General features: G+C 33.2%; 6 protein-coding genes across 7 annotated transcripts; 2 read left to right on the forward strand and 4 right to left on the reverse strand.

Moving 5' to 3' along the window:
• Window positions 1-12484: 12484 nt before the first annotated feature.
• On the forward strand, window positions 12485-13669 carry LOC116145257 (zinc finger protein 1). The gene has a single exon (XM_031430697.1). The coding sequence runs from the start codon at window positions 12681-12683 to the stop codon at window positions 13512-13514; it is 834 nt and encodes a 277-aa protein (XP_031286557.1). The 5' UTR covers window positions 12485-12680; the 3' UTR covers window positions 13515-13669.
• A 2614-nt stretch (window positions 13670-16283) lies between these two features.
• Window positions 16284-21502, reverse strand: LOC116145275 (uncharacterized protein At2g39795, mitochondrial-like). Its single transcript, XM_031430715.1, has 3 exons — window positions 21216-21502; window positions 17191-17513; window positions 16284-16799 (listed from the first exon to the last, which is right to left on the reverse strand). The coding sequence occupies exons 1-3, from the start codon at window positions 21444-21446 to the stop codon at window positions 16637-16639; spliced, it is 717 nt and encodes a 238-aa protein (XP_031286575.1). The 5' UTR covers window positions 21447-21502; the 3' UTR covers window positions 16284-16636.
• A 905-nt stretch (window positions 21503-22407) lies between these two features.
• LOC116145279 (histone-lysine N-methyltransferase, H3 lysine-79 specific) lies at window positions 22408-24760 on the reverse strand. The gene is made up of 4 exons (XM_031430718.1): window positions 24508-24760; window positions 23415-23464; window positions 23265-23317; window positions 22408-23135 (listed from the first exon to the last, which is right to left on the reverse strand). The coding sequence occupies exons 1-4, from the start codon at window positions 24723-24725 to the stop codon at window positions 22686-22688; spliced, it is 771 nt and encodes a 256-aa protein (XP_031286578.1). The 5' UTR covers window positions 24726-24760; the 3' UTR covers window positions 22408-22685.
• Window positions 24761-29997: 5237 nt separating this feature from the next.
• Window positions 29998-31819, forward strand: LOC116145261 (deSI-like protein At4g17486). The gene is made up of 3 exons (XM_031430699.1): window positions 29998-30448; window positions 30814-31101; window positions 31352-31819. Exons 1-3 carry the CDS (start codon window positions 30316-30318, stop codon window positions 31591-31593), a joined length of 663 nt encoding a protein of 220 aa, XP_031286559.1. The 5' UTR covers window positions 29998-30315; the 3' UTR covers window positions 31594-31819.
• Window positions 31820-34560: 2741 nt separating this feature from the next.
• On the reverse strand, window positions 34561-41628 carry LOC116145265 (DCN1-like protein 4). 2 transcript variants are annotated; one of them, XM_031430704.1, is made up of 11 exons: window positions 41469-41628; window positions 41309-41378; window positions 40021-40105; window positions 38116-38190; window positions 37990-38026; window positions 36775-36858; window positions 36585-36645; window positions 36379-36485; window positions 35933-35998; window positions 34991-35142; window positions 34561-34873 (listed from the first exon to the last, which is right to left on the reverse strand). In XM_031430704.1, exons 2-10 carry the CDS (start codon window positions 41376-41378, stop codon window positions 35047-35049), a joined length of 681 nt encoding a protein of 226 aa, XP_031286564.1. In that variant the 5' UTR covers window positions 41469-41628; the 3' UTR covers window positions 34561-34873; window positions 34991-35046. The 2 variants fall into 2 exon arrangements, with proteins under 2 accessions (XP_031286564.1, XP_031286565.1); XM_031430705.1 differs by having other exon boundaries at window positions 34987-35142.
• A 4344-nt stretch (window positions 41629-45972) lies between these two features.
• On the reverse strand, window positions 45973-54203 carry LOC116145225 (nuclear pore complex protein NUP96). The gene is made up of 6 exons (XM_031430654.1): window positions 54001-54203; window positions 50752-53348; window positions 50367-50490; window positions 48237-48385; window positions 47510-47607; window positions 45973-46389 (listed from the first exon to the last, which is right to left on the reverse strand). Exons 1-6 carry the CDS (start codon window positions 54029-54031, stop codon window positions 46194-46196), a joined length of 3195 nt encoding a protein of 1064 aa, XP_031286514.1. The 5' UTR covers window positions 54032-54203; the 3' UTR covers window positions 45973-46193.
• Between the last annotated feature and the right edge of the window lie 17886 nt (window positions 54204-72089).

Here is a 72089-nt window from a genome sequence, read left to right on the forward strand (position 1 = left end):
CAGTGTAGAAGATGCAAAGAGATTGAAGGACGAAGAATGTGGGGGGTCCTCTTCAACTGAAAGGCTCCCAAGTAATGTCTCATCAGATTGAATCGGGGGCAATGCTCTTGAATAATTTTGTAATGTTGTAAAAAAAGTGAGCAGTCATAGCCATGATCAAAAGTTTATTGTTTCTTCGTCATAGTGATATGTCTACCCCAGCCCATTTTTGATGATAATGTTTTGGTTTTGGACTCTTTTTGGTAAGTGGTTTTGGGACTCTCTTGTACAAAGGTGTGGAGGACTTTCATATTCATTTGTCATTCATGCCACTTTCTCCTCGTTTTAACTGGGTTATCTTAAAACTCATATATATTCTTACTTATAATTAATGTTATTCCATTTTTATTAAGTGATAAAATGATGAAAGTTGTTATCTATTCTTGAAATTTTTTTACGGGAGAATTTTATAGACTACTTTAAAGTTTAAACTTGAATGCAACTTTTGTACTATTTATTTATACTCTCAAATTTTGAATTTTTTTTTTTTTAATTTTATGATGGGGTGTTTGGATCAGCTTATATGTACTTCAACTAATCTCTCGAGACCCTGGAACTATCGGTCGAGTAAGAGCTCTAGTGGTTACCTTCATTAGTAATCGAGGAGAGACTTAAACTTAAAACCACTTAAATAATACATCCAAGAGTCCTTATCGAACCATTCAGTCATTGGTATTTTTTGAAAACTATTTTAGTGATACCCATTTGCACTAACTCTATTAGATTGTCATTAGTTTACATACCTCGTTACCCTTCTTGCTAAATGGTTATGAAATATTCATGTCTATCCTAGTTCAAGTCTCACATATATTTTTTTTTTTAAATCTTCAAACACTTTCTTTAAAGACTAAAGCTGCCATTTTACCCCTTTAACNAGGGATACCCATTTGCACTAACTCTATTAGATTGTCATTAGTTTACATACCTCGTTACCCTTCTTGCTAAATGGTTATGAAATATTCATTCTTCTTGTCTATCCTAGTTCAAGTCTCACATATATATTTTTTTTAAATCTTCAAACACTTTCTTTAAAGACTAAAGCTGCCATTTTACCCCTTTAACACTAACGAATAAAAAAAAATAAAAAAATTAGCTGCGTTTGTTTGTCTATTCTCAAAATACTCTATTCCTATTCTTAAAAAAATTCGTGTTTGTTTCCCTCTTCTCAAAATTATATTCTATAATATTCACCTATTTAAACCTTTTGTTAATTTAACTAAACACCTCCAACAAAAAAGTTTTATAAATTGACAAAAACGCTTTCACCCACCCACATTTGTCAGATTCCGGCAACCACCATCGGAAGGTGACTGGAATCTGGCGTAATGGTGCACTACCAGTTAGATTTGGCTGATAATACACCGATCTGGCCTTTTTCGGTCAGAACCACGGCCACATCAAGCTGTCAATGACCGCTAATATGGTCGTCAATGGCTAGATCCGTGGTGGATTTGGCCGAAAAGGGTCGTAGGGGCACACGATCAACTAGATTTGGTCGGTCGTGCGCAATGAAACAAGATTCTGGCCAGATTCTGACGGTGGTGGTCAGAATCTAGCAACTATGGGAGAGTGAGAATGTTTTTGTTAATTTATAAACTTTTTCATTATTTGGGGTGTTTAGCTAAATTAACAAACCTGAGGGTTTATTTTGTTAATTTTTACCTCGTAATAGTAACCCAACTCAACTTAACAATAATATTTCAAAAATACTAATCTAAATAATAAAACAAATAATTTTCCTATGATGTTCTCCCAATTTTAATTTGTGATGGATATACAACAATAAAAGTTACTTTACATTATATTGATGAATTTAATGGCTAAAATCTCCTTCAATATTTGAAGATGTGACATCATTTCCATATAACTATGATTACCCAGAGGAAATTAAAACCTAAATTTCTCCAATATAATTTGTTTTGATGATGTACAATCTTCCAGCATGCAGCTAATTAAATTTGCTGGGCCAAAGAAATTTGCTACCAATATGATGGCTCTTGGGCACAAATTAAAGAAGGGTTATGTCAAATCTTACATATATCAGTAATCAATTATATATCCTTTGAACTTTTATATGTGAGATAGTGATGGCAAAGTCAGTGACTTGCTCATCAAACTACTTCATGTATATATATATATATATAATAATAGAGATAGAAAGAGAGAGACAGAGAGATCTAAGAAAGAGATTTTGGGTCCAATTTGATTAGACAAAGCAAGCTGAAGAGCCAACAAAGGAAGAATCATACTGGCTTTTCCTCAGCAATAGACAAAACAGGTAATTTCAAAAGCATGCACTCAATATCATAACCAATAATGTTAAATATGACTTTGTTCAGCAGTAGTTTCATTAATTTGTGAGAAGAAATTTTATGCTGATAATAATTCATAAAAAGTTTTCAAAGCTTAAAGGACAGCACTATGGAGGCATTTAAGCCCTCTCTACATCAACTTCTTCCATGTACTTGTCGGCCACTTTGTCGCCTTCAGCCTCTTTGCCTCTCCCAAACGACAATCCCCTTCTCCTATTAACATCACTTGTGTGTAGCTTTGTTTTCGTTTAGATAATATATTCGTCCGAATAAAGCAAAACTGATATATATCACGTCATTTATATATTTTTTTGGTTTATTTCTTAGTACATAAAACGAATATGTATATATACGATAAGATTTTAATATCAGTTTCGTCTAAGACTTTCTCTCGTGTGGTAATGGAACCCACGTAGGAAACATGAGCATTTTGTGGGGAGAGGAAGATAATAGTTGATTAGATTTCATTTTATTTTCTTCCAAAAGGAAGTGGATATATGTAAGATTTAAGAACAGTAGAGATCACAATGGAGGAACAGTTTGTTTGTGGGCTTAAAATTGGACAATAATTTAGTGAGGTTGGCACTTTGTTCGGTTGAAGAGAGAGAAGTTAAAAGAGAATACCATATCTCCTTACTTCAACAGTTTGTTTCCCTGTTATTACACTATCCTATTCTTATTTTTTCCAAAATACACATTTGTTTTCTTATTCTTAAAATCCTATTTTATTTTATTATTTTTAAACCCCTTAGGTTTGTTAATTTAAGTAAACACTCAAAAAAAAGTTTAGAAATTGACAAAAATACCCCCACCCACCTACATTTGTCAGATTCCGACCATTACCGTCGACAGGTAGTCAGAATTTGGTATAATGGATGGATATGGCCAGTAGTGCACCGATTTAGCCTTTTCAGGCTAGATCCATCGTGAATCTAGCTGAAAAATGTCAGATCTTTGACCGTAGCTAATCGTCAATGATGGCCAAGATATGGTCGTCGTTGATGACCAAATACGGCCAGATCTGGCTATCAACGGCCAGAAAAGGTCATATCAATGCACGACTGGTCAAATTCAGTCGGTCATGTGCCAATACGACGACTCCGCCACCCTCTGGTAGTAGTGGCTGGCTGTAGATATTTAATGGTAGGTTGAGAGGGGGTTGTTAATTTTTAATGTTTTATTATAAGGGTATTTAGTAAATTAACAAATCTAGAGAGATATTTTTGTTAATTTTTAAATCTTACCTCGTAATGGCTACCAAACTCTTTCTTTCTCAAAAATACTATAAATCATATCCAAAATTATAAAACAAACTCAACAGTACACTTAAGTCTTATACAAAAAGAAAGTGGATTCATGTTCATGCTTCTTTCTTTTCATGATTTCTCCACTTATATGAGATCCACAATATATTTTGAAGTCTCTGCATTCTAGTCTGATGTGCTTCAACTTTGTCTTCTTTTTCCCCTTCTTTCATCTATATTATCATTTGGGTCTAGGAATTTAGGTGGAGACTTTATTGACACGACTTCTTTTTGCTCTAATACATAGCAATTACAATTAAAATGAGATTGGACAACTAAGATTTCGCAACAGCGTTAACCTACTAGTGTTTAGAGTAAATGACTTTTTCCTACCCAAGGTTTGCCTAAATCACCTTTTCTACCCAAGACATTTTAAAATACGACTTTCTCACCCAAAGTTTATATTCCTTAATACTCAAAGCTGATTCTCTCTATCACCATGATTTAAACCTTTAGTTCTATCTTTACAAAACCTCTCTTACTCTGGCACCTGATTTCTCTCTGATTGGCAATCACCATAAAAATAGGGTTTCTTGTTCTTAGCTGATTTCTAATTGATTTCGAAGGCGAATATTCAATCGATCATCACCATTCGATCTACCAGCCTCTACTCCACAAAACCCTCTTACTCTAGCGCTTGGTAACTTGCCTAACATCGGTTAAGAAAATGAAATATATTTTGGGTAATAACGGAATATAAATTTTGGGTAGGAAAGTGGTACTTTGAAACTTTTTGGATGGGAAAATTTCATTAAGACAAACTATGGGTGGGAAAACGTCGTTTACTCTAGTTTTTATATGAAACATCTTACTCCTAATCAAATTTATAATGTTAGTTATAATAAAAGGGATCTTCCCATACAATGACAAAATTGAAGATAGACCGTTATTTATTATATATAGTGGTTTTAAAATAAAATAAATAAGTGAACATTAAAGATCATCGATGTGTGTCTAAACCAATGATTCAAAACAAAAATAAAGAATAGAAATAAAAAAATACCGCTTTCAATTTTTTCAACAATGAATCTAATTGAGACTCCAAAATGGATTCAAAAAGAGACAAACAACAAAAATAGATTGGAAACAGGACAAACAACAAAAGGGTTGAGCTTAATTTGATGGCCGGTGGTGTTTTGCATTCTGCTAGATTTAAGTGGATGAAACTGAAAATAATTTGATGATGTTGAGATGGATGAAAGCAACATCTCAAGAATATATATTCTAAGTTTTAAAATCATCCACACGAGTAAAACGTCCCTCATCTTTATCCAAATGCCCATACGAAACCAAACAATAATATTTATACTAAACAGTAATTTTATAAGACTTTTTTTACTTGGATTTGATTCATCAATCATCTTCACTGTGTATATATTCTTTAGTGGAGACACTGACACACACGTTCATAATAATTTATGTCTGCTCCTCCTTCCCACAGCCTCTATTATTCTTCTGGTTTCTGTTACTGTTGGAGCCATCTTTATTGTAAGCAATAATCTAGTTTCATGTGATGTGTTATGTTTATAATGCTCAACCCCACCACCAATCCATTAATATTTCATCTCTTATTATTCTCTCTTATCTATATATTGAAAACCTCGGACATCATAAAGTGTTGAGCTGCACGCTTGCCTCTATAAATGTCATCAAAATATGAAACTCTTTATCTATCAAATCTATTATTAATGTCTCACTCAATTAAACACACTAATTCTTTAATCAATTAACTCTTGATTTGAAGAATTAATTATGAGGTTTCGACTTCTATTATGTTCCTACCGACATAATTACTATAAAACCAAGAAAATCATAATATGGGAATCTTGAAATAATTTATCTCTATCATAGACATGCTTGTATTTAAAGGATATCCTGATCATTAATTAATTAATAATCGATTAAAATATGCATGTTGTAATTATAAAGAAAATATATTTTTCCAATATTTATCATATTAAAATTTCAGTTCATTATATCCAAAGATCTCTTAATTTGGTGATAATTAATAGACTAAAAACCCTTTTTAGGTTTTTGAAAATCACAATGTAATGTTAACCACTACAGGGTAGTCTGATGATAAAAAAGTAAAGGAGGATCTAACATAGTCTCCCAAGCTCGAGTCTCTTTGATAATAAAAGAGCAAGAGGAATATCTAACATGGTCTCCCGAGTTTGAGTCTCCATGACCCCTAATAAGGATATCCATTGAAGCTCTTATCCGATTGAGTCTCCACAACCCCTAGTAGGGTAGATACTGGAGTTCTAACTCGGCCAGTAGTTTTAGGGTCCTGAGAGATTAGTTGAAGTGCGTACAAGCTGACCCGAACACCCCTAGTCATAAAAATAAAAAATAAAATAAAAAATCACAATGCAGGTAGAGTTAATTTACAAAGAGAATATTTTATATATAATTAATAAAATCAAATAAGCTAAATTTGATAATACGGCAAGACATACCCCAGCAATAATTAAATCTATTTATAATCCTTAGAATCTGATATTTTGTTCTGTTAAAAGATTTGTTTTTGCCTTGATATTCATCTTAAACGTACGTGAAATAGTACTAGTTTTGTTTTGTTGTTTTATTCAATCTCTTTTGAAAAACAAGTGTGCTCAACACTAAAAAAATGATTCGTCATTAAGATAACTTCAATTAATTAAGTAATTAATCACTCAACAAATAAATTCAAATGTCATTAACTTGGAAACAAATAAAATATTGTATTAAAATAGTTTTAAATGAAATCTTACGTCTACTACAGTGAATTTCAATATCATACATCTCATGCAACAATTAAATTAATTAGCATGTCAATATTATGTAGGGTGATCCATTTGTACGGAAATATATAAAATATTTATCAAAGAATATTATAAAAATTCGAAACTTGTATTTAAATAATTAAAATGAAAAAAATGAGCAAATCAAGAAATTGACTTATAGATTTTGTTATCAGTTGCGTATAATACAAAAATTATATACCTATAAAAAAACAATAAATTATCAGAAAAAAAACATTATAATCTTCTTCATCTTTCTCATTATCATATAAATTTATCATTTTCTTTATGTTTTTCACTATTATATATATACATACTTAGAAAGGGATTAAAGTTCTTTTATATATAATTATATTTGTCATGGTGTCCGGCCTTTGAAATTAATTTTTTCTATTAATCTTCTTAATTTTTTCAATAATTTGTAACAGTTAATTACTCCTAAATCTTTGCCGACACGTTGTGCTTGTCCTTTTCTTTTCTAATCAAAACAGGAAAATAGAATAGAAAGCCAAAGAGATGGAGAAATAATGAAATAATAAAGATGGTTCTCACTTATCCATCAACTGTCAATGAAATATTATTTTCTCCAGAAAAATGTTAAAGATAAAAAATGGGCAACAATCCTATTCAAACTATCATTTCTCCTAGGATTAGGCATGATTAATTGTCGACTTTAGAGTCTTAACTGATTCTTATAGCCTTACAAAGATGCGATTAATTTTCATTGGCCTTATGTTTCTTTCTTTCTTTCTCTGTGGAACCTTACCTAACATTTCACTGATAAATTATTCAACCATATGTCACCTAAATCAACTATTTTTCTTTTTATGTTTTTACTGTTTCCCTAGACACAATTCTTGGTGGGGGGCATGTTTTGGGAATCAGAAATGATCGACATTTGTCAATATATAATACATCTCACAGGAGATGTCGTTAAATTAATAAAACTCTATCTTTTTTAAAAGGACCAGGAGTGTCCGGCCAGTTTAAGTGCACATCAACTAATCTTTTGAGATTTTGAAACTATTGGTCGAATAAAAGTTCTAGTGACTGTCCCTATTAGTAACCAATGAACGATTTGAACTCAACACCTCTTAAATAATACACTCAAAAATATTTATTGAACCACTTAATCACCCAAAGGTAGTTAATAAAACTCTATTACACATAAAAATTCATTTAAAAAGAAGAAAAAATTTCTTATACAACGATCTTCAATAATTTTAATTTGAAAATGTGAGGTTTTATTTGAAAGACAAGTTTTGCCATAAAATGAGGTGACTTAACCTAATTGTTCTTAATGAAAAACTTCTAACTCTAACACAATTTATTAAGTCTAGTATAGTCTATCTTCTATATATTATAAATATATCTTTTGTTGTTTTATTACGGATACAGTTTGTAAGACATTAGATTTTATAACTAAAATTATCCTTTAAATAAAACCTTAACATTTTGAGAAATTAAAATTATGGAGTTGATTAATAATTGTTATTTAGGAAAGAGCCATACCTTGTGAAAAATTTGGTCATGTCCTGTTATGAAAGTGAAAAATGACCAATAACTTGCTATTGAGTTACGCATAAAGGGCTTAATTAAAATTGAAGACAGATGAATATATAAACAATCAAGTAATCAATTAAGTGAAGTGTGATTCAAAGAATTTTGTGAAGTTTATAGCTTATAGAATTAGTAAATCAAAATTTTCTCAAAGGTTATGATGTCAAAATCAACCAACTCTAACTCTTTATTCTTATTATATTAATAAAAAAAGCTTAGCGTTTCATGGACGACTATCCCAAAAGTGGCGAAATTTTGAGGTTCAACATCAGAAATTTAATGAAGGTTTGGTGTTAGGCAAAATAAAAGATGCTTAATATTGACATTGGGAACTCTTGCCAACTTCCTTAAGCAATAAGTTCTTTTAGTAGTTACAAGTACACCTTCTGTTAGATAATTCTAATTATTTCAGAATATTAATGGTGTTAGGCAAAATAAACTATTCATCTTAGTAATTATCATTTATATTTTGCATTGATAATTAGGTAATATTATTAAGAGTAAACGACTTTTTCCCACCCAAGTTTTGCCTTAATGACACTTTTTCACCCAAAAAGTTTCAAAATACTACTTTTCCACTCAAAGTTAATATTCTGTTACTATCCAAACACAACTCCGGCGGCAAAAATTATCTCCATCACCATCATTTGAACATCTAGCCTCCTCTATACAAAATCCATCTCACTTCAACACCTGATTTCTCATCGATTGTCGGTCACCCCAAAGCTAGGGTTTCATGTTCTTAGCTGATTCCCGAAGGCAAATATTCAACAATCACCATCATTCGATCCATTGGCCTCCACTATACAAAACCCGTCTTACCTTGGCTCCTGGTAATTAGTCAAATGCCGACTGAGAAAGTGAAATGTGTTTTGAATATTAACAGAATATAAACTTTGGGTGGAAAAATGTCATTAAGGCAAACCTTAGGTGGGAAAAAGTCGTTTACTCATATTATTAAATAAGTGGATTCATGAACTGCTACCAAGTAACTAACAAAGCATTACATATGAACAGTATTTCTGATTGAGATTGTATAGATTATGCCAGTGATTAAGTGTGTGTACATATATATATATTTGCTGATGCAAGACATTCAAATAATTAACCCCACTACTAAATAATCTCAGCCTTTGATGGTCCTTCAATCTTTACATTATTTCTTCATTGTTTCTCCAATATCCATCATTGTCCATGTTCTTAGATGATTGAGCATAATTTCTGGATATCTACAACTGTACAAACATCATAACCAAAATTTATATCCCTCTCTACTTCACCAAGGCTTATTTCTCCGTCATCACCGGGATATAATGTCTTAAACTAAATCTCTAATATTATTTATAGAAGTCCAAATGTTTTTGTAGTTCAAGGGATTTGACTCAACATATCAATGTTCCGGTTTACACTTCATTCCAAATTCTTTGTAGACAGTATTAAACATATATATATATATATATATATATATCTTAGAATCTCTCTATAGTCATAACGTTAGGATCAACTAAATTTATTACTATAAGGAGATTATAACTTAATAGATATGTAGTTACAAGAATTATTATTTTGATTTCTTATTTTATAATTCATGTTTTAGTAGTATTAGAATTTCAATTTATTGTTTTAGTAGCATTAGGATAGTAACGAAAATGGATATCNATATATCTTTTGTTGTTTTATTACGGATACAGTTTGTAAGACATTAGATTTTATAACTAAAATTATCCTTTAAATAAAACCTTAACATTTTGAGAAATTAAAATTATGGAGTTGATTAATAATTGTTATTTAGGAAAGAGCCATACCTTGTGAAAAATTTGGTCATGTCCTGTTATGAAAGTGAAAAATGACCAATAACTTGCAATTGAGTTACGCATAAAGGGCTTAATTAAAATTGAAGACAGATGAATATATAAACAATCAAGTAATCAATTAAGTGAAGTGTGATTCAAAGAATTTTGTGCAGTTTATAGCTTATAGAATTAGTAAATCGAAATTTTCTCAAAGGTTATGATGTCAAAATCAACCAACTCTTAACTCTTTATTCTTATTATATTAATAAAAAAAGCTTAGCGTTTCATGGACGACTATCCCAAAAGTGGCGAAATTTTCAGGATCAACATCAGAAATTTAATGAAGGTTTGGTGTTAGGCAAAATAAAAGATGCTTAATATTGACATTGGGAACTCTTGCCAACTTCCTTAAGCAATAACTTCTTTTAGTAGTTACAAGTACACCTTCTGTTAGATAATTCTAATTATTTCAGAAAATTAATGGTGTTAGGCAAAATAAACTTTTCATCTTACTAATTATCATTTATATTTTGCATTGATAATTAGGTAATATTATTAAGAGTAATCGATTTTTTCCCACCCAAGTTTTGCCTTAATGGCACTTTTCCACCCAAAAAGTTTCAAAATACTACTTTTCCACCAAAAGTTAATATTATGTTACTATCCAAACGGAACTCCGACGGCAAAAATTATCTCCATCACCACTATTTGAACATCTAGTCTTCTCTCTACAAAACTCATATCACTCCAACACTTGATTTATCATCAATTGTCGGTCATCCCAAAACTAGAGTTTTATGTTTTTAGCTGATTCCCGGAGGCAAATATTCAGCAATCACCACCATTCAATCCATCGGCCTCCACTATACAAAACTCTTCTTACCTTGGCTCCTGGTAACTCGTCAAATACCGACTGAGAAAGTGAAGTATGTTTTGAATATCAACAGAATATAATCTTTAGATGGAAAAATGTCATTAAGGCAAACCTTGGGTGGGAAAAAGTCGTTTACTCATATTATTAAGTGGATTCATGAACTGCTACCAAGTAACTAACTAAGCATTACATATGAACAGTATTTCTGATTGAGATGTGTATAGATTATGCCAGTGATTGAGTGTATATTTATATATTTGCTGATGCAAGACATTCAAATAATTGACCCCACTACTAAATAATCTCAACCTTTGATGGTCCTTCAATCTTTACATTATTTCTTCATTGTTTCTCCAATATCCATCATTGTCCATGTTCTTAGATGATTGAGCATAATTTCTGGATATCTACAACTGTACAAACATCATAACCAAAATTTATATCCCTCTCTACTTCACCAAAGCTTATTTCTCCGTCATCACCGGGATATAATGTCTTAAACTAAATCTCTAATATTATTTATAGAAGTCCAAATGTTTTTGTAGTTCAAGGGATTTGACTCAACATATCAATGTTCCGGTTTACACTTCATTCCAAATTCTTTGTAGACAGTATTAAACATATATATATATATATATATATCTTAGAATCTCTCTATAGTCATAACGTTAGGATCAACTAAATTTATTACTATAAGGAGATTATAACTTAATAGATATGTAGTTACAAGAATTATTATTTTGATTTCTTATTTTATAATTCATGTTTTAGTAGTATTAGAATTTCAATTTATTGTTTTAGTAGCATTAGGATAGTAACGAAAATGGATATCAAAGAGTCATTGCAAAATTGAGTGATTAGATTCGACAACTTCACTATAATCAAATAGATATTAATGTCTTCATCAATCATCCAAATGAGCAATAAGTCGTGTATACTTTAACTGAAGAAGAATTCGTTACTGGAATTAAACAAGAGGAGTAAAGAGGTAATCTTGAAGATGATATATGGAAATACCAAAAGTTTCGTGCTAAGAAGCTCTAAATATACTTGAGAAACTAGAAATATTTTGGCTTTAACACCCGCAAGATAAAAGATGTGGTAACAACTCTAAAGCATAAATCATTGTCTCAAACAACTTTAGATAAATATTTTATTTCATCTTAAACCTTTGATGTAACATAACATATATTTTTTACAATATATATATAATTATTATTATGTAGAAACAAGTTCTTTAAAACATGATCTAAAAAAATTATAACTTATTACAATGTGAAATTTATTCTTATTTATAATTAATTTAAGTTGAGACCACAATTTTTTATGATTACATAAAGGTTATTTCTATATAGAATATCACTATATAAAAGTTATACTGTATATGTAAATTGCTGCGGATAGGGTATTTCCTGTGAAGATTCCGCAAATCCTCCGTGTGAGTTTAGGACTTTCATAAACCACACTTTTTCTCGGACAGGTCTATTCTAAAGTCTAAACCAACGAATAATTTTTGGACACACAAAAGCATATCATATTTTGTTACAGGTAGATTTAAATATTAATATAATTAAAGTGTAACTCGATCGATCGATCAATCAAGAACAAGTAAATATAAAGAGACAAGAGTAGGAAGACAAAAGAAAATTGAAAAAACTTTGAATGGGGCATATGCAAGAAAAAGAGGTACATATTGTTCCCTCATAAGTTTCAATCAAATTATTTCTTTTATATTTATTTAAAACTCAGTAATTGGATCGTAACAAAGTGCATGGTACATGATTTTTATTGTATATAAATGGAATCGTATTAATTTCTGGGAATAGAAACATTTTGTTCAGTAAGTCTTGCTATATAAAGACCTAGTAACTGTAACACAGTAGTATATAATTCCATATAATGAGCACATGGCATTTATTACCATATCAATGACATTTCACCTCTCTTTCTATTAAACTCTCACACTCAATCCCACCAAAAGGAGAAGTTTTTCTCATTCCATTTCCACAATCTTCATGGAGCCTCCAAAATTAGACCCCTCTTTCTCTCAATCTTCTTCCCCCATCATCTCAGAAAATATTAATAATCCTAAGCAATTACCAGAAAATCATCAAGAAGATCATATTTTGTTGGATCTGAGTCTCGCAAACAAGGATTCCGATGAAGGGTCGAATCCGGAACTTAACCTCATCGATTGTTTCAAGACAAATACTACTAATTCATCATCTCAAGATTCATTAGACGAGAATACTACTACAACTACAACTCCTCAAGGTAATAACAATGAAACCGAGCCTCGAGTTTTTTCATGCAACTATTGTCAAAGGAAATTCTATAGCTCACAGGCGCTCGGGGGTCACCAGAATGCCCACAAACGAGAGCGAACACTTGCGAAAAGAGGCCAAAGATCGATCAACAGTTCAGCATCTTTCTCTTTTGCTCACTCTAATTCTCAACAGAACAGATATCCTAGTATGGCGTCTCTTCCTTTGCATGGTTCATTCAACCGATCACTTGGAATTCAGGTTCATTCAATGATTCACAAGCCCTCTTTTGTGTCTTCTCCGATCGCTTCTTCGAATGTTTATGGTCAAAATAGGTGGTCAAGACAAGCGGCGATTGAGCAGCAACCGGCAATTGGGAGGCTGAATTCGCCAGAGAATAATTTCCAAGTGGGATTATCAAACTCTGCATCATCTTCTAGTAATGGAGCTGCAAGATTTGAAAGTGTTAGAAAATTTTCTGCAGTAAATGAAGGAAATATTGGAGGATTTTGGTGGGATTTTGTTAGCCCTTTTAAGACAAAACAAGATGAATTGCAAAAGCTGGACTTGTCCCTCAAGCTCTAAAGATTTTTTTTTTTTTTTCATTATTGCTTTTGTTATTTTCTTTATTTTTCAGTGTAGATGGATTTTTTTTTTTTTTTTTTCTGTGGGTTTTTTAGTTGAGCCTATTGTAAATGCTTTTTGGCAATAGAAGATTAATTTTGAGAGAGTTTTTGTTAATGGAAATAATAATAATATTCTTAAGTTGGAAGTTAATGAAATGGCTTAAATTCTGTGTAAGTTTGGTGTTAAAAGTTTGAAGTTTAATAAACTTTGACTAATTTCTGCATATTCTTAGGCCAAAAGTTACTGTTATAGCAGTAAAAGATGCCTCCCTTTCCTCATTTTGTTGGCAATTTCCCATTACTTTTTCAGGCTTTTCAAGATTGGTTTCACACTTCAAAACAATAAAATAAAGTTAGGCAAATTTGCATATCTTCAGTTGATCATAGTCATCACCATAATATAGTTCAAATTTCAAAACACAAGTAAGAAAAATGGGATGGACCCAAAATTTATTAAGGAAAGAGATGGTGATGAATTGAAATAGTTTGATGATTTTAATTGAATTAATGGTTAATTTGCATGTCTAATGGTTCAGAGATGGTCCAGTCCACAGGTAGAAATTTGACTGTTTGTGGTTGTCAATACATGGTTTTATCATTATGTACTTGAACATTACAAGGTCCACATACTGTTTACAAATTTAGATGGTTGTGATTGTCCCTATGACAACATCTTTGACCCACCTGCAGTTGAATAAATTGACCATCTCTATTAAATTTGAGGGCTTTTTTTTTTCTTTTTTTAAATAAGTGATAATATATGATTGAACAACAAAATTCTTTACTAGGTTTCTAAAACTACAGTAAATATTCATTAATTCATAATAGTATAAGTTCTAATTAAACTCATAAATCTTTGATGGGGGATATCTTTTTTAGTCTCAAATAAAATAATTAATAAAATGGGATTAAAAGAGGACAAAAGAGAATTATAAAGGATAGAAGGTGGTGGGGACATGAAAGAAAGAGGTAGGTGTGGCTTAGTGATGTTAAAGTTAAATTTAAAAAAAAGAAAAAAAAAAAAAAAAGTGTTTTTGCTATGCTATCAGCATCATTATATTTTTAGTGATATAATAATAAGGGTAAATCTTGATTTATCACCTAAGAGATCCCCTTGATTGGGTCCAAATCAACCTGATGTAATACAAAATCACATTATATTAATCATAATACAAACTTGATTTTCCTAGAATCAAGATGTTAAAAGTAACAGAAATCTTGCAATTATGACACTTAATTATCATTCAAATCTCACATTTACATTACACATGAGAATTGAGATAGAGATGTGATGGTGGTGGGGGGCATGAGTGGGGGCACAAATGTTGAATTTAGAAGAACCAACTCATCTGGGCTTCTGCCATTTGTCAAAATTCAGTTGGCTTGTCAATTTTCTTAGTGTTGGACTGGCTTTATCCTTGAAGAATTAATGGGATTTCAAAATATGGAAAACCTTTTATTTTGCCTCTGGGTTAAGAAACACTTGAAAAGCAACAGTTAGAAAGCGATACATGAGAAATGTGGAGCTATCATTTTGCTGAGATTAGGTGAAAATTTTAAGCCCCAAGAGGCTCTCTTTCAAGATCTTATCATAATTAAACAAGGGTTTGCTTGTCGTCTTTTAAATCTTGGTATTGTTTACTGAAAGTTTAATGCTTCAAAGGAGATGGAGATCTATCCAAATCCATTTTCAATCTATCACTTACTCATTCCAATACACATCTCATTACGTATACAACTACATCTCCACCTTTCAATATCAAATTATCTTTTTTATGTATATTTAGCCCATTATTGTAGCAAATCAGTAGAAACCCTTCTGCATAAAAACATATTTAAATAAATTGAAATTATGTCTTAATCAAACGTTAAATAGGCCGATAAGACTTTTCAATTGCACTAATCTTACAAAAAATCCTAAGAGATTAGCCTAACGATCAAGAATATTTGCTCATCTTCTAACATCGTGACTTATCTAGTCCTTTAAACTTGTTAAATTTTCAATGGACCTCGATGATTAGTTGAAGTGCACACAAACTGACATAAATACCTTAAAAAATAAAAAATAAAAAAAAACTTACAAGATATTTTGTTAATAAAATATGATGTTGGATACTTCCAAACGTTGATTTAAATAATGGGTTTGAGAAGGGCAGGTGTCTCATCAGTGTTGTTCAAGGGCTAGTTTCACAAAAGCAAGACCAATCATACCCTTGCATTTACCCCTTTAAGGTTTGGGTCTACTATTGCCCAGACCTAATTATAGGATAGACCCCTGATTCCAATATATATTAACCGAGAAAATGATGAAACAAATAATACACATAAGAGCACCATAGATAATTCACATATTTCTCCGAAAAAAAAAAAAAGATTTCAGAGTTATGATTATAATGATAAAACAGATAATTCACTCAGTACACGTAAAGACAAAATGGATAATACCCTCATCTCTGTGTTAAAAAGAAGTTGTTTCAGAGTCAAGATTCATTAGTTTAACTTAGTTTAACAGATATAAGGCCAACATCTTGACACTAGTAAGTGGACCAACAGCTATAGGTGGTTTAAGCCTCTCTCCTCGTACTTCCATACAATATACAATAACCTTTCAGTATTGGCCATTGGGTTTGCTTTTACAGAAATAAAGTAAATAAATAAAGCATAAGAAAAAAGGTCAGAGCAGCATAATATAATCATGTAAGTTATCTAATTGAAAAGAAAAATAAAATAAAAAAAGAACAAGAAAAGTAAAATTGAAGTCAATCACTGTAGAAGTGTAGAAAACATACTGTTGTGTAAGATTTGGAAGTGCTTTTAACATCAGCACAAGTATTCATTCTTAAATGGATCACCTATTCTTACAAATTTCAACATGATAATGATATGTTAACTAATAAATTCTGAAGCCTTCCCTACAAGCTCACGGGGAGACAAGCCAGACCAATTATATTCATTCATTAACTTACTTGTTCTCCCAAAACAAGCGACCAAATTTGCATAAAATATCAGTCACAGTTCACTTACAAGGCAGAATTTCTATAATACCACCAAAAATATCAGCCAGAACATTGCAGAAAATCTCTACTGCTTCTCAATGTATGATTTTACAGTTTGCATCCATCTAATGACCTCAATTCTATCCTTATTCCTCATGTATTCATGCAAGAAAACAGCTAGTTGTTCATTTATACCTCTTTCCTCCAAGAACTCATAAAGTGAGTCTTGCAGCTCATCGTCCAATGCCCTGTTAACACCAAAACAGAAACCAACCAGCATTGCTTCAAAAATCTACATATAAGATGCAGTAACATAACCCAAATTTTATAAGTTTGAAAAACAGAGAAAAAGAACAAAAAAAGTATGATGAGGAATTTGGAATTCTCATTGTATTGTTTATGTTTCCTTTTATCCATGGTTAGGCAAAAGAGATAGTTAGCACAGGTGATGAGCAATATTGTTTTGCTTTCAAATAATGAGCAATCCGAAATGACAGAAGTAGTTCTAATTGATTTACTCAGGTGTATTACTCAGTCAATCAGTTCCCCAAAACTCAAAAGTTTTACATCCTTTTTCTCCCTCTAATGTCTTGGTAGCCAAAAAGTAAGTGCAAAGAAAATAAATATAGATTATCATACTTGAATTCAGGACCAACATAAGGCTGAGCAGACATCTTGTTATTCTCTCGAACGAAAAGCTGGTTAATGTCTATGGTATCTGGCCAAGCAGAGCATGTGATCTCCAACACCTCACCATCACCCTTGGAGATATTGACAATCAAGGTAATGTGAAGCTTAACATCTTCACCTGCCGCAACACCACCTTTTGAAACAGGAATGGATCCATCAAACATGGTGGCCTCAACTTTAATATCTTCGTTCTCCCCAAATTTTCTGTTCAATCTGATCCACCGCTCTCCCGATCGCTCATCGACTGTGAATGAATTAAATTTGGCAATAGGCTGAAATTTAAATCCATGTTACAATCCAAAATTATATCCTGGAAAAAATAATAAAGAAATAGATGCTGATACTCTGTCGAGATAGAAAATTTTACTACGGGAAATTTTATAAACAATTTTCAGTCATTAGGATATGTCAAAGTAAAGAAGTAGGATAATGTTTCAGAAATAACTACTTGCAAAGAGAACACAACAAATTCAAAGAAAAAAAATCAGATGGCAAAAAAAGCTTATATTTGTGAAGCCATAGAGTTAAATTTAACCCAACTGGAGGTTCATGTTCTGTCAGTAACAGCCTAAAGTTCCACACAAAATGCCCATTAATATAATGGGAAAAACTAAGCTTCATTCAGTTTTAAGGTGACCAAGGAAAACAAAACTAATACAGGACCTAAAATCTTATGATTTATGTTATTAATTGTGAGTAATGGAACTCATCTGTGTCAATATAGGTGTTATGAATTTTGTTCAAATTTTCTTAAAGCCAAAAGCAATAGCCCCCCTCCCTTTGTTAGATTCCAAGGCCTATATGAACTAGTTTCATTTCAAATTTGTTTTTTTCATGTCAAGATATATTCTTTCCAAATATGATTGAGAGGGAAGCACATTTTCCCTCACACTATTTTTCAATTGATAAAAAACCAAATCATTAGTAGATATGGCTCTAAGAGGAAAAAATTCTTGGATTTTAAGGACCTAAGTAATGAAAAACCAACAAAGAACAAAATATATTTAAGTTTGGGTGGAAATCAGGTCAGAATTACCATTAAACTGAGCTGGTCTTATAACCTAGTAACCACAGAAAAGCAAAATCTAGAATGAGAAGGGATGTTGACGGGGCTACTAGCATAGCCCCTTTGATGCTCAAGTTAGCAATATGTATTGAGAAGTGCTGGGTCAGTCAAATTTGCACTCTCTTCATCAGTCACTTCTTTCCCTTGCAACACTTGGATTGTCTTTCGTTTATTTCAAAGCATGAGAAAATCTATGGTACCACATTGGTATTGCTCACGTGAAACCACAAGACAATGCATGCACGCCAAGAGGTTATTACATATAATAACCATCAATCACAAGTAATTTAAAGATAGAGGAGAGAGAAAAAATTCAGAGGTGACACAAATTCACTAGAGGGTAGTATGGATGATGTGGCACCTAGATGTATTCTAATTTTTTTCTCAAAGCATACATCTATTCAATTTTTAATTCATTTATTTACATTATGCCATCCTTAACAATGTCATCACTTATCATACAATTTACATGTTATACCATTACTTTTCAAAATCTCTCTATACTTTGTTGGAGCTATTCCTAGCAAATTCGATACAGTTTCTAATTGGTTAGAAATTTACTGAATCGATTCTTATTACAAAACCATTTAATCATTTATTGTAAACAAATTTATTTATTTTTGGGATTAATTTACACAAATCCGACTAACTGGTTTCCAAATCAATTTTTGAAATTGGGCTTGGGCCACTTGGTCTCAGATGCGTAGGAGCCAACTAAGCACTTTGTATTTTTGGGATTAGTTTACACGCACTAGGATAATTGGTTTTCATATCAATTCCTAAAATTGGCCTAGAGGTCGCTAGGTCTTGTGCACATGAGAGCCAACTAAACATAATTATTACCAACCACTTGGAGAGTATGAGCTTATAAACTACTCTCCACCCACTTTCCCTCACAAAGTGAGGCTTTTGCATTTCTGGAATGTCACTTCATGTCATAAAACCTTTACCTTCTCCTCCTTTTAAAATATCTTACCTTCTCCTCCTTTTAAAATGTCTTACCTTCTCCTCTCAACAAGTTCGAAGTCCTTAAAAGTCAAATTTACTCCTAAAAAAAGGAATATGGGTATGAAGGTAGTCCCAATTTCCCTAAAACTATTGACTCCATTGAGATTTCTAAGAGATCACAAAGAGTCAATTATGATCTCATATTCCTCTATTTATTCTTAATATGGTCTAGCTTAAATGATTGATTCGAAAAGTGAGTTGATCCCTTTTGACTATACCATTGATTATGTTGATTCTTTATAAGTCCCAAACTAAACTAAAAAAAAAATCCATAAACAAAGTATGGCATCCCTATAGTTTTTCATTTTCCTAATCAAAAAGAAAAAATTAGTAGCCCTCTAGTGGTCAAGTGGCTATTCAACCTGCTACTCTTGCAACAAAAAACTTATGTTTCCAATCCAACCTTTCTTGTCAAATGCTTCATAGATTGGGCATCACTCCTCCCCAACTTAATGCTTAGTCACGGAGGATTTGTCTGCATGCAGTTCCATGGGGAAGTAGTGTGAACTTTTTGATATTACCTTTCAATAATTTCATTTCATGTATCAAACGAAATGTTAGGATAAAAAATTCAGCTTCTAACATTTCTCAATCTGGCAAGGATTTGGTAAAATTATGATCCCTGAAGGTCATTAAAAGAAGAAGACTCTCTTAAATGAAGCAAGCTTGACAACTGTGAAAAGAAGTTGAAAATATATCAAACTTTAAAAGAAAACCCACAATTGGAAGGATAAGCACAGGCATCCTTTAAATAAGATAGCCAACTTGATAAATAATTCTTAACACTTTTAAATGAGATCACCTAGGATTACACCTCAGATTAATAATTATAAAATTTGAAAGGCTTATGTTATTGGCAAGTAATCAAACTTGATCAATCCAAAAAGATAACAAGTCTAAACATTTGAATGCAACAAGGGGCAGGCCGAGGATAGATAAAAAATAATCAAACAAGACCAAGCCTAATCCAAGCATGTGTATACAGACTCAATATACAAGTCACACTTCATAAGTAACAACCCCATAAAAGGTCCAACAATATATATTATCCAAATGGCTTAAAATGTAAGGAACATTTCATGCATAACAAGCTCACCAAGAATCAAAGAGAAAATGCCACCTGTCCATACGCATGGCAAAGGTAGCTAAATTCTCTCTCTACAATCACAACCCACTTGCTCTAAATACCCACAAATATAAAGTTGATGATCTATTATTTGACACATCATCAAGCCCACCACTTTCATGGACTTGCTAATAATTAGGAGAGAAGTCATGGCCCTAAAAGAACTACACCACTACAGAGCCAAGGCTTCAAAAATAAATATCTAAAGGGGACTACAAGGTCGGTACACATTATACATTAAACCTATTTACACTCTGAAATTTCGCTTAAACAAGTCACTTAAGCGCATATCATTGACTTGAACATTGGAGAGGTCACACCTAAAATCCCACCAAGGCCATTTCTAACGCTACATTGTGCCTAATGTGGTTACAGGATTACAGAGCTAGCTCACTTTAATGAGAATTCTGAACAAATCAACTTTCCCTCGAACATATTTCTTCTTGTTTATCAATTGGAATTGCCAAAAATTATCAGTAATTTACATCTTTAGGTTCTTATAATGTCAGCCAAAAGATAAACCACTTCAAACAAATTAATTATCAGCATCCCATGTTCAGTCAACCAAAGGCGCTTGTCTCAGTTCCCAGAACAAAATAAGAGTTCCATTTTCGGGGTTACATAAACACTTCACCAAAATCCAAATATATATATAAAAGCAAAATCCCATCGGCAGAAAAAAAATTTCACAGACCAACTTCACAAAACCAATAAAAAAAAACATATGAGACTCGAGCGAAAATTATTTACAATGAACAATTACAAGTAAAATACCTGTTTAGGAGGGGAGCGTTCAAGTTCGTATTCAATCTCGTTACGGAGAAGTCTTAGAATTTTATCTTGAAAGGCGGCTTTGCGCATTTTTCCTATGTAATTTCTTGTTGTGGTTTGAGAGATGGGGTTTAAGTTCGATATAAACAGAGCTTTGTTTTGTTTTGTAGTGTTAAACAAAATGGAGTTGTAGAGAAGCTGACTTCTATTTAGAGATCGTAGCAGACCTGACATTTTTTTTCTCAAGTCAGAGAAAGATTTGGAAGATGGTATTGGTGTGGGTTTAGGGTTTAAAGGTTATGCAGTAATAATTAAAAAAATTTAAGGGTTTAAGGGTTTAGGGTTTTGACAGATGGCCCGTGTCCTTTTGTGAAAAAATAATAATTAAAAAAAATTATATATGGACATTTTTTTGGTTTTCAGTAAGTCTTATAAAATTTCAGTGAGATTATATGACAATTTCAACGAGGTTAATGCTAATTTTAAGAATTATAATAAGGATTTCTAAAGAATCTAAACTTAATAATTAAAGGAAAAGCACTTTAAATTTTTCCTTCAAATTTCTTATTTTGAGTGAAAGACTGTAGCTGAAGATTTTACAAGCTATTATAAGTATATTTATCTGAAAACTTCAATCACATTGCACTCTATGATCTGAATTAGAGGTAAAATCGAGTCGAGTTGAGTATCTGGATACTTGAACTCGACTCGATGGCTACAGTATTGAGTTCGAGTCTAGTTGAGCTTGATGAATCAAGTTCGAATTCGAACTCATTACCTAATAATCCAATTCAAGTTCTAATTCGAGCTCTTTTAATCGAGTTTTAGTTGAACTTTTCAAACTTAACCAAGTTTTAGTTAAGCTTTTTGAGTTTTTTGTACAGTGATCGAACTCGACTCGTGACTCGTGAGATTACTCGAGCCAAAGCAAACGGCTCAACTCAGTTTTCACCCCTCGTCTGAACTACATACTCCTTTCACAAGAGAATTGTAAAAGAATTTATTATGGAAAATTTTAATTGATTCCCCTTTTGATCTCACAATCTCAATTTCTTGTTATTTTTCACATTAATGTTAGTAGTGTGAAGGAAGATGATTCAAGGATAGCTAAATACAAAAATTCAAGATAGTTGGAATCATATTCTTTAAGCAATATATAAAATCAAAATTGTACTTTCCAAATTATTGACTGTGATCAAACTGGAAAAATCTCTTCAATTATGTACTGTTTACAGGCAGAAAAATTAACAACAATGATTAGCAAAAGCTATTTATGCATAAACAGATGCATCTACAGAATATTTAAGTTGTCAATTAAAGCACCTATTTGTGTTGCTCAAACTAGCTCAAAAATGCCAAGCACTCTTGGGCTCTCAACCAAAATGTACATAATGCAATATTCATTCTCTGTTAGCGGTGAAGCCTTTATGATTTGGTTATAAGCAGCTATGTTTCATGAACACAAGGTTTCTCTTATCTCTTAGCATCGTCAGAAGGCCCTCCATTTTCGGTCTTGCTCATCTGATCCTGATGGGGAGCAACATTACTGGGTGCTGATCCACTTAACTTACTCTGACTAAACCCAGTTGTTGAATCACCAGATTTCTGATTACCAAGATGGTCTTTCTCCACTGGATTGTTTGATTCTGATCTGCTTTGTGCGTCTCCTACTGCCCTCTTTGTGTGATGTTTCTTCTCACCACCATCTTCTAGGTCTTTCGTAATGCTGCCGCTTGACTGTTTCTTTGATTCAACCACAATTTCTTTTACAGCCTCCTCTAGTTTACCTAGTCTTGTTTTCACTTCCAACAGCTCTGGATTTGATTTAGCTTTTTCTTCAGCCTCCTTTAATTCCAACTCCTTTGCTTTCTCTTCTTCCTCTCTCTTCTTCTTTTCCTCTTGTTCTTTTTTCTGCTCCAGTTCCTGTGATGATTTTTGACAATATAAGATAGAATCATCAAGCAGAAAGTCCACAGAATAGAGGATAAATCAACAATGAGAGAATTATTTTAAAAAAGCAGTATCAATATGACACAAGGAACATCTTGTTACCGCCTCCATTCTTCTCATTTCATAGCGAGCATATTGAGCCACCAAATATACAGCTGTTACAGGAAACACAATCCCTTAGATAGCAGCACCAAACCAGGAAAGACTCTAAATATGAAATATGGCAATGGTTGAACTTGAAAATAAAGATACCCAATGAAGGCATGCAGGCAAAGAAGAGTTGTACCAGATGGAAATCAATCCTGAGACAATATAACGGCATGTAAGCGTAAATTATTAACAACTGAAACAAAAACACATTCAAGTGTAGTGACAATCATCATGTGAACAATGAATATTTTCCTACGGACCTATTTCAACATGTTCATTAACTCCTGATCACTATAAAATCAGACCAACGAGTAACAATTCAACTTTTGCGCCCAACACATCTGAGCTAAATATGTTTGCAACAAGAAGGTCCAACATAGAAAAAGAGAAGCAAGTTTGAGATTCCTAGTTCAACTTCAGTCTGTAGAAACCACACCCTTTATCTACTTTTCAATAGCACAATTATTTCTAAGAACATCAATGTTACCCATCCCAGCAGTACAATAATACTAATCTCACTAATCCCTCTCACTAACCCCTCTCACTAATCCCATGTGGGAGTTTGTGATTGGCTTGGTTAGGTGGGACCCATTATTAGACAGACGAACCCCATATAAATTGACGAATTGTGAACTGACATGTGACGTTAGTAAGAGAAGGTTAGTGAGAAGTGTTAGTGAGTATAGTATTACTCCCCAGCAGTATCCTAAATTTATCATCCTAAGTAATATGTTGTCTCGTATGACATTAACATGTAAATAATGAACTGATGCGATAAGTGATGTGGTAATGACACATAGATGATACATAACTTAGGGGATATATGATTTTGCATACAACTTGGAATGTGAGAAGTACCCACATCAAAGACACTCCTTTTACACAAAAAGAAACTTAAGATGCCATAATACTGCATTTGTTTTGTTGATTAGGTATATACTAAACATCACAAACATCATATTTCCCAGTAGATGCAAGTGGGTGCCAGAAAAGCATGCGTAATTGTTCAATCAGCTAATAAACAGTGAAATTATTTTTTCAACATATCAAAAATTATAAAGAACGACATGTTCGACAAAATGCCCAACAGAAACCATTCATAAAGCAGCTCAGTATATGGAGATAAAAATACATAAAATAAATGAAAACAAAAACAAAGGCATCAAAAGGGTAAGTATAAAAACACATATAATACCCGAATTTCTTTTTTTTGGGAGGTTCAGTGAAGAGCATTTTAGCGGCAGTCATGAAATCGAGCTTGTCAAGTTGCTTGTACGCCTCGTGATAACGGCTTAAATTTGATTCAATCTTGTCAGCATTGTTGTTGGCATTGTGCTTTGTGGTGTTGGTGCAAAATGGTTTGGTTTGGGCGAGCCTGAATCGAACCCAGAGACTGGCTCTGGCGCGAAACATGGTTTTTCAATTTTGGATCCACCTCTTTGATTCTCTCGCACATGACATTTGTAAATGGAGAGGATACTGTGTCATGACTACTAAATAATAAATTGAGAGGACCTTCAAACCATAAGGGGTCGTTTGAAAATAACTATACTCTAAGGGCTTTTAAAGAAATCACCTCATAAAGTTCTTGCACATCTAGCCACCTCAATCAAGAACATTTTATTTTGTAAATTGTAACCAATGTTTTAAAATCTGGCCCGGCCCGGCCGGTTTATTCTGTTCAATCGGGACCTGGAAGCTTCAACGGGCCGGGTTTATATTTTTCCTATTCACCAAAAACCTTAGGATTTGGGAGGATAATCAACAGACGATTGACGGTCGGGATATTGAGGCTTTTGAAGAGAAAGTGATGGTGAATGCAATGGTGGTGACGGAGTTGATTTCTGATGAGTAAATCGACTGAAAATCGAACAAAACTGGCAGTAACAACAACCGGCTTTTGCCGGCGATTAGCAAGGCTAACGGGGGTAGGGTGAGGTAGGTTTTGGTTGGGAGGAAGAAGGGAGTAATTTTTGGGTGATAAGGAGGGTTGTCGACGCTGGCATCGATGAGATCTGACCTAGAATGCCGACGCCGGCGTCGATGAGATTTGGCCGAAATAAAACCTTTTTCGGCCAGATCTTGGGGGTATATTATAAGGGGAATGGGCTCAAGGGACGATTAAGGTTGCATCTGGGGTGTCGCCACCATCAACTAGTCGCCGGCCGATTTGTATTTTGGGTGTGTTTGCTAAATTTTAAACTTATAGGGACTTAAATTAGTGGTGTATTTGCTAAATTTTAGAAGTAGCGGTCAAACCGGTTAAACTGGTCAACCCGAGACTCGGCAACTTTGTCGAGTTTTACCTCGGGTTGGGTTTTAAAACATTGATTGTAACATTATCTACCGCACCAACTAGTGCTTCCACACACTCAGGATATGACTATCAAATTTGTTGAGTAGTATAAAGACTTTTGGGTAACTCACCCATATGACCAAGGTTTTATCGTCTAACCACAAAGTTAGTGGTTAGGTTTGTAATTTGTTTCCACTAAATTTGAAATTCGAGTCTCTTCATTGACACTTATATGACTAAAGGTGATTATTTACATCTTCTGAAAAATGTAGGATTTGGTAGCGCTCAATTTCCAACTCAAGTTTTGCAAAGCCAAATTGGAGGGGTTTTGGATTATTTGAAAAAAAAAAAAAAAATAGTTGTTATTATTTGTACTTAATAAAATCAAATCATTATTTTAGAAATATTCTTGTTCTAATATGTCGAAATTGGTTGGATATGCACAAAAGTAAAAGATGGATTATTTTTGAAAAATATGTCCAATCATGGTTATTTCTTCTCTTTCTCGTCAAAGAATCACTGAAACATGACCAAAACACTTGCATTTGCATGACTACATGTTCTTATTCATGCCCTTGAATCACATGTTCATTTAGTGTCGTTTCAGCACCATCTAAAATGTTGATTTGTCTACTTATTATGTTGCTCGACGTGCTTGACCATATTTCAAAAGTATTGTCATTCGAATATATGTCCAATTATGTTTGTTTGATGAAGGTTTTGTTGGATATAATGTATATTTCTCTTAGTCTTAATGGATTGTCTGTCTACGACGACTCATTTGAGGGTCTTGCTCATTTGGGTTTGGATCAGGTTAGATTCGGATAAACCTAAATAGGGTCAGGTTTTCTATTATGTATTTTCTGTAATAGGAAAAAACCTAAGGCGTGAAAGAATTAATAGAGATTAAGAGTGAGCTACTGTAATTATTTTTTATAATTGCTCTAGAGTTTTGATACTCAATAAAAAATTCTTAATTTTATCCTTTACTTGTAACGTGATTGGCTTCCAGATTCAACAAGTTTAAGTTTTTTGTTAGTTTCGAAGAAAGTCGTAAAATGTTAATTATTAAAGGTAATTTCTAATGAATGGTTTCAAATATACAAACTTAGTATATAAATTGATATGATGTAACTTTTTTATTATTAATTATTAAATGATTTTTGAGATGTTCTCTTATATTCAACTTAATATCACATCGTAATTACAGTAATATTCATTTCCAAATTACTATTCTTTTGACTGCCCGACGTTTCCAATGGTGACAAACGTTTAGGCATTAAAATGGGGCCACCAACCCAACCAAAAAGAAATCGGTTGAAAATTTGTGGGCCTCTGTCTATTATTTAGGTTGACTGGAGCCTATTTCTCTTGTTGGGCCCAAGTTAGCTCACCAAACACCCCAAATCCCAATGTCAAGCATTTATCTACTCCCCTTAAACCTCTTCAATGTTATTAATAATTCCACCAAAAAAAAAAAAAAAAAGGCCGATATTCTAGAAAAAAACAAATATATATATTCCAAATAAACTTTATACATATTTTATAGTTTCGAAAATTTATTAGAACATTTGAAACTTAAAGATCTATCTTATGTGGTGTGGTACTAAGTTAAAAAGATATTATATTAAGATTTAATCACGCAAATCAAGCACAAACTTACAAATTTAGAAATACGTATTATATGCGCCATATATGTTACATTATTTATTATACTAAATTTAATTTACTTAATTAGAATTTGTAGATTGTGTGGAGGACAGGGCAGAGAAGATTTAAGAGTAAATTCGACATTTTAAATGTGAAAATAAATAAGATTATGTAAAATTAACCCATCAACAACTCCTACCAATATTTCCCAATTTTATCAACTATATAATCATTTACTAAATTAAATATTCAACAATTCTACTTATTACTCTATAAGAAATTCTTCATTCTTTTTTCTATATATAAAAAAAAAAAAAAAAAAGCTATCTTTCTAGAATTTATTTAGCATTTACTTTGGAAAAATAAGCTTAAAATAATAGAATCATAAAAAGCAACAAATATAATTTTAATAAATAAAGATTTGACAAAGGCCTGGGAAGGTGAAAGAGAAGGCAAAGGACACTTTATCCAGAGTCCCCAAAAACCCTCTTAGAAATTCTCATTTTAACATCTCTTATTATCATTTAAGAAATCAATTTGCAACTTTGAAAATTGAACACAAATCAGTTAATAATTAATTAAATAAAAAATACATAAAAATAATTTGAAGTTGGGGAAAATAGCTTTAATATTTAAAGGGTAATTTTGCTCATATTTGAAATTAACTTTTTAGAGTACTTAGATAGACTATAGTTAAATTATTAATTTATTTTATTTATTGAAATATAGAGACAAATAAAATTGAATTATTTAAAGTTAGAAGTGTAGGTGTAGAGGGATACAAGGTCAAATTATTTTCCACAAGCTTCACCTTTGAACATGGAAAGCTGCCTTTCGAAGCTCAAACTCATTTTTATAATTTTATATTATAATCAAAAGTTTATTCTTCCAACAACTCTACTTAAAATAATATTTAATTATATACTAATTAATCAAAATGATTTCAAATTTTGTCTTATAATCAAAGAGTATTATCAAATACCTCCCCTGAGGTTTCAACTCCTCCAGTCCTCCCACAAGTATCATAAATTCTCATATATCTCCCTTCAAGTTTCAACTTTCTTTATTTACATCCCTTAAGCACCGTTTTGTATCAGAAAAAGGTTAAAATGAATGGATTTGAAAAGCTTTTCTTCTCAAGAGAGGGAGAAACAAAAAAATAAATGCTGTTTCCTTGAAATAAATTTTGTCACTTGTGATTATAAAACATCATCTGAAATGACACATGTGCCCCTAATCAATAACCTTTGATCGTGACAAAACGGTGATCAAGGGAGCAACTTGAGAAAAGCTTAAATGTGAGGGGAGATTTTTGGGAAGTTCTGATACGTGTGGGAGGCCTTTGAGAAAATCTAATACCTTAGGGTAAGTATTCACGATAACCTATCAAAATCAAACTTTTTATAAATTTTCGACAAGTAAACAACTTTTGCCCACCCAAGGTTTGCGTTAATGACACTTTTCCACCAAAAAAGTTTCAAAATACCACCTTCCCATCCAAAGTCTATATTCCGTTAATACCCAAAATACACTTCACTTCCTTAGCCGACGTTTGACGAGTTACTAGGAGCCAGGGTAAAAAATGTTTTATAGAGTGGAGTTCTGTAGACCTAATGGTGGTGACCAATTTAATATTTGCTTTTGAAGTCAGTCGACAATCAGCTAAGAATAGGAAACTTAACTTTACAGTGGCTGATAATCGACAAAAAACAGGGTCTAAGTAAGAGAGTTTTTGTAGAGAGAAGACCGGAGGTTCAAACGGTGATGACGTAGAGAATTTTCGTCGTTAGAATCCGCGGAAATCGGCTTTGGATAGTAACGAAATATTAATTTTGGGTGGAAAAATAGTATTTTGAAACTTTTTAGGTGGGAAAGTGTCATTAAGGGAAAAGGCATTTACTCAATTTTGGACATGGGTTTTCTCTCCATTTATGGAAAATTTCAATTTCTATAAATTGTATGTTATTGTTGTGATAATTGATTTACCATACACGGCATAAATATTAAATGGGTTGTCTTAACCGCTAATTATTAAACACCTCATTTAAAAATATAAAAACACATTATAAATCTACAAAAACCTTGAGTATTTGATAAATTTTCGAAAAATTTTGGACCACTTAAGACTTAACAATCTCTTAAATGTGGATAAAACTAACCTAAAAACAAATAAATAATAGTTTTATTAATAAATAATAGACTAATAGTGTAAAGCATAGTTCCCTCGTATAAATATCGAAATATCGAGAAGAAATGACTTGTAACATTAAAAGATCTGAACTGTAACATTAAAATCAAAACCATTTGGTGTTGGCCGATTAACAAGATTTTAGAAAAGTCTTATGTTTAAGAATTAGTTGAAGTATGCGTAAACTGGTCCGACCTAAACCAATAACAAAAGAAAAAAAAACATAAAATATACTATAAAAAATTATTTAACATTATAAATTTCACATTAAACAACAATATTTCCAGTTAATAGAAGGTTAATCCCCAAAAAAAAAATAGAAATGGACCCACCTAACTTAAAATGATAATGATGTGATAATATTCCCTTTCCTTTAAAAAAATCCAACACTAATCACAATTTAATATCATACTCCCACTACATACCATAATTACTCAACGTTACTTTCTCCCAAAAACCATTTTTCAAAATCCTCACAATGGCATTTCCGTAGTTTTCTTCAACTCCAGGCCTTGATTTCCACAACTCTATACTTATATAACTACCTTTGTCTAAATTAAAAATACCGGTGAGGCACAACCTGCCGCCGGTTGTACACATTAACAGAAGATTCTCATTCTCTTTATCAGATTTTCCAAAATTTTTATTAATCTTAATTTAATCACACAATAATTTCCCCCCTATTATTTTTTTCAGCAATCTCAATCTTTTCTGGGTTTGACATGATTTTCTTGATTTGATGTATGTTGAAAAGGACCCCAGGAAGGTGTCATTTTTTTTCTTGGCAAAAGATTATAAATTTATGACACAAAGTCTTCAGTTTGGTGATATAATTTAGCAAAAAAGAAGAATTTTTTTTTAAAAACATAATGTGGTGTAGGAAAAATTCAAGTTTTGACGATGGAGGATCAGTGCCAGTGTACTTAAATGTGTATGATTTAACACCATTTAATGGTTATGCATATTGGCTTGGTCTTGGAGTGTATCATTCTGGAGTTCAAGGTTGGTATTTTAAGTTCTGTTATGTGAGATTTTTGCTTAATATTTTTTCTGGGTTCGTTTTAGATCTGATTCTGAACTTGTTAGATCGCTTGTTTTGTTTTTGGTTAATGTTTTCAGTGTCGTTAGTGTTTCTGTTTGTTCTGTTGCTTACACTGGATCTGGTGGAGCTTGAATAAGTAAACTGAGTGGTTCATTGTGTTTGTTATGTTTGGTTAATGGGAATGGCAGGAAAAGGGAATGTAGTTCAAGTTTAGACTTTGGGGAACTTTTTGTGATGCGGGTTTATGTTTAACTGAGCTTAGAAATGAAAAAAATCTGATCTTTTTCTGGGTTTATTTGATGAAGTTTGAAACTTTGAAATGCAGTTCATGGTGTTGAGTATGCATTTGGAGCTCATGAGTATCCGACGACTGGGATTTTTGAGAGCGAGCCGAAACAGTGTGATGGATTTACATTTAGGAAGACAATTTTGATTGGGAAAACTGATATGCTGCCTTCAGAAGTGAGGGCTGTAATGGAGGATTTATCAGATAATTATAAAGGAAATGCATATAATTTAATCACAAAGAACTGTAACCATTTCTGCAATGATGCTTGTATTCGTCTCACCGGAAATCCTATCCCCAGCTGGGTCAATCGCCTCGCCAGAATCGGTAAGGCCTAGTTTCATTGTTGTTTTTGGCAAATATGTAATTTGTTAGTGCAATGGAGAAAAATGGTGAGAAATATTAGGATAAAACTGCAATATGGTACTTAAATTTTCTTGCATTGTCTTTGAAATTTATGGTTTTTGATGTCATTTATTTGATTTGTATATAATGTACTGGTGTGGTTCTCTTATTTTTCCAGTTCTGGGTTTGATTATGATTCTGCACTGAGTGTTTAAGAACTGTTGTTTATCAGGGTTTTTCTGCAATTGTGTTCTTCCGGCGACTTTAAATTCGACTAAAATCCGGCATCATAGAATAGAAGATAAAGCATACGAAGGGGAGAAGAAGAAATTGACAAGCGAATCAAACAGATTCACATCTTCAAATTCTTCTTCATCTTCATCGTCTTCTCCTTCCGGGACTCAAGTTCGCGGTAGAAGTAGAACCAGGCGAGCTCTTCCTCCATGTTCACCTTTGATTCTTGGTTCTTCATAATCTTGATGTTCAAAATGTTACAAAATCCTATCCATTTTTTTTTTTTTTTCTCAAGTAGCTCAATTAGAGGTGGCAAAGAAAGGCAAAATTTTAGTTCTTTCTTGTGATTTGTTGAGGCTAACATTTTGTTGCAGGAATGTTGCACATATTTGTACAATTTTATGCTTCAATTCCATTTTTTTTGTTGTGTTTATCAAATTTGACCTCCATTTTTGTTAGCAAACAGTTGGCCATGGAAAATTTTGTGTTTTTATCGATGATGATTTAGACTCTCCTTTTGACAATCTTGCATTTCACAAAAATAATGCAAATTTAAACAGTGTGTGAACACAATTATAATTGGATTCGGTGAAAAGATTGAAGTAGATTTAAAGTTATAAAGTGGGAAAGTTAAAGTAATAAACTTCTGTAGAGTTAGAGCTTTGAGTTTCCCATGAAATTTGCAGTCTTTAACAGGAGAGATTCCCCTCAAAATGATAGTCAAGAATTTTTCTTTTCTTGGTTTTCTTGAAAAGGAAGGTTCAACTAGGGGTGAAAGCCGAGCTCGAGCCAAGCGACTAATAGTTCGAGTAGCTCGAATAATTCTATAAGTCGAGTTCGATTATTATATAAAAAACTCGAAAAACTCAATTAAACTTGATTAAAACTCGATTAATTGAACTCGAATTTGACTTTTTGATACCGAATTCGAGTTCGAACTCGATTCATTAAGTTTGATCAAACTCGAACTCGAACTCGATACTATAGCAAACAAGTCAAGTTCGAATACCCAAATACTTGATTCGACAATTTTACCCATAATTCAACCAGTGAAGTTAATCTTCGTGGTTAATGTTACCCATGTAAAGTTGAGTTGCACACATTATTTTAGATCCAAACTTTATATACATAATACTATTAAATCATCTATGTACGGATGTTTCTAGAATAAAATGAGAATTTGGAAAAAGATAGAGATTAGAAAACATGTCAAGTTGCATTTAATCGTGGATTATTCTCGAAAACTAAAAGAATCTTAGGCTTTAATCTTGTTGTACATTTGTGTGATAAAAAGTTAAGAGTTGAGTGCTTTGAATAATCTCTTTATTCCTTGAGTTATATTTAATCTGGTTTCTTTTACAAAATGTGTGGATGGTGTCATGCTATCCACTTTTCTTTTATCAGTTCTTCAAGTCAAATTTTAATAAATTACAATAAAAATGACACAAAAGGGTTGATGCAATTCTTGTTTAAATCAAGGGTATTATTCATTTCCTTGCTATATATTTTATATTCACAATAAATGGGCACGTCTATTTGTTTAATACTTGTTCTTTGTTAAAAAATAATCCATGATCCAGCTCAAAGTTTTTAGACCCTCACGATAATAATTTGTACCAAGTCAGATCTTGTTCTTGAAATTAGAATTGGCAAACATGTGTTGAATTAATATTTAATATAAAATTCCAAAGTTTTAAGTCCGGCTTTTTGCTAGGTATTATTTTGCATAAATTATTTTCAAACAATGAATTCAAAAATAAAAAAAGAAAATTAAAGTTTGTACTTTAAAGATGCCATCTTTTTTTCTTTTTAATTTTCTTTGATTAACATAAATAGTAATAATATTAATAATAATAATTTGAGAGACATTAATGGAAAGCTGATTCTACTCCTACTGAGCAAAAGATTAAAAGCCAAACGACATGGAGAAGCTAGCATTAGAGGAAATGTGCATAAAAGATTGCCCTTTCCTAGCAATTGCTGCTTGTGAATTCACCTTCCATCTCAATCACAATTCTATCTGCGTGCATTTCTAAATCAGGAGATATCTAATCGGTTTCTACCATTCGATCTTGATCAAGGGTTGATCCTCATCCTATTATGATAAACAAGTGTTCTTCATTATCAATAAAGGGTTCAAGTAAATCCTTGAATAATGAGAGTAATTGGCAAGCAATTCCCATGTTTAAAATCTAAACCCATGAACCTCAAGGACTGGCCTGACAGTCAAGGAGGTTTGCTCCCTTTCTTGAATTTCTGAGTTTAAATCTTGAAACCTCCTATCACAATAATATTCTGGTTTATTTAATCTTTTGAATTTTTAAGATGTTCAATAGATCCTAATGATTAATTGAGATACGCACAAACTGATTTGAATACTCTAGTTATCGAAAAAAAAAATTTGTTGGTACAAGACATTTAAATTAAGCTAAGTGAATATAAAAATCTTGCAAGATATGAATTCGATTGATTGAAAGTGACACAGGACAATATTTCAATTTTAAAATTAAAAATACTTATCAACGTGTGATCATATAAGGTACAATAGGATATGAAACACAGTATAGTATTAGACCAAGTTATAGCGACACAACACTGAATATTTTTTGACCTTTTGACATCAAGAAGGATAAGGAAAAATATATGTCATTTTTTCAATAAGTGAACAAAACAGCTACGGAAGAAAACAAACAAATGGTACCTTCCCGTGAGTGATCAAATCAAATCAAAGCGACCGACCACACCCAAAATTAGTTTTGGGTTACGTTCTCACTACTAAAAACATATGCATATAATTGCTATATAATGCCAAATCAGATGTTACCAAGAGGGTATTAAAATTTGTTGTTCAAATCACTTGGAAATTGACATTCATTGACAATGAGAATGTGAATGAGCAACTTCCAGGAGGAAGCACCCCAAATTCAACTATCAGCTATGTTACTAAAACATCTAACAGTGACGTGATGTAATGGCTGTTATAGAGCCTTCCTGCAGACTTGAGATTGAAAATTACGTAACAGTCTTGCCTTGCTAAAACAGCCAAATGAAGAGCAATTATCACAAATAGATTGTAAAAAACATTGGGGTTGGGGACAGACACAGACTTTGTCAGAGAATAATACCAGCATATGGATATGGTAAAGGCAAACAAGGAAAGATTCCTGCCAAATTGTAAGGATTTTCAAATTCATTTGAAACAAAACAAAACCAAACCTCGACATTAATTAGCACCTTTGAAACGATAACCAAACGATGCTACACTAATTTCATCAAACATCTATACCATCTATGCAACTGATCCACAGTTTATTCAACAACATAGCAAACTTCAACCATCACTACAGTTCTTTGCGATAAATTATAGTCGAAAGCTATTTGACAGTCATCATATAATGATAAGGCTGATGAGTTTTGAGGATAACTCTCTCATGTCTAAAAGTGAAATATAAATATAAAATCTGGATTGCAAAAAGGAAAAAATGCTGGGGCCAGTTTGGTTTGTGTACTTTCAACAGTCCTGCAAAAGATTGATCAAATAGAAGCGATTAAAGAAGGCAGCACTTACGCTTCTGCGAAGCTTAATACAATTTTTGGAAACTTCTATGTGTAAAATAAAGATTTCAATGCTACCTACTTAAGTAAAAATGGCAGTTTACAGCTGAGAATCAAGTTGGCTAAAAGAAGTCGAGTTTATGCTTGCTTTTCTTTCATCCAGTCTACAAAATTGTCTAGGATCAATGGCCAAGCAAGCTTCGGATCATAGTTGTTGAAGTCCGGGAAGCTTATCTGTCATGATTTAAAAGGTCATCAGAGGCTCAAAAACCCATAAACATGGTGTTTAAAATAGAAAAAAAAAAGTGCTCTTTATTAAGGGAAAAAAAAAGGCACTAAGAATGCAACGACATGGTTATTATGCAAAAGAGTGCAAAGAAGCAAACAAAATACTATACAAGATAAGATGAAATCCCTCCTCTTCTCCCCTTTTCATTTCTATGATTATTTCAATGATAACTTGACCCTTTTCACAGAGAATAAAATAGTACATATTCCAAACATAGCAAAACTAGTACATATTCCAAACATAGCATAAACTAGTACATATCCCAAACATAGCATAATAACAAAAGGGAAAGAAGCAACGGTTTACAAGCCACGTCTATCCACAGCTCCACAATGTAAGAGAGAGAAAATAATTATGCATTTTACAATTCCAAACCAATCTCCCACCCATTCCTCTTAAAGAACCCTACAAATAGTGGGGTCCCAATGCTTCTCATAATATATACACATGCCAACAGAAAATTTGAAACATTGCCAAACAACATATATACACTTCTAGCTTGACAAAGAAATATATTCCAAGGAATATTTTTGCAAAGCTAAATTCCAAATCAGAAAACAAACAATAAACATTCTTTTATTGGGGTGTGTCTCTGCGCATTGGTGTGCATGTATGTCTTGTAAACAACAGATGTTTCTCAATTATATGTGCTCTTAGAAGATAACCACATTGGCAAACTATTATTTTATAAGAACACAGAAGAAGTTCCAAACCAAGAGTAAACAGTAGAACTACCTCATTGCAGAACCTGAAAAAGCCCATCCACTGATCCATGTTTATGACCTTGTAATCAGTTTGAACCTGCACCCAGAATACAAGTATAGATATATTTGAATTAGGATCACTGCTTTTTCACTTTGAGGGATGGGAGTGTCTCAAAGACATTAGCATTATATATGTAGCTACCTTTTTGCAGGAAATTTTTTTTATGTAATTACCCCACTTTTCAATCCACAAGATGGCAAAGTGCAACAGTAGTAACAGCCAAACACAGGTAAGTTAACAGACTAGAGAGAAGTTGAATTATAAAAGATAATAAATCCTAGTAGTTAAAATTGAAATGAGATCTTCATTCAATAAAAACAAGATGAGATGCAGGTGAATTAGCTGTATCATATTAAAAATATCCAGCACCATATCAACTGCAATCTCTGAAGACATTCAATCAAGTAGCCACTCACCTTTAGATACTCAATAAAATAGTCAACCTGGGCACGGCATTGGGATCCTAAAACAAGATCCAGCAGTTCACAGACACTCTCTATGTCTACACTCTTTTGTTTCTCCTCTGACAGAAAATACCATAGATATTAAAAAGCAGCACAAAAAAGGAACAAAAATATGGACGTCTCAACATCAAACTTCATGCGTCATAAACTCATGATACCTGTCAAGCAATACCGGAATGCATAGGAATAGAAATCCATAAAGTTTGATGGCCTTTTAACCTTTAAAAGATGAAAAGAAAATGTCAGCATTTCTACACCATTTAATACAACAAATCCAAGAATCATTTAATATTAGAAGCCAATCAAATTGGCAAGCGTTCAGAAAGGAAGACTGTAAGGATATTCCACCTCTTTCTCCAGCTCTGGGAGGGCCTTCTTTAATTTATTTACATTGTCAGCCCTCAGTGATTTGAGGCCTCTTTGCCACTCCTCCTACCAAATAAAGATTGTTAAGGCAGTTTATAAGGCAATACCAAACACACCCTACAAACACATGAATTAATAATGTACCATTGACGATCCTCAAACTTAAAATGTCTTGAAGCGATGCATCAGACTAAACATATACATAATTAGGAAAATATTCTTCTTCAGTTAGCAGACATGTCTGAGCTGCTGCCAAACAGTTGGCAAATCAAACAAAAACCCCAGTGAAATACTTATGGGTCATTACTATTATTTCACAGAGGTATTAACACACTTCAAAGTGGGTGTCAGCCTAGGTGTGACAATTTACACAATACCCATAAACACAATTCAATTCAATCCAATGCACAGTTAATCGAACTGGATTTATCCTAGTTCCAGGATGTATCTAAACTGGTTAAGGGTAAAAATGGTTGACTATTTAACATGATAATTAATTAGGTAGTGCTCACATTCAACTGCCTAACCCAGAATTGATCTGTCATTGACCTACATAAAAGTTATTTTCAATCAGTCTACTCTTAATCTGTGAATTGAGTTGTAAGAATTGTTAATCCCATACCATGGTATGATCCAAACAAAAAGCTTGGGAACCATGTTTACGAACAGATGGGTGAAACAAATGAAAATTTTTTGCTAAGAAAACACAAAAAATAGAATTCCTAGGCATGAAATAAATCTCTAACCTTCACATGATTCACTTTAAGAACTTAAAAGCAATTAAGATGTTTCTAAAAGGCTCATCCCACACGAATAACATATAAGGGAAACAAAAGCAACGTTGCATTCGATTCTAGTCCCCACCCACACACACCTATTCTCCCTTCCTGTTTTTAGTTCAGAAACTGTGAAAAAATGTGTTTCTATACTGTTCAAACTTATGCTAATTAAAATTACTAGAATAAAGAATTCAAACAGATACCCAAACTTCTTCTTATGTCCTAAATTCCACCAAAAAGTTGAGAATAAATTTGGTACTCAACAGCTGGATCGTCATGTAAAATGATATGCCAATAAGTGAATAACTGAAGGATACAAAACCAAATAGCAATTCTATCTAGTTCAGATAAAATAGAAAGAAGAATTTGTGAACAAGTTTATATAAGTAAAAGTGCATATGAGACCAATGATCCTTACCAGGGTAAAGTACCCTTGCTTTTCAGCTTTCATTTTCCTGATATGTGTAGTCCATCAGTTCTACTATATTATCTTGAGGCTTAGAGTAAGGAAGGAAGGTATCAAAAGCATACATATGCAACTTACCAAGCCAACATCAGGACCCTAACATCAGTATGATTGACTTCCATATCTGAACAAAGAGCTTCAATTCCTTCTGGGCTGTTCAAATAGAGTACATAACATCACATATTATTCACATCTTCAAATGCATACTCGACACATACACACACACACAAACACTTTTTGAATTACAACAGCCTGGTGCCCTTTGATACATGGTATATCTTAAGACTAAAAGATAAAATAACAAATACTTCCATTAGTAGATTATACACAATCTATCTTGGTTGTCGTAAAGCATCTGTTCCTTTTGCTTTTTCATTTTTCAAAAACCATCCTATATATTCCTCAATCTTTTGAGAACCCCACATGTTCCTCAAAGGGAGTAAGTTTACTCACATTAACATGATGGCAGTTCAATTTAGCATCATTTACCACTTAAGTTTGCAGCACAAACTTTTCTTTGAAACTACTATACATACCAAGACAATAATAGAAGATGAAAATATCTGATCCCCAGAAGGATAAAAACTTAAAGAGTTCCAAAAGCTTTTTCACAGAAAACATTGGAGAAAAAACATGCACCATGTTCTTGATCAGACTATGCTAGCTCTCAGACAATCAAATGGTCGACAAACCATCATGTCGAGGAAATTAAAGAAAAGGTAGGACCCTTAGGTATTGGTCAATTTATGTAAAGTAATAAGGAGTAACTAAATAAATAAAAATAAACAAACAACCTAAATACGGAAAGAAGAGTGAAAAAAAAAAAAAAGATAAACTGCACAGATTAAGTTGTACATCCAAAAATCATAATTCATAAAAGTTCTTTAGTAATTCTCCTTTGTTTAACTAATCTGCACTTTGAGTATTTATATCTTGTTGACAAGACATAAATTTATTGCCAGTAACTATCAGACTTCAAGAATCAGCATTAGCCAAATATTAACGTGGGCCCTTGGCTACCTTAAATTATCCTCGACCACATAGGCCAAAAGTTTATTTAAAATTTTTCAATAAGATAAATTTTTACTTGATACTTAAATTAGCATCAAATTTAGCAATCTTTTAATCTGACCCATTTGGTCTGATGTTCTCCAAACATTTTTAAAAAAAACTATATTATAGAAAATTTGAGGCACATTTCAATCCACTTAATATCCGAAAACATGTTTGATAGATATTCAAAGACAATTTCAAAGTTGGAATGTTATTTAAAACAGAGAAAATGACTTTTTTTTTTATTTTTCTTTTCATACTTCTTAAAAGATTTTCAATCAGATGTATTTTCTTAAAGTTTCTTTCATTCCTTGTTTTCAAAAAAAGAAGAATTGTATTTAAACTCTGAACCAAACCCCCCTTTAATTTCCTATAAAATTTACAAGTCACTTCAAAAACTTCAATTTTAGCATTCCACTCTCATTGTAACGATGACATTCTAACAAGATAAAATGGTAATAAAGGATTTACGTCGCTAAAAAGGCAGGTAGGACTTTATTGAGTTGAGTCAACCAAATTTTGTGCATGTTTGGCATCTAGCCATTAATTTATTTCTGTATTAACAAGGTATTATTAGCTTAGCTGTGCAGCCAATTATAAATTTATTTCATATCTAATATGGTATTGGCTAATATTACTTCTTTTTTTTATCTAAATCATTCAAAACTTTATGAACCAATAAAAAAAACTCCAATCTCTACAATTATGTTAACAGTAAATTTGCAGCATTACCCAAAACCGACAGTCTCTTTTATGCAACTGCATTGGAAATTGTAATCAACAATTACACAAAGTTTAATCAAACACCAGCTATAGTTTATGAAAACCTAATAATGATATTTATATTAAATTATAAAGTACTACCAAAAATTGCAAAAAATTATAATACCAATGCCATAAATCAAATCACTTATATAAAACTGTACTTACTCGATCACACCGGAAGACTTATTTGCATATGTATAAAACAGGTTGTCAATTCGTTCCATCTCTTTCAAAGATGCTTTACCTGAAGCTGAACAAATAAGATACAAGACGGTTATGACTGTCTAATATTGCTGTGGCAATTCTACAACATCTTAATAAGAAAAGAATAAAAAAATAAATTAAATTTTTCACAAAATGAACATAAACAGAGACCAGTTACAAGTTTCAGTCCCTTAGCCCACAAATTTTCAGCCATAATATGTGAATAGGTTCACTTCTATTTTTTCTCTTTGACTCCCTTTGATTTTCTTAACCTCTTAAAACTTTTACATCCATAAAACAGGATTGACAACCTTCCCAAACATGTCAACCTCACGCGAATAGTATGATAAAATCTACAATCATTGAAATATAAAACTTAATTAGCACAGTACAACATGTATGTAATGTACTTCAAACAATTTTGGAGAATTTCACGACATGTTTATTGCACTTTAATTGCTATCAGTTACACGAGTCGGAAAAATTGATCATTTAATAAGGATCTTCAAACCGTGTAGGAGGAACTAAATAATCACACTTCTAAATGGAAGGGTACAACAAATGTTCGACAAAGGACAAGCTGAACACATAAAAGTTTTCAATTTATAGCTGGTCCAATCATTGTCTTTGTGTGTGCCACGATTTTCATATTTATAAAAAATATCGAACATAGTTTCTTATAAAATTCCATCATATGCTTTCAAGCATTTATTTTAACAAATTAAACAGCAAAAGATGCATGAAAATGTAATTATTTGCATATGTCTTTGTGTTTCGACAGTAATAATCTGAAAAAGAATCCAATACAGTTTTTCTGCGTTGGAATTACAGTTTCATCCTCGCTTTAAATTCTGTCCAATAAAAATAATTTCCTTTTTTTCCACATGGTCTATTCACTTATATATAATTTAGAACCGAGCTTCTTATTCCAATTCCAGAGAGGTAAAAATTCAAACATAAAGGCGGTTACGGACATCCGTTCAATGAGAATTTCAAAAGCAAAAAGATCATAATAAGTGAAAAAGATTGACCGGACTTCCTAACACAATAGTACGGCTACAAATGAACAGACAAAACTCAAACAGAGCTAAGCAATTTGCTCAAGTAATCTTTTAACAAGAGAATTTTGCTAAAAAGAGCTGAAAATTTAAAGATCATCATATCGCAATCAAAATCAGCAAAACCGAGAAAAACAAATTGAAATCAAGAGATAAAAAACGAAGATCGATAAAGTAAAAAAGGAAGATACCAGATCGAAAGAGATCGGGAGAGTCCGTAGAATTACTTTGACCCGTTTTCCTCGATGCAGAACGACGCATCTTCGTAAAAAACATGAGAGAATTATACTTTTGAGAATATAACGATAATTTTATAAAAATAAATTAAATATAAAGAAGGAAAAAGAGAACCTCGGAAGTGAGCGAACGAAGAAGCTTCGTCGCACGAAAAAAGTTTGATGATGCTGCTGGAGCGCCAATTTCTATATAGAAGCGAAACCTTCCTTTTTATTATTTTATTTTATTTATTATTTTAATTTGTTTTTATTTGAGTGAGAGAGGGAGTAGTAGTGTTCTAATTTTTAGTTGATATGTTTGAAATGGATTGTTTAGTTGTTTGGTTGGGTTTCGGGGAGTTACGGTTATACTTCTACTTCAACAACTATATTTATGGAATTTTTTTTTTTTTTTTTTTTCGAATGTTCAGAGTATTTAAACCAATTTACAGGTATTTTAATAAATTCTTGAGATCAATTCATGCGTATTTTAACTAATATCTATAGTCAGTTCGCATGTCTCTTAACTAGTCTCCCAAAAATAGTTCGCGCGCATCTCACCTAGTTTCAAAATCTATTAGACATCCTAACAACTCAATATTCTAAGATAAAACATAAATTATTAAATGATTTTCACATGTAAGTATTTATTTCACATCTTATTAATAATTAGAGATGTAAAATTCATTTATCATATCATTTCCAAACGTTTTTATTTGATCAAATTCAGTCTTATGATATTTGCTCAACATTTCACGTAAATTACAACGATATATTAATTCTTTTATCAAAATATGGTATTAAACCTTACCATGTATGAAGGGACGCATCCAAGATTTTTAGTTAGTGGGGTCGAAACACTCAAAACATAAATATAAACCGAACCTCCATATCTTATAACTTAGGTTTTCCTAACAATTTTTACTAACCCAATAAAATTCAACCTATGAAAACTTATCAAATCTAATTCTAAATATCAATCAATTAACATATATATAAAAATTAAATCAAATCCCTAAATCTCTATAATTTAGGGTTCTATCAATTATTTAAATTATTCATAATTAACTCAATAATTAATCAAAATTTATCAAACTCAACTTAAAACAACAATTAATTAACCTATACCTTAACATAATAAGATTAAATCAAAACTCACACCAAAATCTAGGAATTTAATCTTCCAATTTTAAACTCATTTATTAAATTCAACAGAGACTCATAACTCATGATCTTTCATCAATTAAGAAAGCTAAAAGAAAAGAATTTTAATTAAAAAAAAAAAGCATTATCTTGCCTTATAATCTAAAGGAGTATCAAACCAAAGGAAAAAGATAATACGAGAGGAAATGAAAGAGTGAGAAAAGTTAAACGAGTTATAATTAATAATTCATATTTATACTTAACAAAAAAAAAAAATTCATATTTATAGAGTCAACATGAATTTAAGTGGAGTCAAAATTGTAAGTTTTATAAAACATAAAGATTATTTTGATTTTTTTAAAAGGTTGTATGGGTTCCATTGAACCCACATGTTTGAATGTGGTTACGTGTATATTTATCTTTTGAAAGTATTGTATAATGACTTCGTTATTAATACTATCAAATACATCTTTCTCTATATACACAACTAATCTGTTAATTCTCTATTTCGCAAACGATTCTTCTTAAAATTCAATTGATGAAAATGCTTTCGTTGCGCTAAAACAAAAATAATAAGAAAAATGGTATGATTGATAATAAGATATACAATAAAAAAGAATAAATAAAAAAAGTGATGGAATAAGCAAAGCCTTTATAAAGAAATATAATCATAAAATTGGACCCTTTGAAATGTAGAAAGAATTTAGTAGTGGTAATTGTGTTTCTAAAAACATGAAATTGAGGAAGAGCAAGAGAGTGTGGGGTCGGAATTTATACGTCAATTCAATAATTTATAAATATTGCCATCCTCATTTCCATCATCCTATAAATAAATAAACACAATATCAAATCAAAATCAAATAACAAGCGATTGTAAAGTTGAATTTGAACCGTAATGATTAAGAATTGATATCCAAATCAACAGCCAAATTAGGGGGATGAGAAATAACTAAGTGTCTTGGAAGCTTAAATGTTTTAAAATATGGATTCTAAAAATCTTTCCATCAATCTCAATCTTGTGTAAGATCTGAGTGTATGATAAACATATCCACAATCTGTCATTCAACTTATGACTTGAAAGATACTTACTACAAAAAGACAGAATATTCTTTTAATTTTGATTTATTATTTACCTTTCATATTAACACTAGCTTTATCAAATTATTATTAGTAATTTTTTTTTTAACTCGACCCTCCTTGACCCCCCCTCCCTCTATCCATGACCCCCCCTCCCTCCGTCCATGCGTATATTAATACGTAATGAGAATAATTTTCTTGTCGAAACCGTCCCAATATCATGCTTAATTAAGCTGGATTCTTATTTATAAAATATCATCTTCATCCAATAAATTAATCCATTAATATTCAAGTATAGTTTTAATATAATTATACCATAAGAGTCTTGACTTGAGAATTATTATTTGAGTANAACTAGAGATGTAAAATTCATTTATCATTTCATTTCCAAACGTTTTTATTTGGTCAAATTCAGTCTAATGATATTTGCTCAACATTTCATGTAAATTGCAGATATATATTAATTCTTTTATCAAAATATGGTATTAAGCCTTACCATGTATGGAGGGACGTAGCTAAGATTTTTAGTTAGTGGGGTCAAAAGACTCAAAACATAAATATAAACTGAACCTTCGTATCTTATAACTTAGGTTTTTTAACAATTTTTACTAACTCAATAAAATTCAACTTATAAACTCATGAAAACTGATCAAATCTAACTCTAAATATCAATCAATTAACTTATATATAAAAATTAAACCAAAGTCTTAAATCTCTATAACTTAGGGTTCTATCAATTTTTTAAATCATTCAAAATTAATTCAATAACTAACTCAAATTTATCAAACCCAACTTAAAACAACAATTAATTAACTCATACCTTAACATAACAATATTAAATCAAAACCCACACCAAAATCTAAGAATTTAATCTTCCAATCTCAAACTCATTTATTAAATTCAACAAAGACTCATAATCTTTTATCAATTAAGAAGGCTAAAAAAAAAGGATTTTAATAAAAAAAAAAATGGAGCATTATCTTCTTATAATCTAAAGGTGTATCAAACCAAAGGAAAAAAAATAATACGAGAGGAAATGAAAGAGTGAGAAAGGTTAAACAAGTTTTAATTAATAATTCATATTTATATGTAACAAAATAATAATAATTCATATTTATGGAGTCAACATGAATTTAAGTGGGATTAAAATTATAAATTTCATAAAATATAAAGATTATTTTGATTTTTTTAAAAGGTTGTATGGGTTCAATTGGACCCACATGTTTGAATGTGGTTACATGTATATTTATTTTTTTGAAAGTACTGTATAATAACTTTATTATTAATATTATCAATACATCTTTCTCTTTATAAAAAACTAAGCTATTAATTCTCTATTTCGCAAACGATTCTTCGTAAAATTCAATTGATGAAAACCCTTTCTCTGCACTAAAACAAAAATAATAAGAAAAATGGTATGATTTATAATAAGATATACAATAAGAAAGAATAAATAAAAAAAGTGATGGAATAAGCGAAGCCTGTGTAACGAAATAGAATCATAAAATTGGACCCTTTGAAATGTAGAAAGAACTTAGGAGTGGTAACAGTGTTACTAAAAACATGAAATTGAGGAAGAACAAGAGAGTGTGGGGTCGGAATTTATACGTCAATTCAATAATTCATAAATGTTGCCATCCTCATTTCCATCGTCCTATAAATAAATAAACACAATATCAAATCAAAATCAAATAACAAGCGATTCTAACGTTGAATTTGAACGGTAATGATTAAAAATTAATATCCAAATCAATAGCCAAATTAGGAGGATGAGAAATAATTAAGTGTCTTAGAAGCTTAAATGTTTTAAAATATAGATTCTGAAAATGGGACCCTGCCCCGCCTTGCCATCAATCTCAATCTTATGTAAGATTGAGTTTAGGATAAACATATCCATAACTTGCCATTCAACTTGTGACTTGAAAGATACTTACTACAAAAAGACAAAATATGCTTTCAATTTTGATTTATTATTTACCTTTCATATTAACACTAGCTTTATCAAATTGTTATTAGTAAATTTTTTTTTTTTAAACTTGACCCTCCTTGACCCCCCCTCCCTCCATCCATGCATATATTAATACCTGTCCATGCTTATATTAATACGTAATGTGAATAGTTTTCTTGTCAAAACCGTCCCAATATCATGCTTAATTAAGCTGGATTCTTATTTATAAAATATCATCTTCATCCAATAAATTAATCCATTAATATTCAAGTATAGTTTTAATATAATTATATCATAAGAGTCTTGACTTGAGAATTATTATTTGAGTAATACTGTACTTCTTACTAACATTTTCTCACAAACGTGACGTGTCAATTTACAATTGATCAACTCGTAATAGGTTCCACCTAACCAAACACGAGCTAACCAGTTGTGAATTATCACGTTACATTTGTGAGAGAAATTAGTGAAAAATGTTTGTTAATCTATCTTTATTCATAAACCAAACCGTCAAAATCCCGATGTAAAATAAGATTTGGTTCCGAGACATCTTGTACAGTATAATTATATGATCATCAAAGGGAAGTATGCAGTATCAAATCGATTACAAGAACAAACTTTACAGCAAGAAGCTAAAAATTGTTTAATCACAGATCAGAACTCAATCATAATTCTGCCATCATGAGGTAACAACTAAGAGGCGATCTCCGAAAGATAACATGTAAAGAGCGATACTGCGTCCTGCAGATGATTGGAGCGGAGATCTGCAGGAATCGGAGCACTAAAGACAGTTTCAAAGCACGTTAGCTGAGCATCTCGAGTTGGACCGTCACTGATATCTGATAGAAGCAATTCAGATATCTCCTCCGCCATCTTTGAATATGCTACTCTGCAATACACATTTGTACTGTGTTAAACTCTGGCTATTGTCTTCAACAATCCCATAATATAAATTTCATTGTCATAATTGTTGAATTCATCTTACACAAATATTCACAAGCATCTCCTCAATTTATACACGTCGAGTCTAGTTCAACGACAGTTCCTCTATTCAAGTGCACACATTTCAGTTTTAAGTGAAACATGTTTCTCTTACAAATAGAGGGCCAAGATAAAGTACGACTCAAAACCTCTTCATCCTTTCTGACAGTGATCTGTTAAGCGATCTTGCTCACTTGTGCAATTACATAACACACATTGTCTCCATGTATGCACATAGACGACTTTGACCTTTTTACCAGGGGTCTCTATACAAACTCTTTTCAGAGTGCAGAACACTACAAAGCTACCAATAAGAACTTTTAAGAGTACAAGGTTGTAATCCAACAGCGTGCCGTTAGAAGGGTCAACAGTTACGAATGAATCCCAGAAAAATGATAGACAAAAGACATACCATATTGAGTATCACCAAAACCACTGACATGGATAACTAAGAGTGTAATTTTTTTTTTTTTTTTTTCAAAAGATAACTTCGTCAAAAGCCATTTATAACAAGAAGATAAGAATTACTTGGAATCTAGGATCCATCAGCTAGACTGACAATAAAGGAAAGTAGCTTGAGGCCAAGCTAAAAAGGTTTTCTTTTAGCAAGTCAGATACTTGATTAGCAGATGACGCACAAGAAGAATATATCTTTTGAACAAACCAGAAAAGAGCAGGGGGAAAAAAAGTAAAAGCATTATTACTGTTCAGAAAAAGGATGAAATTTTTTAGATTAGAGTTATCACCAACCCTTGGATAAAACATACAAAGATTCATGCATGAGATAGTGAATTGCCAAACACCCATCTGTTACTTTACTAGATGGAAGAGTGGACACCGAAGCAGGGTAATATTTCTGTTTCAAACAAATATATTTGGGAGGTGTCTCATCGAAAATAAATCTGTTAGGTAGCGCTCAATTCACCAGATAATTTAACAGGATTTAGTGGAAGGGTTGGACATACAAAGTGTAAACAAGACAAACATTTTGTATTTACAGAAACTAAAGTCGAGATTAGCATAATTACCTTGCCTCTAAGGGTAATCTACCATCCCAAACTGCCAAAGACTCATTCAAACGATCAAGGAAGTCCTTGCAAGCAGCATTTTTGCTCTCAAGAGAATCCTACAAAAGGTAATATTTTCTTTTGAGATCAACAGTAACAGAAAAGGATAAGTAATGACTACAATTAGCATTAACCATATTCCACAAATATGGACCCATAGCCTGAGATTTCTACTCTCTATAAACAAAATTGGCATCATTGTTATTGAAGCCTATCCTATATGTTTAACATTAGCTGAAATTTCTATTACACCAGCATCAAGTCATTTCTTTTTTAGTTAATAAGCTTTAATCAATTTGTTACTGAAATTTGTGTTCACCTAGTTACATCACAGCACCTAAAGCAGTGTAGTGGCTGCTTTACTCCCTTGTGAAAGAAATATGAAACATTAGTCCACAAGTGGAAGAAAGATATAAAGTTCTGGAGAACAGCAATAGTTTAGAAATCATTATCCATTCATATCCCAATATAGACGTCCACTCCTACTTCAGAAAATTAAGCCAAGCACTGCAAACTGGTTCAGATTGAGTTCAACCTAACCAAATTATATGGCAGCTCAAATTTACAACTCATGGAAACCACAAAACAGAAGAGCCTTGAGCCAAAGGACTAATACATGTACTGATATTTAGAACATGAGATAACAAACATTCAAAAACACAGTTACATTTATGACAAATTCCCTTACCAGTTCACTCATAGTATTGTTATGTTCCTGCAACGAACTTCTTATTAAATAGAAAGAAATATAAATTCCAGCTCCCAAGTCCCAATTCTCAATCTCTGACTTATGGTTCTCCATGCATGTCACGAGCCTCCAAACCTCTGAGTGATTGCCTTCATAAACAAAAATAAATAAATGAATTACGTATGAATTAGCAAACTTATCAAACAAGCTAAAGTAGATGAATTACAGGATATGAGTTCATTTACTCATTCATTGCTCAAGTGAAAGGAAATTTCCAACTATCTATTTATCTATTTATTATTATTGCTGTTGTTACTTGTTCCTGTAGACATTATTTCTGATGGAACCTGAAGAAACTTCTATTTATGGATGAAAGAAAGTAAGCTTACCATAGTGAATTCACAGGTCTATATATTCCAGTATGCTGTATCAGCTCAACAACACCACAACATAATATGCGCGAAGACCTCATACTTTACAAAATTAACCCAAGACTCCTTCCCAATTGAAATGGATGAGGGAAAATGAGGATCGTTTAAAATTGAGGTACAAGAGAAGCATAGAAGATGATGAAAATTATTTGAGACTGGGTTTCTTAAACAATCTTATAAAACCCAAAATTAGGATACCTTTTCTTTTACCAACAAAAAGATTAGAATTATCAGCATGTGAGGGATGAAATGTTAATAGGTACTGTATTCCACATGTGCAGACTGTTGTAATCTACCAAAGCCTATGGGTTGAGAATAGTTCAGAAATCAAGCAGACAATGCTTAGTATAAGTCATAGCAAGACCATTATGAGCATCAGGCTGTCAAAAAGCCTGATTTCCAAATTGGAAGTTCAATTATCTAAATATCGAATGGTAGAAAAATTAGCAACATTTCTAGTTGTCATTTTGAATCTAACATTCTTTCAGTTCTTAAAAGGTTTCTACTGTACATATATCCTTTTCAAGAATTTCAACTCACAATCATATATTACTCAATTATCAAACGCCGATTTCTCAAAGACTAAATGCCTTACAAGAAGATTAGGTTTGGAAAAGGTTCCCTCCTTGAAATCCGTGAAACCATAACTACCTTAGTTTCATGAAAGCAATAAAACTGAAGTCAACAATACTAAATGAAATGGGAGGTTTTGAAAACTTCAAAACAAAGAGAGTGGCATGGTCAATGTTATATTAATCTTTTATGATTAATATAACATCATAAGTATTGCACAAAAACTTGATAAGAGAAAATAACAAAAGGAGACAAAATTAAAGGAGGGAAGAAGTTCACTAATTATCCCAGGCTCACTAACCACTGGCCTAACAATTCCTCCCTCTTCCTTACAACAACTCTAAATCTGGAAAATATGATGCCAATTAAAAACAATTTAAGAACTGCTACAGCACATGCGAAAACATACAACTGTTTAAATAAGTATCAAACGTTGAGTTATGCAACCAATTATAATGTTCCACATAGAAATGTTGAGACTATACACCCATAAGAACAAAAAACAAAAGATTCCAAGACCATAGAAGTGCTAAGATGAACCAAATTTAACAACTACAGTCTTCAAAATCAGATAAAATACCAAAGGAGATAAAATAAGCAGGTTCATAATAGATTTTTTTTATAGGAATGATAGAGATAATGTATTAAAAATAAAGGAGTACAAAGATGGACCAGCTGTCCACAGTAAAGACGCCATCTCCCAATGAAGGGGCCAAAAAAGAAAGAAAGAAAAAAAAAAAAAAAAAAACACAAACCACTATGCAGAAGACTCCCAAAAGTGGGAATATAATCTATTAGAAATTATCTCAAATTCAAATTTGTCAGAACCTGATAGCAGTGCATATTGGAAGTGCCTAGTACCAAGAACTCCATGAACATGTATGACACCACTAAAAACACTCAAAAACCCATTAGCATAAACTTATAATTATAACTTAGAGCTTGCTATTTAAATCTCACACTAGAAATAAGTCAAATCATTATAGCCTGCTTCATGTACATATAAGGAACAAAGTTTTTTTACTTAAAAAAAAAAAAAAAAACTCATGCGATAATATATGAAAACATATAATAAGATAAAAACTGCAAAAATTCATTAGTTATGCAAACGATAATGACAAATTACCTGACAAAAATAATGTATTGGCGACTGAAGTCACAAAAATAGAGTGAGCTTTCTGCCAATTTGCACATTCAAGAAAGTGTTCTAAGGCCTTTGAGAGGTCCCCATAGTAATTAAAATAAACCGCCTGCATTCAACAAGAAGAAATATTTCAACTAGTTGAAAAAGCAACTCGATATAGGAGCAAGAACTTCATTTAAGATTCCAAGAGTTCCTCGTGCAGAAAATTTGAGACTGGTGCAAATAATATCAGTTTGCTGCAAATTAGTAATATAATTGACTCAAAATATGGTTAGGTTTGGCCAAGACAAAGAGGTGAATCAGAAGCTTTGATATATGTTAAGTCAAAGCAAAACCAAAGGCACATATGCTAGAATCAGTGTCATACCATAGCTTCATGCAGCCACTCCAATGGAACACCCAAATCCTCAATAAATTGGCGTTGTGATTCTTGTGAGCTCCAGGATTCACAGTATTGGAACAAGATTTCCCGAATAAGGGTAGCCTGCAGATATGGATAATCATCACGGTGGGGCATGTGAAGGACCACATAGATGGCCCAATGACACTGCCCCTGACACAGAAGCTGAGAAATAAGTCCCATGTCAAGGCTTTGAAGATCATTAGAACTGAAAGCACCGACTGCTTCTAACACTGCACGTTGATGCCAGATCATATGGTAGTCTAGTGGATCATGCGTTGAAGAGAAGGCACTAAACATTGTCTTCAAAAAGCCAAATTTGCTCTCACCACTGGCATGAAGAAGCATAAGATAATATGAGAGGTCAAAGTGTTCCTTTGTAACCCAATCAATAGGCTCATCTATGGGTCCCTCATCAACATATATTGGAACAGGAGGTGGAGCATTTCCATCTTCAAGAAGGTGCTGATAAGTTTGAAAAACAACAGGCAATGAAGTGTCAGGTGGCAGTTGATACCACATCAATAACCCTAGGAACCTCTTCCAATCAATTGTAACATCTTGTAACGAGCCATGAATATTGCCAGCAAGCAACTCATAAAGCCTAATTCTATCTTTCTCAATGAAATTGAAGTCCATCCCATTGAGTCTCCAAAGATCAAGCTGACGTGCAATATCAGAACGGCTCACCATGGACCCACCAGCCTGACTTAACAGACAAGCCAGTCTCACGTCTCCTCTAGAAGCAGCCAGTTCCACAGATGAATCTAGCTGTCGCCCTGTCAGGAGTAAAAAAATGTGTTTTAGATAATTTGACTCATCCAAGGAGCTTACTTCCTCTTGTACCCGGTGGCAAACACTCTCTTGCAACCAACAACTGAACTCTGCCCTTCGAATAAGAGTGAGTGCTTCTGTGTCAACATCTGGAGGACCTTCCTTCATATCCTGCATCATGTCTTCCTCATTGTCAGCAGCCACAGACTTTGATTGCCCACTATTTTCCCTTTCTGAAAATAAAACTTTTATCAATTCCCAGACCATTACTTGGTGCATCAAAACCAAACGAGCAGAAGAAGATATCCCAGGAACATCCAGCTCTGCCTCAATAATGTCTATGTAGCTCCGACAAATTTCTGAAAGCACTAAACGATTTGACACAACCTTTTGAAGCTTCAACTTGAAGGAACCGACTTCAACTTCTTTTACTTCGTGATTCAACTCCTTGTGGAGATTCAATGGAGCATCAAAGGAAAATTCAACCAGCTCCTTTCTCACTTTGTTATTTTCATCTCTAACCACTTTGTCAATCGCAACCTTCTCCACATTGATTATAGAAGATAATACCCCCTGTGAGTTACTAGTACCAACTGGAGCACCAGTGTGAACAAGGATGCCATTTGGGCCCCATCCTACACGAAATGATCTACCCATGAACAAACCTGCATCAACAATGTTGCGAAAGTGGGTTCCAGTTACCGGTGTCTCATGCTTGAGATCCAGCTTAAACCCATCTGCTTTTATTTTCTTTACAGGCAAGCCCTTATTTTGTTGTGCCATGAGAATTCCAGGGGAGTCTGTATCAAAACTACAAGGGTGGTATTCCAGCAAAGCTAGTGGAGTTTTTCGCGCAACAGGTGGACTAGATCTGTGGCTCATCTTCTGGGAGGTATTCTGCAAAGGAGATCTTATGTATTCTTTAACAAGGGATGGTTTCTGCTGCAAAGGCATCCCATTGAAATCATCAATCTCCTCTTCTTGAAACATCAACATTCTCATTTCTTTCACCTTTATCGGGTCAAGCCCAAGATGTGCAGGAAGAGAATGAGAAAGCTCAAGTCCCATAGAATCCATTTGGGTTTCTTCATCAACATCATATAACTCACCATTAATCTCCTCGGAATCTTGACCTGGTGTTGCATCATCTAATACAATATCTTCTTCCTCATCTTCACCCAACCCAAATCTGCTAAAATGGTTGACCAAGAATCTCCATTCACCATTGATAGGGTCAAATGAAATGAACTGAGCTCCTTGTCTCTCGGTACTCTCCTTCAATTTCTTCACAACATCATTTAAATGCCTGTCTTTTGAACTTAACTTTCTTACTTGTAGCATCAAAGTCACTTCAGCTGCTTTGTTTAGACCCTGACCAACCGTAGGCTTTGAATTTTCATCTTCATACACAACTAACTCATGCCTATGGAACTTTACAATTTGTTCTAAATCTAACCGTCTAACATCAGTGTTCCCAAGAAACTTTACATATCCATAACCATACCGTCCAACTGTGAAATCAGGAACCTGGCTAGAATAACCTGGATCTGTGACTTCACATCTAACCAAATCCTCCAAGCAAGGTTCCATGTAATAATCAGGAGAACGTAAAGTAGGTAAAACATCTCCAATCTCTCTGAAAATCTCACATGATGAAAGATCAGTGTTTGGCAAGATTTTTCTTTTCTTGTATTCAGATGCATTATAGGAAGTTCCAGCATCAAAGTCCATCATATGAATATTATCCAATGAGTTATTTTTTCTTGCAGTATGAAGTTCACAGAAATCACCTGAACGCATAAAATACAATAAATATAACTAGCATAGAAAAACTTTTTCCAATGTTTTAATTGAGAAAAAAAAAAAAAAATCCTAGCTAAACAACATTATATACAGTATATATTATTACAGTTATCATGAACTTCACAAAAGAGATTAAAATGAAGTAAAAAGATAAAATAAATATAGCCCTATGTGTATCTTTCACCATTCTGAATAGGAAAAGAGAAAACTACACTAAGAAAATGAATCCAAGTTATATATACATTGTTAAATAACGATCTCATCTTTCAAATATCAAGATGCTGTATTAAACAGTTTCACGAAATAAATTAAAATAATTATGCAAAACAATAAACCCTAGAAATCTAACAAGACCACTATAAAAGCATGGACTTAATAGCAAACATGCCAAACCCTAACCCCAACTTTGGCAGCTAAGAAATTAACAGTAAAAAAAAAAAAGAGAAATTAACTCCACATTTTGTTCGGCTTCAAGATAATTTCAATTCGCATCATTCGGCTACACATTTAATGTTAAAATTTAAAACAACAGCAACGCGAATTGTTTGAAAATTTAAAATTTATGATCACTATCACGTTAACTTCTTAAAATAACTTCGAAGTGAAAATTCAAGGTAGAAGTAGAGTTTCAAGGATTACCGGCGACCGGAAGCAGAGAAGAAGAAGCCATGATCGTCGAAGAAGAAGAAGAAGAAGAAGAAGAAGCAGAGGTGAGGAAGTTGGGGAGAGAGGGGCTATGGTTTTTTTATTAAAGTTGCTTTCCCGGTTCCCGGTAGTTCCGGTTTACGGGTGAAGTGAAATGAGGATCTTGTGAGCTTCGGAAGCTGGAGTATGAGAGAGCATTTTGCAGCGGCGAGTGAACTGAGCGAGGGAAAGTTGCGATTTATTTTGACACTGGGCCTGGGCTTTTTGGCAAAACTTGGGCTTAACTGATTGTCCTCACAGTTTTGGCAAATGACTTTTTAGCCTGGCCCGGCCCCCCCCGCCCAAAAAAACAAAAAGAAGACTTTTAGCCTTCATTTAATTGATCAGGATCCCTCATTTTAAATACGCCTCTCCTATAATAATAATAATAATAATAATAATAATAATAATAAAACCTTCTTTTAACCCATTTAATAGTGAAAATAGCCATTTAAGCTTAATTAGGTTTATTTTCTGATATAATTGCTTTAACCCCTTGAGGTATAGAAGCCCATCTCATTTAATACTGAAAATCTGTGTTGGGCCCTCATTAGGGCCAACCGCAGTTGGCTCCACATCAAGGCCCATCAGCAGTCAACACTACGCCCAGACCTAACCTGGTTGGTTCCTCATCAAAGCCGATCCAGTAGCAGATCCATTCTACGACTTGAGCGATCCTACAAATCAACAATGCAATGTTTTCACTAAGATTAGGGACGTAGAACTGGCACTCAGCCCTAAACAAGACTCCAAGTCTCGTGGGAGCCTAAACCTCCCCAGCCTTTTATAAATAACAACGTCGACCCTGTCAGAGCGGGAGTCATAGCATACTCTTGACCTTACTATTTATTATGCCATTCACTCCTCATATTCTCATTCTTGCACTCTCGTCCAACCGTCGTTTCACACCGTAGAGCCGAGTTTCAACCACCCTACAACAGTTGTCATGCCACAACTCCACGGTCATGGTAATTTCTATCCACTCTATCTTGTTCATTGCCTATTTTCTTTTTTTAACCATGCTAACTTAAGCGTCGAAGTGCCTACGGCCGACACCACACCGGTGTCAAGGACTTTGCATTCATCCTCCATTTCTATGTCTTTGCTTAAAGGTCTAGGAGGTTGTCAGAGGCCACATCCTCGCAAGGATCAATTGTAGATTCCGACCGTCTATAGAGACCATAACCCTTAAGTCGCCAGTCTCCATGCTTCAACAACTTCCACTTTCCATGCACAAACATCCTCTATCCCTACCATTTTCGTATCACCAATACCATAATCACCTCACAACCTCCATCCCGACCATTTTCACACCACTACTACCATACTCAAAGAAGTAGCTAGGATTTCTAGTTAGTGGGGTCTAAAGGTCTAAGCTGATAAATTTACAATAAAATATATACTGAAGTAATAAGCATAAAAAAATGTAATCTAAAAATTTAATTTTAAAAGTTATACATTCATAAAAATGATAAAAACAACCTAGGACAACATAGCTCATGATCTTTTATTAATTAAAAAAGATAGAAGAAGAGATTTTTAAGCAAAATAACAAAAAATGAGCATTATCTTACCCTGTGACCTTCAAAAGAGTCCAAAGGAGTAGTCTTTCTTGATTAATCCAACCAAAGAAATAAGAAAGTATGAGAGAAAAGGAGAGGAACCGAGGAAAAGAAAAAACGTGAAAAACATATGGGGTATTTTCGAATCTCGGGATCAATAAAATATAGAAATATCTTAATGGGGTCAATAAAATATAGATAATTGGAACGTAAAGTAGGTAAAACATCTCCAATCTCTCTGAAAATCTCACATGATGAAAGATCAGTGTTTGGCAAGATTTTTCTTTTCTTGTATTCAGATGCATTATAGGAAGTTCCAGCATCAAAGTCCATCATATGAATATTATCCAATGAGTTATTTTTTCTTGCAGTATGAAGTTCACAGAAATCCCCTGAAAGCATAAAATACAACATAAATATAACTAGCATAGAAAAACTTTTTCCAATGTTTTAATTGAGAAAAAAAAAAAAAAAATCCTAGCTAAACAACATTATATACAGTATATATTATTACAGTTATCATGAACTTCACAAAAGAGATTAAAATGAAGTAAAAAGATAAAATAAATATAGCCCTATGTGTATCTTTCACCATTCTGAATAGGAAAAGAGAAAACTACACTAAGAAAATGAATCCAAGTTATATATACATTGTTAAATAACGATCTCATCTTTCAAATATCAAGATGCTGTATTAAACAGTTTCACGAAATAAATTAAAATAATTATGCAAAACAATAAACCCTAGAAATCTAACAAGACCACTATAAAAGCATGGACTTAATAGCAAACATGCCAAACCCTAACCCCAACTTTGGCAGCTAAGAAATTAACAGTAAAAAAAAAAAAGAGAAATTAACTCCACATTTTGTTCGGCTTCAAGATAATTTCAATTCGCATCATTCGGCTACACATTTAATGTTAAAATTTAAAACAACAGCAACGCGAATTGTTTGAAAATTTAAAATTTATGATCACTATCACGTTAACTTCTTAAAATAACTTCGAAGTGAAAATTCAAGGTAGAAGTAGAGTTTCAAGGATTACCGGCGACCGGAAGCAGAGAAGAAGAAGCCATGATCGTCGAAGAAGAAGAAGAAGAAGAAGAAGAAGCAGAGGTGAGGAAGTTGGGGAGAGAGGGGCTATGGTTTTTTTATTAAAGTTGCTTTCCCGGTTCCCGGTAGTTCCGGTTTACGGGTGAAGTGAAATGAGGATCTTGTGAGCTTCGGAAGCTGGAGTATGAGAGAGCATTTTGCAGCGGCGAGTGAACTGAGCGAGGGAAAGTTGCGATTTATTTTGACACTGGGCCTGGGCTTTTTGGCAAAACTTGGGCTTAACTGATTGTCCTCACAGTTTTGGCAAATGACTTTTTAGCCTGGCCCGGCCCCCCCCGCCCAAAAAAACAAAAAGAAGACTTTTAGCCTTCATTTAATTGATCAGGATCCCTCATTTTAAATACGCCTCTCCTATAATAATAATAATAATAATAATAATAATAATAATAAAACCTTCTTTTAACCCATTTAATAGTGAAAATAGCCATTTAAGCTTAATTAGGTTTATTTTCTGATATAATTGCTTTAACCCCTTGAGGTATAGAAGCCCATCTCATTTAATACTGAAAATCTGTGTTGGGCCCTCATTAGGGCCAACCGCAGTTGGCTCCACATCAAGGCCCATCAACAATCAACACTATGCCCAGACCCAACTTGGTTGGTTCCTCATCAAAGCCGATCCAGTAGCACATCCATTCTACGACTTGAGCGATCCTACAAATCAACAATGCAATGTTTTCACTAAGATTAGGGACGTAGAACTGGCACTCAGCCCTAAACAAGACTCCAAGTCTCGTGGGAGCCTAAACCTCCCCAGCCTCTTATAAATAACAACGTCGACCCTGTCAGAGCGGGAGTCATAGCATACTCTTGACCTTACTATTTATTATGCCATTCACTCCTCATATTCTCATTCTTGCACTCTCGTCCAACCGTCGTTTCACACCGTAGAGCCGAGTTTCAACCACCCTACAACAGTTGTCATGCCACAACTCCACGGTCATGGTAATTTCTATCCACTCTATCTTGTTCATTGCCTATTTTCTTTTTTTAACCATGCTAACTTAAGCGTCGAAGTGCCTACGGCCGACACCACACCGGTGTCAAGGACTTTGCATTCATCCTCCCTTTCTATGTCTTTGCCTGTAGGTCTAGTAGGTTGTCAGAGGCCACATCCTCGCAAGGATCAATTGTAGATTTCGACTGTCTATAGAGACCATAACCCTTAAGCCGCCATTCTCCATGCTCCAACAACTTCCACTTTCCATGCACAAACATCCTCCATCCCTACCATTTTCGTATCACCAATACCATAATCACCTCACAACCTCCATCCCGACCATTTTCACACCACTACTACCATACTCAAAGAAGTAGCTAGGATTTCTAGTTAGTGGGGTCTAAAGGTCTAAGCTGATAAATTTACAATAAAATATATACTGAAGTAATAAGCATAAAAAAATGTAATCTAAAAATTTAATTTTAAAAGTTATACATTCATAAAAATGATAAAAACAACCTAGGACAACATAGCTCATGATCTTTTATTAATTAAAAAAGATAGAAGAAGAGATTTTTAAGCAAAATAACAAAAAATGAGCATTATCTTACCCTGTGACCTTCAAAAGAGTCCAAAGAAGTAGTCTTTCTTGATTAATCCAACCAAAGAAAGAAGAAAGTATGAGAGAAAAGGAGAGGAATTGAGGAAGAGAAAAAACGTGAAAAACATATGGGGTATTTTCGAATCTCGGGATCAATAAAATATAGAAATATCTTAATGGGGTCAATAAAATATAGATAATTCTAGTGGGGTCAAAATTGTTAATTATTATAAAATAGATACCTATTTTTAATAATTTCAAAATTTTAGTGGGGTTAAGCGACCCCACTGGGTATACTTTGGCGTTGGGGCCAAGAGGCCATGACGTTATTGATGTGGTGGTTGTGATGGAGATGCAAGAGGGTGCGACATGGTGTCTAATTAGGTGTAACATGGTGTAAAACCTCTCCCCAGTCAGGTATCCTCTGAATATCCCTAAATGAGAATATAGAGAATTCATGTCTATGAAATGAGTTGTATTTAGAAAACCTGTGCAATAATAATAATAATGTTCGAAACATTACTATAAGATGTACTATAGGATAAAAATTTGTACCTTCAAAAATAAAAATAAAAACAAAAACTTAAATTCATTTGGGCATCAATCAATCAAAACATATTAATGCCATTTTCATTCATATGGTGGAAGCTTCAAAAAGGTGTTTAAAAAACATTTGTCATTTACATTATTTACATCAAGATAAAATGTCAGGATGACAATAGATTATCTCCACTCACGCATAGCCTTGCTGTCTCCAACATCCCTCGATTCTGGATTTCCTGTAAAACATTCAACCATGAAAGGGTGAGCACTAATTACTCAGTAAGGAATGATCCATTTAATACCAAGTATGTCATTTGACATTCATTCAAACACATTCATTCACATACCACACGTCTTTTGCATCTAAGTATGGTTCCTTTTCTTTACTAACTCATATACTTTTCATCTTCTTCCCCATGGTCATATAAAACATCAAGTGTACACATACAAATAAGTATGTAAACATAGTGCACACACATCACATGTCATGACATAACATCGAAATATCATCTAACATGAGTACAAATCATTTCATAATGTAAATAACATTATAACTCATGTAATGCAACTAAATGCATATGAATCATCCAATGTCTGGCCGATCGAACTTTTCTTGGCATCTTAAGCACGTCATATCATCTAGCCTTAAATTCATCTAGAGTTCATATCATCGAGAGGCGTGCTTATGCGTTATTTAGCATTTAAAACATATATTCATCTTTCCTCAACTGGTATCGAGGATATGCTTACGCGTTATTTAGCATCTAAAACATATATTCATCTTTCCTCTCATCTAGCCTCAAATTCATCTAGGGCTCATATCATCGAGAGGCGTGCTTACGCATTATTTAGCATCTAAAGCATATATTCATCTTTCCTCAACCGGTATACGAGGATATGCTTACGTGTTTTCCATCCTGTCTATATCCATCTCTAACATCTTATGGCATGTAAATACATGTTTTAGTGAGCTTAATACTTTTAATTCATCTATGGATTATCAATCCATTTGCATTACCTCTTGCTCACATTCATCATCTTAAAGCATATATTACATTGCATCTTCATGCAATTTCATAACATTAATCACGCATTCGCATCCATGACCCTGTATATCTTTCAAAGATCATCTAACTAATGAGTAAACATTAGTACATGACTTAATTACAACAATACATTAATAATCATAAGAATTAATCATGTTAAATCTTAAACTTTAATAACCAGAAGTTTATTCTTCAGGCCATTTTCCATCTATTTCTCAAACAAATTGGCTCTTGGCCTAAACATAAAAGTTATAGGGATATGTCTTAACTTTCTAATGCTTTAAGAATCATCTCATTTCAATTTTTATAACTCAAGTTATGGTCGAAATATTGAAGCATGTTTAACATAACCCCTAAACTTTCCAAATCCGAATTTTTCATATTAAACCATGTCATATCAACTTCTATGGACAATTAACAAATACGTCAACTTATGGATCAATTAAACCTCCCCTTAATAGTCTTTAACATCTTAAAGGAAGTGTAAAACTTCATTCCCATGATCATCCATCATTGTTATAACATTGTAAGTTAATGCAAACAACACATCAACACTTCTAATAACAATCATTCAACACCATGTGGCCTCCAATACTACAAGTTTTACCACAATCAAGATCAATACTTCATTTTCTTCAATTAAACATAACAACTCATAAAACATAAATGGCAATAACTTCATGCATAATGAATTCAAGGCAATAAATAACATTAACGAGTTCAACTACACTTGCCATCAACTAATTCTATGCCTTAAAGCCTTAATTTAAGGTTTCATTAAAATCTACAAACCCTAGCTAGCATAATCCCTAAAGTCATGGGAGGTTCTTCCTTACCTTTTTGAAGAAATTTCCCCACAATTCTTGCTCCCTTGAAGAAAATTAGGCCAATCTTCTTTGATCTCTAGAGAGAGAAAACTTGGATTAGAGAGGTTATGGTGGAATTTGAGAGAAAATGGTGAAAGGTTGAAAAAAAAAATGGTTCCTTCTTCTTCCTTGAACAAAATTGATGGATAAAAAGTATATTGAATTTTCATTTTCATCTCCCTTATAACATGTAATTACCTTATTAGCCTAATTATTTTAATTATCTAACTCATAAGTCCTTAATTTATCATATAAGGGCAATTTAGTCATTTGGCACTAGAAATAATTATTACTTAATTAATGTCATTAAATATAATTAAGCCTACTCATCCTTGACTTTTTGCAAATGCTTATCCATAGGTAAAATGACTATTTTGCCCCTAATGTCTTTTTATGGATAATTGATTCATACCATTCCAAATTAATTGACTATTTTGCCCTTAGTTAGATTTTTTGCTTTTTAACATAAAATTAACATCTAAAGGACTATTTTGAGTTGGGAACATGCCTTTGACATCTTGGTTATTACACATGGTCGCTAATTAGGTGTTGGGAGAGTTCAACACAATGGCTAGTTAGGGGCTAGAAGGGTGGAACGCGGTGGCTGGGTCAATGTACAAGGATGCGATGCAATGACTATTGTGGGGGATTGGGGTGCGCACAATGCGAGTGGAGGTGGTGGGCAATGGTGGCTAGCTTGGGTAGAGAGGAGAGAGATACAATCGAGTTAAATAAGGGTTAAAGTACACATTTTCACAATTTGGCGTTTATTTCTCATTTTAATTAAATTTTATTTACTCTTTTACCCCTTTTCTTTAAAAACTAACGTAAAAGTGGTAACATATGACAAACGACTGGGGGTTAACAACAATATCCAGAACCATAGAGGCTTTATTGATTTAAGGTACACCCTAGCTAGGGGGTTTAAAGTAATTATGTCTTATTTTCCCCACTTTTAAACTTAATTAGGTATTTTTTTTTTAACACAATTTTTCCCCAATCTCAAACTTAATAGGTTTTTAGTTTGCACCTTTTACCTAATTTTCTAATTTCAATTTTGAAAGCTTTTTTTCTTCAGATTCAGATTTATCACGTCATCTGATTACTTTTTCCATGCTTTTTAGTTTTATATATTCATCAAACAAACAAATATTTGAATTAAAACAGGGTTTCAATGATTATGAAAATTTATGGTTAGGGTTTTGAAAATTTATGGCTAAAGGTTTTGAAAATTTATGGCTAAGGTTATGACATTTAGGGTTAGGGTTTTGAAAATTTATGGCTAAGGTTATGAAATTTAGGGTTAGGGTTTATGTAAGATTAAAGGTTAAAAATTATAACAAAAATATTAAAAATAGTATGAGTGTATTTAGAAATTATAATTTCATTTCTAGTAATTTTATTTAAGGCTAAACTTGTCAAAACAAAAAATATATTTAAAAGTAGGGGATTTTGATCAATTAGGTGGGGGTTAAAAATCACTTTCCTACAGTTTCAAAACTCATAAGATAATATTTTTGATAATAAGTCTATTTTCTTTCAGTGAATAGGATAAAAAGAAATGTAAATTAATATAATCAGTTAATCAACAAATGATAATTTAAATAATTAAACAATACTAATGGTTTTCACATGGATGAAGACCCAATTGTTGTGAACTATGAACAAATCTTGAACAAATTTAGAGAAGAAAAGGTTTGTATAGTTCAATTGATTGAGAATCGATACAAATAAAAGAGAGCAGTAGTTCTTTTATATTGATACTGTTGCAGAGTAAAGTAAGCTAACTTCTTTACTTAAAATGACATCACTTTGACCAATTATTAAATGCATCCAAACACTTGACAACTTTGCACTTTCACCCTTTTATATCAACATCTCCTCTCAAACCAAACCTGGTTTGTGTACCAACATCTATGCACTTACACCACTTTTTATATCAACATCTCCTCTCAAACCAAACTTGGTCGAAGGACCTAATTATTAGCAGCATTCACTGCTAGTTTTAGTCATCAGAAACTTCATCAAAAACAGTAGAAATATCAGCTCCAACAGCAGTCATCAGAAACTTCATCAAAGACAGCAAGAAAATATCAGTCATCAGAAACTTCATCAAAGACAACCGAAATATCAGCTCCAATATACAGATAGCAAAAATAGTCAGTCATCAGAAACTTCATCAACAACCGAAAAATTAGCTCCAATATACAGATAGCAGAAATCATCAGTCATCAAAAACTTCATCAACAGCCAAAAAATTAGCTCCAATATATAGATAGCAGAAATCATCAACCATCAGAAACTTCATCAAAGACAACTAAAAAATCAGTTCCAACATACAAATAGCAAAAATCATCAGTCATCAGAAACTTCATAAAAACAAAACAGCAGATACTGAACTGCACTGTATATTTGAAAAAGCACTACAGACTTGAAACACAAGTTGCAGATACTGAAACTACAGATTTGAAATACCACTGCAGATTTGAAAACACCAGTTGCTGTAGAAAGTTATTGCAGAAATCAGCAGCCAGAACTCAAATTTGAAAGGAAGAACCATCAAGAATTGTCATATTTTGTCTGAGCTCATTGAATTGAGCAGTTGAGAGGGGTTTTGTTAGGAGATCAGCAATTTGAAGTTTTGATGGCACATATTGAACTACCAGCTTCTTGGCTAAAACTTGTTCATGAATGTAGTGTGCATCAAGTTCAATGTGTTTGGTTCATGCATGGAAGACTAGATTAGAAGCAAGAGCTCCAGCACTCACATTATCACACCATATTACTGGTGTTGTAGGAAAATTTAGGCCTAATTTAGAGAACATATTATGTAACTAGGCTACCTCAGTAGCTGTTTGAGCAAGTGCTCTGTACTCAGCCTCAGTTGAGGACAATGCTGCCACTTTTTGCTTGCGAGAACTCTATTGAATGAGATTTGGACCTAAGAAAACACAACACCCACTCGTGGACCTTCGGTCATCAGGACTACTTCCCCAATCAGCATCAGTATAACACTCAATATGTAAGGATGCTGCTGGCTTAAAATGCAGTCCAAAATGGAGAGTACCTTTGATGTAACGAAGGATCCTCTTACATGTTTTCCACTACAGATTTATTGGGGCTTGCAAGTGTTGACTAAGCTTGTTAACAAGGAAGCTGACGTCAGGACGGGTGAGGGTCAAATATTGAAGAGCACCAATAGTGCTTCTGTACAAACTGGGATGTTCAAAGGCTGGACTGTCAAGTGAAGATAACCTGGTGCCAACAACCCTTGGAGTAGAACAAGCATGAGCTTCAAGCATATTAGTCTTCACAAGCAAATCAGTTGCATACTTAGTTTGTTTGAGATGAATTCCAGCTAGAGTTCTAGTTGCTTCCAAACCCAAGAAATACTGCAGAGACCCCAAGCTTTTTAGTGCAAACTCATCATTCCAGTCTTTCATCAGTAGACTAATGTTAGTAGGATTAGACCCGGTAATAAGGATATCATCAACGTACACCAAAACATAAGTGACAGCAGAATTTTCCTTGAAGATAAACAAGCTAGAATCTGAGATGGAGTTCTAAAATCCCTTAATCTGAAGTGCAGTTTTTAACTTGTCAAACTAGGCCCTGGGGGCTTGCTTCAATCCATACAAAGCTTTATTCAATTTGCAAACAAAAGATGGGTGATCAGAGGACTCAAAACCAGGTGGCTATCGTATATATACTGTCTCATTTAGAGTGCCATTAAGAAAAGCATTGTTCAAATCAATCTATTGAATGTCCCAAGCATTAGAAACTGCCAAAGTGAGAATGATACGAATGGTTGATGGCTTGATGACAGGATTGAATGTTTCAAAGTAATCCAATCCTGGTGTTTATTGAAATCCCTTAGCTACTAGCTTGGCTTTGTATTTTTGTAGACTACCATCTGCATTGAATTTGGTCCTGAAAACCAATTTGTTCCATACAATATTCATGTTAGAAGAGATTATAACAAGAGACCAAGTGTTATTGTGAACAAGAGCATCAAACTCAACTTGCATGGCTGCTTTCTAAGCTGGACTTGCAAGTGCTTCAATTGTAGAGTTAGGTTTAGGTTTAATGACATCCTGACTAGTAGTAAGGAAGGTTGAATGCAGTAAAATATCAGCCTCATTTGAAACTGGACTAGTTGGATCAGACTTATTCTGTATGACTACTGTCCAAGCTGGACTTACAAGAGCTTCAAGGGCAAAGTTGAGTTCAGGGTTTATAACATCCTGACTAATAGTAAGTAAGTTTGAATGTAGAAAATTCCAGGTTCAGGTGAAACTGAACCAGTGGTTGATTTGAAGACATCAGCACCAGATTTAGACCTTATAATCATAGGGTGTAAATTTGGAACAAGTTGAATTGGCATTGAATTAGTAGAGACTTGTGCTGATGATAAATCAACTTCAACATGGCAGGCAGGCAAAACACAATTTGAACTAATTACAGGTAAGGAAGATATTGATGGTAATGTAGAGAAGTCTAAAGGGCTGCTACAAGGTGCTGTATTTAGTGTATCTGTAGATGGTGAGGTGATGGACATAGGTGCAGATACTGATGGCAATCTAGATAAGTCTAAAGAACTACTAAAAGGTGCTGTATAAGACGTATATGGGCTGATATGTTGGTTAGGTGACTGTATAGTAGTGGAAGGTGGGTGAAAATTATTTGTAGGAGAGGGAAAAGTAGGTAATTTGATATTAGGTGAAATGGTATGAGTAGCAACTGTTGAATCATTAAGGACAACCTTGTTTGAAGACTTTGTTACTGCATGAGGAACAAGAGCAACTGAAGAAGAGTTGGGTAGTATGAAATAGGGTATAAGAGATGAGGAAGAGATGATAGAACTATCCTGTACGATGAAAGGAATGTGTTTGGAGGAAGAGGTGTCATAAGGATCAATAAACTGTTTGTTTTGGAAGGGAAACTCTGTTTCATTAAAGGTGACACTAGGTGTAACAAAATTTTTTCCATCTTCTCTTAAACACTTGTACCCCTTATGAATTAGACTATATCCTATAAACACACACTTAGAGGAATGAAAACTAAACTTATGACTATTAAAGTGACGAAGATAGGGAAAACAAGTACACCCAAACACTTTAAGACTCTCATAAGTAGGTTGTTTATGAAACAATTTGAGATAAGGAGTATCACTGTTTAAGACATCAATAGGCATTCTATTGATTAAGAAAGTAGCAGTCTCAAATGCTAACCACCAATAATGCAAGGGCATATATGCATGTGTAAGTAATGTTAAACTGGTTTCTACAATATGTCTATGTTTGCGTTCACTTCGACCATTTTGTTGGTGAGTGTAGACATATGAGTGTCTAAATTGAATGCCTGAGTCATTAAGATAAGGAATGAGAGTTTTATACTCTCATCCTTGATCAGATTGAAGGCACTTTAGTTTAGTGTTAAATTGCCTCTCGGCAAGGTGGTGAAATTTAATAAAAACAGACTTAACTTCAGCTTTTGTTTTTAAAGGAAAAACCCATGTAAACCTACTAAAATCATCTAAAAACTGAACATAATATCAGAAACCTTCAACAGAAACTGTAAGGGCAGGGCCCCAAACATCACTATGAATTAAGGCAAGTGGTTCAAGGGCATGTGATTGGGAGGTAGGAAAGGTGTTCTAATGTAGTTTGCCTAACTGACATGCATCACAAAAGAAGTTTTTAGATTTTGGAAATTGTGAGGATTGTGATTAGGAACCTGAAAAACAGGACATGATTTTTCAAAAAGCAATAGAATTGGGGTGTCCTAACCTCATATGCCAAACCATATGGGAAGGAAATTGTTTATCGACAGCAAGGTAGTGAAGATTGTTTTGAAATTCAGACTTAGTCAGATTCAGCTCATGCATATTAATATGTGACACATTAGGTGCATGCAAAGTAGTTAATTGCACATTTTCAGGTAAACTTAGTTTGTTCTAAATAGCATGAGACATCTCAGACTTAGGACATAAGAATTCATTACTCATAGACTTTGCTTTAGACTTATCCAAACTAGTGACACATGTAGGTTGCAATTCATCAGAATTATGCATATTAGAATCAAACATATCAATAGCAAAATTAAAATAAGAAACTGAAGCAGTTTGTGAATCATAAGAATGATCAATTTTATTAGCACCAGAGGTGTTGCAAACTTCTTTACATGAGAGGTGTGCCTTATTGCCTAATCTATTATGGGATGATAAGGGAGAAAGATTATTAGTAGCTTGCATTTGAGATTGATTACAATGGAAAGTAGCATCAGTAGATACAACTAACTTATTTTGACTACTAGGCCTATGAGACTGACTAAACAATGCATCTCCTAAGAATTGGACAGAAGGAGCTGCTTTATTGGAAGATGAACAATAGGTAGGTGATGTGAGTAAGGTTGTGGAGGATGAGATAGTGGAGGGCAACAAAGCAGGTGGAATGTTCAGCTGATATAAACCTCCTTTAAGGCCTCTTTGTAGTAACATTGCCTTTATGGATTTGTCCTTAACAATACAACTATTTGCATCAAACTCAACAATAACATTGTTGTCTTTGGTAAACCTAGAGATGCTAAACAAATTTTTTGTAATGTTTGGCACACAAAGTACATTCCTAAGATGTAAACATTTGGAATGCAACGAACTAGGTAAGATAGAATGATCTGTATGAGAGATAGAAAGGTGCTCACCACTGCCTACTTGAAGTTGAGCACCACCCTCATAAGTCTTGCTGATTTGCAGCTGTCCAAGATCAGAGGTCACATGATCGGTTGCTCCCAAGTCCATATACCATGCTGGATCAGTAGAAGGGAAGACTGTAGCAACATCAAAACCATGAGATAGTTGATGATAATAATTCCTAGACTGTCCAAAAACTGCACCATTATCAGTATGAATTCTAGCCCCTGGTTCAGTAGAAACAAAGTGAGCTTGGCTATAACCAAAATTCTGCTGACTGGGTACTCCAAAACTTGAAGTAGGAGCAAATGTAATGCTTGACTGTCCAATGGAAGAAGGGCTAAAATGTGCTGAACCACTGTTTGGTACTGGTAGTGAGTGAACATTGTGTAATTGATTAGAAGCAGAGAAAGCATTATTCTGAGCATGTTAAGGATAAGTCGAATTCTGATAATGCTGAGGTAATACATTTTGGTAACCTTGAGGAGAAAGAACAGGTTGCTGCTGTTGAGACACATGAACAGTTTGCTGCTGCTGTGAAATACCAATGTAGGCTACATTAAAACGATGATAGCACTGAACAGCAGAGTGTCCAGCCTTACTATAGACCTGACAAATGAGTCTGTTTCTCCCACTACCATGACCTCTACCTCTTCCATAAACAGCAAGTCCAGTCCAATTTTGATTCAATCCATTACCAACAAAAGGTATAAAGGTTTGAGGCTAAGAGGATGTGAATGTTGGTGGAGTAACATAAGTTTGTTAGCTATGAGGATTTCCTAGTGAAATTAGGGAAGGTATAATGTTGGAAAAATGCTCAAAGTTTGTAGCTTTGTTGTGACTGTGTTGCTCTTTTGCTCCAGAAACACCAGAGACATTAAGATGACTAGTTAAGGCTACATTAACAGACCTATTATAGAGGTCAACTGAGTTAAACTTTTCTAGTCTAAGCTCATATTTCTGAAGTAAAAACTGTGCCTCTTGAAGTGTAACACTATCAACTTTGGATTCTAATATGGAAGTGAGGGTCATAACAGCGGCATCATATTCAGGGCCTAACCCATCTAACACGTATTGAAGCAAGTCCTCATCAGATACAATCATTCCACTTGCTGCTAAACTTTTAGAGATCTCTTTCATCTTTTTAACGTAATCACTAATACTCAGACTACCTTTTTGAGTTGTTTGAAGCAAGTTTTTAAGATGAAGAGCCCGAGCCTTGGAATCTGTTATAAATTCGTTTTCTAAGGCTAACCAAATTTCGGTGGCTAATCTACATTTTGAAACAACACAGAACATGCTTTCCGATATTGATGCAAGTAACCAGCTAACTAAGCATTTATCAACTCTTTTCCACAAAACATAAGCTGGATTAAGTTGTTCACTGACCTCAGAATCATCAATTAGAACTGGTGAGAGGCAAAGAGCTCTACCTAAGAGGTGATCTTCCAATTCATAAGAGCCAACAACAGATAAAACTTGAGAGCTCTAAAAAGGGTAATTGTTTCTTGTCAGCTTAGGGTTTATAACTTGCAAGCTTGAATTGAGAGCTCAAGTAGATCGATTTGAAGAATCTTGCAACATTTCTTGATTGCTGTTAAGCGTATGAGAAGAAAAAGAATCCTTAGCCATTGACACGAGTCAAGGCTCTGATACCATGTGAAGTATGAACAAATCTTGAACAAGTTTAGAGAAGAAAAGGTTTGTATATTTCAATTGATTGAGAATCGATACAAATAAGAGAGAGCAATAGTTCTTTTATACTGATACTATTACGGAGTAAAGTAAGTTGACTTCTTTACTTAAAACGACATCACTTTGACCCATTATTAAAAGCATCCAAAGACTTGACAACTTTGCACTTTCACCCTTTTATATCAACAATTGTTGCTTTTACTTGTCCAGTTTAAATTAATTTAGAGCAATATCTTCTCATCTAATCTTTAAATTACGAAATTTATTCAGTTATATAAATTATTAAAATATTACAACATTTAAATCACTTCACAAATAATCATGAAAAATATATTGCAGTGAGCTGTATTCCAAAATTTTATGTTATTTTTCTAATTTAATTTTGCTTGCCAGTACAAGTAATATCAGTATATTTCCCGTCTGAGGATATCTGTCTGGCATCTTCTTGGAGAAAATTTAGGTGCTAAAGTACTCAAATTGTTAAGTTGATGCCACAACAGAAACCACTGGGTTTATTGAAATTTATTAAGTTTATTTAAAATGAAAAAAACTAAAATAAAAGAAAATTTAAATAAAGATATTTTGTGGCTATATTTTGTCATCGATAGAGTAGTAACACGAAAATAATTCGATATCTTTTTTTCTTTTCTTTTATGACTGTAGGTATCCGATCCAGTTTACGCGCACCTCAACTAATCTCTCGGGACCCTGAAACTATCGATCGGATAAGAGTTCCAATGATCACCCCTATTAGCAACCATGGGGACTCGAACTCGGGAGACCATGTTAGATCCCTCTCTTTAGAAACCACTTAAGATTTTTCTCTTACATGTTAGATCCCTCTCTTTAGAAACCATTTAAGATTTTTCTCTTACTCTTTTATCATCAAGGGGACTCGAACTTGGGAGACCATATTAGATCATTCTTTGCTTTTTTACCATCAGCCCACCCAATGACTAGTGATGGTTAGTAATTCAATATCTTGACTAAGCTATTCTATTGAAAAATTTTAAATAATTGATTTAATTTTTTTTATTTGAAATAATCTTAACAAATATCAAATTATTAATATAGTCTAGATTTTCTTTATAACATAACATGTGAAATCAACTTATAATTTTTTCTCAGTGTTAAATAACAATAAATCTTTTAATGTTCATCCAACCAGAAAGTGTAAAATTAAACAGCTATGCCAAGTAAAAGTTCAAAATAATGGTAAATCATTGACAACCTTAACAAAATCAGTGAGCTTTATATAGTCGCAAAGAAGATGTGAAAACACGATTTCACGAGATGACTAAAATAATCTACAAAGACTCTATCAACTACAAACTAGTAAAAAACGAAGGTGCATGTATATTCTCAGCATCTCACTATTAAGGGTAGGAAACTGAACATCATCCAGCTTAAAGCTGAGAGTAGTCTGAGTCTTAGTCTTGGCCTCAGCCTTGACGATGCCTCTATTAGCAACAAGTGAGTGTTTCTTGCTTTCTCTTCTTCTCAGTGGTTTTTAGAAACCATTCATGTCTATTGCCACCTTATGCTTATCATTGTCTTGGCTCATCTCTTTCTTCTTAGGCTTAGCAAGAATATGATCATCATCAACTTTCATGTGATGGACAAACTTCAATGATTCGAAATCCTCATCAAGATTGACTTTCCTTCCAACGTCAGGTTTCCAAACTGCATTAAGAGCCTGTTTCTTTTCAAGAAGCTCCTTCTCATAGTCTTTCAGAGTCAATTTTGTTTCAACAACTAGTTTTTCTTTCTGTTGATTATCTTGCCTGGCTACTTCTAATTTCAGTTCCTACTTCGGCCTTCGATGATTATGTTAGAGTAGATGCCCTAGAGCCAATCAATTATTGTAGAATTGACTCTTTGTAATAATGTTCATTGATCAATAAAAGACATTTTATACTATATCGCGTAAATCATCATTGTATGTATTGATATATGTCCTTAGAATGGTGGAACCGTGACGAGGGTATCAAGTGTTTCAAATCTTGATAGTGAGAACTAGGGGTGTTCGGTTCCGGGTACCCTACACTTTTGGAAGGAACCGGAACCGGAACCGACGGTTCCTTGAATTTTGGAACCGGAACCGACGGTTCCGGTTTCGGTTCTGGGTACCCTGTAAAATTCATTATCCCCCCCAAAGTTTTTAAAATGACCAAAAAACTCTTAAAAACTTACAAATACCCCCCACTTGGCACTTATTAACAAAATTAAAATTATAAATTTCATATTTCAAACTCCAAAATTAAAATAATCTATTGAAAATCACAAATTCAAAATTAAAATATTACAATAATCCTTTGAAAATCACAAATTCAAAATTATAAACTCCAAAACTAAAACTATGAAATTACATAACATATAAAATTAATAACATAACAATTAACAACATCCAAATATGAAAAACTAAAAATATCTCATGCTCCATGCTCTGAATTGCTCGCCTCATGTGCATTAATTTCTACAAAACAAGTACAAGAAAATTAATTAGTAAGTTCAAAATATTGAACAAAATAATTTGGGAATAAATTAACTAAATATGAATATAAAAGATTGATATTATTTTGTTACCTGAGTTATAACTTTCTGCATCCATCAAGTAATCCTCAAAAGTAGTTGGGGTATATGCATATCTCAACCAATCTTGTGCACAAACTAATGCTTCCACAATGGGTGTACTTAAAGAACTCCGAAAGTGATCAAGTACACGACCCGATGTACTGAAAGCTGACTCAGAAGCAACTGTAGATACCGGAATAGCAAACACATCTCTTGCCATATACGAGAGAACCTTATACGTTGCAGCATTTGCTTTCCACCAATCTAGTATGTTCAAGTTGGACTTCACGGGTAGACATTTCTCCTGGAGGTAAATGTCTAACTCTGATTTGGTCATATCATGAATCTCTACCTCCATCTCCTCCTCATACTCATCTAAGGAGCGGTCGTACGCAATCTCATCACAACTCA

This window comes from Pistacia vera, unplaced genomic scaffold (genome assembly GCF_008641045.1).
Source record: "Pistacia vera cultivar Batoury unplaced genomic scaffold, PisVer_v2 Contig460, whole genome shotgun sequence".
NCBI classification, from domain to species: Eukaryota; Viridiplantae; Streptophyta; class Magnoliopsida; order Sapindales; family Anacardiaceae; genus Pistacia; species Pistacia vera.

Coding starts and splice junctions, on each gene's coding strand:
- LOC116145261 (XM_031430699.1), top strand. CDS start 30,316: ATGTGGTGTAGGAAAAATTCAAGTTTTGACGATGGAGGATCAGTGCCA. Junction 30,449..30,813: donor GTATCATTCTGGAGTTCAAG/GTTGGTATTTTA, acceptor TTTGAAATGCAG/TTCATGGTGTTGAGTATGCA. Junction 31,102..31,351: donor CAATCGCCTCGCCAGAATCG/GTAAGGCCTAGT, acceptor GTTGTTTATCAG/GGTTTTTCTGCAATTGTGTT.
- LOC116145279 (XM_031430718.1), bottom strand. CDS start 24,725: ATGTTTCGCGCCAGAGCCAGTCTCTGGGTTCGATTCAGGCTCGCCCAA. Junction 23,465..24,507: donor CCCAAAAAAAAGAAATTCGG/GTATTATATGTG, acceptor ATATTGTCTCAG/GATTGATTTCCATCTGGTAC. Junction 23,136..23,264: donor AAATGAGAAGAATGGAGGCG/GTAACAAGATGT, acceptor AAATCATCACAG/GAACTGGAGCAGAAAAAAGA.
- LOC116145225 (XM_031430654.1), bottom strand. CDS start 54,031: ATGGCTTCTTCTTCTCTGCTTCCGGTCGCCG. Junction 50,491..50,751: donor AGTGGCTGCATGAAGCTATG/GTATGACACTGA, acceptor TGTTGAATGCAG/GCGGTTTATTTTAATTACTA. Junction 47,608..48,236: donor ACAATACTATGAGTGAACTG/GTAAGGGAATTT, acceptor TACCTTTTGTAG/GATTCTCTTGAGAGCAAAAA.
- LOC116145257 (XM_031430697.1), top strand. CDS start 12,681: ATGGAGCCTCCAAAATTAGACCCCTCTTTCTCTCAATCTTCTTCCCCC.
- LOC116145265 (XM_031430704.1), bottom strand. CDS start 41,378: ATGCGTCGTTCTGCATCGAGGAAAACGGGTCAAAGTAATTCTACGGAC. Junction 35,999..36,378: donor ATTTTATTGAGTATCTAAAG/GTGAGTGGCTAC, acceptor TTCTGGGTGCAG/GTTCAAACTGATTACAAGGT. Junction 35,143..35,932: donor TTTTCAGGTTCTGCAATGAG/GTAGTTCTACTG, acceptor AAATCATGACAG/ATAAGCTTCCCGGACTTCAA.
- LOC116145275 (XM_031430715.1), bottom strand. CDS start 21,446: ATGTCAGGTCTGCTACGATCTCTAAATAGAAGTCAGCTTCTCTACAAC. Junction 17,514..21,215: donor AACGCTCCCCTCCTAAACAG/GTATTTTACTTG, acceptor TTTAAATTTCAG/CCTATTGCCAAATTTAATTC. Junction 16,800..17,190: donor TATGTTGGTCCTGAATTCAA/GTATGATAATCT, acceptor TGGTGTTAACAG/GGCATTGGACGATGAGCTGC.